At 50.5% G+C, this 70,410-nt stretch overlaps 1 protein-coding gene across 2 annotated transcripts; it reads left to right on the plus strand.

The window, feature by feature from the left end:
* The first annotated feature begins 3,713 nt into the window (after window positions 1-3,713).
* On the plus strand, window positions 3,714-38,555 carry OLFM1 (olfactomedin 1). Of its 2 annotated transcripts, none has more exons than XM_076355814.1 (6): window positions 3,714-4,197; window positions 17,846-17,995; window positions 23,433-23,588; window positions 26,072-26,291; window positions 33,517-33,623; window positions 36,803-38,555. In XM_076355814.1, the coding sequence occupies exons 1-6, from the start codon at window positions 4,132-4,134 to the stop codon at window positions 37,475-37,477; spliced, it is 1,374 nt and encodes a 457-aa protein (XP_076211929.1). In that variant the 5' UTR covers window positions 3,714-4,131; the 3' UTR covers window positions 37,478-38,555. The 2 variants fall into 2 exon arrangements, with proteins under 2 accessions (XP_076211929.1, XP_076211928.1); XM_076355813.1 differs by lacking the exon at window positions 3,714-4,197 and adding an exon at window positions 15,580-15,841.
* The last annotated feature ends 31,855 nt before the right edge of the window (window positions 38,556-70,410 follow it).

A 70,410-nucleotide genomic window follows, 5' to 3' on the forward strand; every position in this document is an offset into this window, starting at 1 on the left:
CTTAAGGAGCATTTCAACACCCGTGTCTTCAGTAAAGGTTCACCCTGGTACACCCGACACCAAAATTTCAGGGGAAAGGGCACAAAAAAGATGGGAAGGCATCTTCACTAAACGTATACAAAACACAGGAAAATCGAGTGTGAAAATAGGTCTTTGGAAAAAAATTGCACCTGAAATGTGCCTTTCTGTAGGTAACAAAGCACTGTGAAGCTATTTTCACCATGCCTGGAATAGCTTCCATCTCGGCGGGGAGGAAGAGACCAGGACCCCAGTGAGCAAGAGGCACTTGGCTCCGCAAGAGGTTTTCAGAGCGGCGGCAGGTGAGAGGAGATTGCAGAGCCAGGAAAGCTCCCAGCGAGGGAGATCATCACCCTGCTCTTTGAGGAGAAAATAGACAGTTTTGTTCTTTATATTTAGATCCTAGTAAAGGGCAGAGAGAACTAGGCTGTGTGAATTAAGGGCCACCATCTGGCCCTGTGCAGGGAAAGCAGTGGATGGGGCTCTGCGAGGTCTGCTGTGAAAGTACCAAACCAGCCAAAACCCAGCCCAGAGGGAGGCAGGGTCAGGCAGGAGCTCGCTGCCTGCCAGGGGAGCTTCAGCATCCTCAGTCAAGACCCAAAGAGGGAACCGCGTGCCTGTCCCCCCAGTGCACGGCAGCACCCAGCTGCCCGTGTCGTGGCTCTGCAGATGCCTCTGGTTCCCAGCGCTGAGGAAGGGGCTGCCTGCCGTCCCCTGCCGTCCCCTGCCATCCCCTGCCGTCCCCTGCCTGCGTGGTGCTTTTGCACTGAAGGCAAGTCTGCATCCCGGCAGTGGGCTGCTCTGGAGGGCAGCACGGTCTAGAGAGCAGAGCGCTGGTCTAAATCGCATCTTATAAATCAAGATGAGAAACCAGAAGTGTTTTGATCTCCTCTCCTGCATCACACAGCAGAGTTTCATTGAAGGCATCTTGCCTGTAATTGCATCTTGCCTGCATCCTCCTCTGGAGGAGCCGGGATGCATCTTTCAGAAAGGCTCTTGGCTCTGATTTAACTATGTCAAGCAATGGAGAGGGCACTATGCCTTCAGCTGAATTATTTCACAGTCTGATTATCCTCCCCTGAGGAAAATAACAGGTCCTATTTCTACTCCAAACTGTGGGCTCTTGCTTTGACTTTTTTTATCAGATAAAAGAGCCTTCATGTACAGAAACCTTCCCCCAGGCAGCCTCCTCTCAGCCCTCCCTTTTGCTGGTGAAAGAGCTGGAGCCTCTTTAGTCGCGCTCCATGGGCTGGTTCTCCAGACCTTGAACACTTTCCAAATTTCTGGAGGTATTTTTCAAAGTCTGGGTAAGACACTGTGGGAATCAAAAGATCTGGGTTGTGTTCCCAGGCTCCTCTGCTGCGTCACACCGGGCAATTTTTTCCTTTGATTTCTCTTGGTTTCTGTGATTTACGTCCTGGGAGTGGAGCTCTGTGGGACTCTTTCCCGGAGGAAGGACCATACAGGGCCGCACACTCTGGAGCCTGGAGCTCAAGTTCAATAACAAGGTTCTTGATGTTAATTAAGAAAGACTTCAAAAGAGGAATAAATTAAAACAAATTGCAGAGCTGATGCTTGTGTCATTTACCCAGGTGCAAGCCGTGACTATTACCATGAAGGTCAATGAAGCTAGATCTGTATAAAAGCAAAGGAGGGGGACAAAAGAGATTCCCCTTTGGGGACGTGCTGTTGCTGACTTGGAAAAGGTGCCATTTCAGAGCCTTATCTGGCACCGCTGTGGAAAACAAGGGGGGGGTTCTTCTGTTCTGAGGTCTAAGACACCCAAACTGAAGTCACCCTCCATGGTCCCAGCAACTTAAGGTGAAGCCGATCTCATCACTGAAAATTTTTGTGTGAAAGAAACTCTCATTGCTAGTCTTCTGCACCTCTCGAGTCTATTTTAAGCCCTGTGAGCTCCAGCTGCACCTGAGCCCTCAGATGGTGCATCCTGAGCTGCATCACCGACCTGCTGCCTTGTGTCACAGGGTTAATAGGAAGCTGCTCAGGTGGTTTTTGAAGGCACTTTAAACAGTGCACCCAGCAGAGAAATACAGCCACGTGTAACTCACTAGTCCCCCTTCCCTCCGCTGATTTTTGGTGAGAACCAATTCACAGGCAGGGTCATCCCACTGCGATCCCTGCCAGGGAGAAGGTGATGCCCGTGGTAAAAAAACACCAAACTTCTAAGGCACCAGGGGAGGATGTGTTCAAACCCTGCCGTACCACTGATGCTTTTGGCCTTACTGCGCTGCTCTTGATAAAGTCAAGGGGAGCTCAATGCTTTTTAAAGGTCCTCAGCTTTTATGGGCTATAAAGTATTGACCTTAATGGGAGGTGCTGAGGGAAGTATATTAAAGATAGATCTGTCTGGGATAGTCAGACATGCCAGCTTTCCCACAGCTGCTCTCTGGACTGCCTTTTTCTAAGCTCTCTTTAAACTACTGTGTTGATTACCTTCCTAGAGAAGAGCTGCCTGAAGCTGCGGGGTGCTGCTGAAACCCACTCTTAGGAGGTCTGGGGCAACCTTCCCTTGGACATTTGCTGATGGCAACACGCAGAAGTCTTCTTCCAGTTTGTTCTCAGCTGTTTGTCCCCACCGAGCCTCAGCCTGGGGTCACCGTGCTGCAAATTTCCTGGTTTCTGCTGAACGCTGTGCTCTGTGATCCCGGGACTTGGAAAAGGCCCTGCGTCAGCTCATCGCTACAGAGCGCCCACCTCCTGCTCCAGTAACAACCAGTACCAGAGGACTCCAGAAGAAGAAACCCTTTGCAATGAGCAATCAAGGGGGAAAATCCTCTTGTGGGGTCTCTGCCACAGGCCTGTGGCAAGTGATTTCTATTAAAACATTCAACAATCATTAAGAGAAGAAGATCTGCATTACATTTCTCACCTCTGGAAAAGGGGGATGATGCCATTCACCTGCATTGCCAGATACTAAGAGACTTAATAGTATTTATGAGGTCCTGGGAAAACTGTGGTTTGGAAAGCATTCAAGGAGTGTGTGTGTGTGTGAGTGTGAGAGAAATGAGGGGTAAACAGTCCCCAGGGACCTTGGGGAGGGGAAGGACACAGCCAGAGCAGCGTGGGGTGGGCACTGCCTGCAGCCCCCCTGGCCAAGCCCCTGGTGCACCCTGGCAGGGTGCTGGGAGCGGATGCAAGGGAGGATGCCCTGCAGAGCAGGAGGGTTGTCACCTTGCTCCTACTGCCTTAAATTAATTTGGATCTGAGCCTTACAGTGGATGTTACCCAGAGCCCTCCTGGATGGCTCGGTTTGGGAAGGCATCTTTGCTTGGGGGTTGGTACTTAGTGGGGATGAGATCCCTCTGCACACACACACCCGCCCCAGGCACCCCCGGAGTCCGGGGGCAGCTGAGCAGGTCCTTGGGCTCCCGGGTGACAGGGAGGGAGGGGGTTAACACCCCCCCACCCCCCCTGCTCAAGCCCCAGCCCCAGCTCTGGCTCCCCGCGGTGCCGCCGCAGCATCGGCCCGGCTCGCCCCGCACCGCCGCTCCCGAGGCTGCCTTTCCCCCTCTCCCTTCGCCGTGTTTAGTTAAATTTCCCCCGCCTTAGTTGATGTCACATCCTGTTCCACAGCCATCCCCTGCTAGCAGCCAGCCCTACCAATTCCTTTCTTTTTTTTTTTTTTTAATCCCTGTCCTCTCCCTATCACACCCCCCCCCCTCCCCCCCTTTTCAAGGCAAACTTTTGGCAATAGCAGAGATAATCATTTCGTGCTCCGCTGAATTTCTCCTCGCAAATGTCTGTCGATCAGGGGAGCCATTAAAAAAAAAAAAAAAAAAAAAAAAAAATTGCCAGAGAGCCGGCACCGAGAGCAGAGGAGAGAAACTGGGATCCCAATAAATATGCAAAGTGAAGGCTCTGCTAAGCAGATTTCTTGCATTGCTTCCCGGGGGTGCTGAAAGCAGCCCGGAGAATCGTTCTGATTCTTTTTTTTTTTTTTAAATTGCATTTTGTTGTCTTTTTTTTTTTTTTTAATTAAAATAATAATAACAATAAGGGACTGAGGAGGCAGCGAGGCGCTCGGTGATCGGCACGGGGAGACTCGCCCGGGAGGTGATCTGTATGCAAGGTGCCTAGAACTGGGTGCGAGACATGCAACCGGCAAGCAAGCTCCTGACCCTCTGCTTTCTCATCCTGATGGGCACAGAACTCACTCAAGTAGGTTTCTCTCTTGCTTTTCTCACCACCACCACCCCCCCCTTCTCTCCCTTTCTCCCCAACGCCATTTTCTATTAAACCTCGAGAGCACAAAAGAAAACTGGACTAGGAAGCTGCACTTTCGTGCCCCCCCTCCCCGGGTCCCCCCCTTTGCTCAGCCCGCAGTGCAGGTGGACCCTCCGGGCTGGGGGGGGGGGGGGGGGGGAGGAGCGCGGCGGAGGGGGGGGGCGAGCAGGTCGGGGGGCTCAGGAGACCGGACCCCAGAGCCGGGGGAGAGAAGGGAGCTGCCTTGGCGTGCCCCCACCCCCGGGGGGTGTGGGGGGACCCCGACCTGCCCGCCCCAATTGCGGGGAAAGTTGCCGTGCGGGGCTGGGGCGGGGGGCAGCGGGACCCCCGCCGCCGGGCTCGGCTGGCCCCGGCCGGCACCGCAGGGCTCGGGCTCTGCGAAGTTCGGGGCTGCCTGTCCCGGGTCCCCGCAAGGGACGCGACGTGAGTGCGCGGTGGCGGTCCCTCCTCGTCACCCCCCCCCCCCCCCCCCCGCCCCCTCCACACCAGCTCCTCATGTGGGGGTAGCTTTGCTGATTTTAGGTGACATTTAAATGTCCCTTGATGTTTCCATCTGTGACGGGCTTGTGGGAGAGAGGAGCATCTTATTTATCTCCCTCTCCCCCCGCCGCCTTTTTTTTTTTTTACTGTATTTTAATGCTTGCCTTCACTGTCCCGGCCCCGGGACTGAGTAGTGGGGCTGGGGGGCGGAAAGGAGGCACACAAAAAGCCATGTCTTGCAAGTGGAAATAAAACTCCATTTGACTTCTTTAAGAGAATTGGGGAGAGGCAGGCAGGGAGGTTGTCTTTTGTTTTTTCCCCCGGTCACTGAGGAAAGGAAGAAAAGTAATTGCAAGAGGATGCTCTAGATTGTGGGGTTAATTGTGATGCTGCCTGGAAGCAAAAAAGAAAGAAAAAGAAGCTATAAATAGGAGGCGAATGGAGGCTTCTTAGTGTAGGAGCAATTAGCAGCTGGGCTCTCATCCTGGGTGCTTTATGTAGATTATTTTTTTTCCTTTCTCCTGCTGACAATGTTCCCTCCTGTCACTGCCCTATTGCTGAAGTTTCAGTAGCTGAAGCCTTTTGGCTTTGCGCCCTCAGAGTATTTCTGCTGCCCCCAGGAAGAAATGGCTGAAGAGCTGCCTTAATTGCATGGAGCCCTCCAGAGAAGGGATGAGAAGGTAGTAATTTGGGGGGGGAAGCAAAGAAATCCAACAGCTGTGTTGGATGAGGAGGGGTGGGAAGGAACCAGAGCTGCAAGTGAGTGCCCAGTGGAAGCCCATTGTGTGCGAGAGGATGCATGGGGAGAGCGCATGCGCCGCGCTGGACAAAGCAGCCAGCGACCGCCAGCATTGCTCAGGAATCAGCAAAAAGGGGCTCCTCACTACGCACCCGGCCCGGCCGAGGACACGGCCAGCCCGGGGCTATGGCAGCATCATGGGAAAGCAGTGTGGTGGGGCTGCCCCTTGCCCCGCTGTCCCTCCAGCCTCCCCTCCTGCCCAGCCCCAGGGAATGGACTATGGCCTGAGGACCTGCGTTGTAACCCCCTCCCCAGGGGCTGCCACCGTCCCTTATCGGCCTTGTCAGCCCCCATCGCTCTGCATTGCTGGGTTTTCTCAAGGACGCCGAGTTATCACCTCTTGTGCCAAGGATGCTGCTGTGCTTGGCTACTTTTTCCTTTCCTTGTTTTCTTTTTTTGCAAATGCGGCACTCCAACTTTTCGCCCAACTTTAAATCGGGGTGGGGATGGGGAATCAAATCTGCTCTGAACTGTGGGGCTGAGCGGTGCTGGCTGACTTTGGCAGAGTTACCTCTCAGCCCATCCCTGCCCGCTGGCGGGAGGTTGGAAGCCCCTGCTAAAGCCCTGGCTTTGCTGAGCTGCCTTCGGCTGGGGCTGGTTTCTGGTTTGCAGTGTCTACCTGGGCTTTGCTGCCTGCAGGTAGCTGAGTCCTGCCAGGCTCTGCGCGCCGGCCATGCAGAGCTCTCCCGCCAGCGTGCCTGCTGACTCGCTTGGCACTGCAGAGCCCTTTCAGAGTTTTAGCATCTCATTTCTGTAGCACAGCTGCCAGATGCAATCCCCAAATATGCCTTTCAGCCCAGGCACCGCCCAGCTCAGTGTCTTCCACGTTTAATTCAGTGCTGGATTCATATCTCCATCGCATGTGTGGAGTCTCTCCCATCCCCTTCAGGTTCAGGGGAGAGAGGTTGCTGATTTAGGCAGCTTTCCTTGACAATGTAGAAGCTACGGCTGTCCCCTCCTCTCCCTCCCTGCATTGACACTGGCAGGCCAGCGCACAAGAAAGGAAGAAATGGGGAGATGGACGGCTGTTAAATGGGGCTGGAGGGGGTGAGCACATGGCTGTCCTTTGAGCTGGGTGCTGGGAAAGCTCTTCTCATGGAAGAGAGGGAGTTTTCTTCAAGGTATTGGTACTGCAGCATCCTCTGATGGTCCCCCTGGGTGGGAGGAAGGATGCCCGTGCCTGGCTGGGAGCACACGGGTGATGCACACGCTGCGGGCTGCACCCCCAGGGTTGGTAGGGGCTTTGAGACCTGCCTAAGGTGGATGGTAGTTTTACCTGTGTGAAACAAGGGGAGGGCTGCCCCTACATGCCCCCCCAACATCCCAGTTCTTTGCAGAAGCCCCTGCCTGCCCCTCGATCCCCTGCGTGCCCCCAGGGGGGCGGCAGGAGCCCTGGCCCCAGAGCAAGACCTGCACAAGGCTCTGGGATTTCTTCTAGCTGCCAAAGGTCTCCTAATTTGTTTTGCGCCTTGCCTTGGCTGTCCACAGGTCAGTGATCAAAACCTGAAATGACAAATATCTCGGCTGAGTCGAACGGGCTGGCTTCAGGGTGCAGTGGCTGGGTACGGGTGCTGCGCTGGGGGGACAAAGCTGCTGCTCTGGGCACCCTGGGGTGCAGCACCCTCGCTCTGGCTGTGCACACAGCTCTGGGCAGAGGGCTTCACGGGCAAAGCATGGGGCTTTCTCTCCTTTTCTTCTCAGTGAGGGCAGCTTGTCCTGGTGGCCATGGAGGAGCAGAGCCAGCTTATGCTCTCTAAGGATCTGCTTGTCACGTGCAGAAAGATAGTGCTACCAAAAGGACAGAGGATTTGGGCTGCTGTAGTAAAGCCAGGAGTATCGGCAGAGGGGGTTCAGGATGCCATCTGCTTGTCTGTCTGTCTGTCCAACCTGTCCCTTTGTCATTCCTCGTGCTTGCTGGCGAGCTGCTGGAATATTACCAGTGAAAACCTCTTTGCATTCCTCAAAGTTTCGCAGGCGCAGAGCGAGGCAGCCGGTGCTCTGACATCCACTTACCCGGTAATCAGTGAAACCACACAGGAAGAAATACCTTCCTGAAGCAGGCAGCTATTAAACATTTAGGGCTTCTGCAAGGAAAAAAATCCCAAACAATTTTGCCATTGATTTTCCTAAAAACATATCAGGTCCCTCTTGGGGCTATTTTCAGGGGAAGGGGGAGAGCTGCCAGGGATGCATGCTGCCCTCCCCAAAGCTGCCAGTGCCCCTCTGCCCCGGCAGCACCCAGCCCGGCCATGCTGGCTCCCCTCCATCCGTGGGGGACTTCCCAGTGCCCAGTTTGGTGGCCGGGCTCTTCCCTCCCCTGTCAGGGAGACACATGGAAACTAGTAGGATTAAGCTGCAAATCTGCAGCTTTTAACAGGAGGCAGCTGCCTCATCTCATAAACCAATTTGTGTCTCATTTCACTAACTTCAGCTTCAACCAATAAAAAAGAAAGGTAATTTTCAGCCCTCGGTCGTATTTATTACTCAGGTTATCAGTCCTTGTAATCAGTATTAGCATCACTGCATAAAGTAATACAAAACTAATTACTATCCGAGTGAATTAGACGAAGGCTGTAGACTGCGTTGACAGTGGAAGAAGCTAATTCTCGAGTTATGAGTGATAAGTGTTGGCTTTGCTCTGCTGCGATGAAGCTATGAACAAAAAGGAGCAAGGCAGGGACACACCCAAGGAGTGTCCCGCTGGGGTTTGTTGCCTGTGGGTGCCTCAGCCGGGCTCTTCGGGAGACCCGGGCGGGCAGGGGATACCTGAGAGGTTGAGTCAGTCAAGCAGTCCCCAAAAAAGGGGAAGATGCACTTGGGGAAACTGAGGCACAGAGCCTGAGATGTCTTAGCACCAGCAAATCCCACTTGTGGGGGAAGAGCATCTCAAAATCCTGATTTTCCTTCTTTTGTAGACTGTAGCCATTGCTTGCCACTGCCCTCCCGGAGCTGAGCCCAGGAGTCCCGGTCCCAGCCTCTGGGCCAGCTTTGGCCTGGGTTTTGGCCCTGGGAAGCTTTCTCCCTGTTCAGGACCCAGGTCCTGGCTCCCAGCCCCCCTCCCCATCCCAGCTGGGAGGCAGCATTCAAAACCAGCCAAAATGCAAAAGATCTCCTGGAAAGACAACAGCGGGGCAATAGCATGTGTCAGCCCTCGGTCCAAGAGCGCGCAGCAGCGAGCAACCCTGGAGCAATGCCGTGTTTTCTAGCAAGCCACATGCACGACAAGTTTTCAGTGTAAAGGCACTTTCTGACTGGAGGCGTGCAACTGACCCAGGGAAATGTGCCAAAAAAAATCATCATCCCTAACCAAAACATCCGAGTAACAGGAACCCACTGATGCGCCCGCGAAACCTGCGCTGACTTTAATGGGCCCTGATCTAGCCCCGAGGCTCTGACATGTATTGGCATTCGCTGTTAGAGCATGAGTTTAATGTCAAGAGCAGCTTTAGCTAAACACAGATTTAGCGAAGTGAAGACCTGCAAAGGGGATTATTCTGTTCCAGTGTAACGCAAGGAGCATGTCCTTCCTGCTGCAGTGTTTCTGCTCACTGTGCAGATAACAAAAGGAAAGGTTGCAGAGCGTTTTGTGTGCGGAAGGAATTGTCCCAGTGTCCATAGCTGGGGGTTAACTTTCCAGAGCACGTTGGGCTGCCTGATCCCAAAACGTGGCTGCTCCTGGAGCCAAGCTCAGCACCAGGCACAGGCAGTTTCACCCAAAGTCCCACCAGGAGCTGGCAGTGATCTGCAGCATCGTGGTCACTGTTTCCAAAGCACTTTGGGGTCTTTAATTGCCATTTTCTTTCCTTCCACCGCTTTCCTTGTCTGTCCATCCATACCCTCCCTGTGACGGGAGGGGAAGAGCTTGCTCTGCGTTGGTACGGTGCCGAGGTGACAGGGTCCAGCTCCAGGACTGAGGCTTGTGTGAGTGATGGTAGCACAGATAGTGACAAAAAACAGGCAAAAAAGCAAGGACATTTGGAAGTCAGACCCAAAATCAGGGAAACCTGGTACCATTTATTGCTGTGGCAGTCGTGACCTGCTGAGGGAGAGATGCCCCACGGCAAATGCAACAGAAGATTGTCCCACACTCCAGAGGCGATGGGGGTACAAAGTGTATGTTCCCTAATGAGGATGAACTTGCCCATGCTGCGTCCCAGGGTAGCTGGGGTGCCTCTTCTGCCTGGCGCTGTTCACAGCTCTCCCACTGCCCACAGGCTGGCGCGGAGGGATTTCGGATACCTCCTGCCACAAGCTCAGGCAACGGGGAGTGCAAGGGAAGAAGGTGAACGTTTCCTGAGTCGAGAGAGGGATAAGAAACATCGTCATTCACTCAGGAGCAGAGTCCAGGGCTCTGCCCCCTGTAACCCCGTGGTGCCAGGCAGAAAGCAGAGGGGCACAGTGACCACCCAGCACAGTGCTGGGGTGGGCTTGGAGCCCTGGCCAGAGCCTGCTGAGCAGGTAAGGCTGGGCTGTACCGGCAGCTCCTTACCCTCAGCCTTGAGCCCCACTGCAGGGACCCCCACGCAGAGCTGCTCGGCATCCCCACAGCCTTCAGCTGCCGGACGTGCTGTGCAGTGCCAGGGGGTGCAGCACCTCGCAGTGGTTCTCGGGGTGCTCTCCCATCCGTGTGTGACGGAGATGGTCCTTTCCACCCTGCAGCTCGCCTGTCTCCACGCAGTCCACACTCCTTTGCAAGTGCAGCAGCACCCGGTAGTGGGGCAGCAGCAGGGACTCTGGCAGCCCGGCATCAGTCAGGACTCCGGGAGGGATGCAAAGAGTCAGTGGAGGCAGAGAGTCCTCCAGAGGCCGGTTCAGAGCCCATCCATCAGCTACGGGAGGCAGCTTTGGAGAAAAGTCACTTAGTCCAAGTATCTAAGGAGGATCCCTGAAGTTACGGAGCAAGGTCCTTCCGGAAAGGACAAAACCTTTCCTGCAGCCCCTGGCCAGAGAGCATGGCATATCTCACAGGTCTCCAGTGCAGAGAGGAGGGGTCAGAAAGAGCTGGAGTATGGGCTGTCCCATGCACCACAGAGCAATCCCAGCACAGGCCTGAGAGCCCTGCGCTCCCAGGACAGGAGCTGCCAGCCCTGGGAAGGTGCCTGGGGCACTGCCCTCCATTGAGCAACCAGCTCCTCACTGGAGATGTTGGGTGTTAGCTGAGGTGCCTCCTGCATTTACTGAGCCAGCTTGGAGCACCAGCAAGATTTGAGGCTGTTAAAATATGGGTGCTTGTATTTTAAAGCAGATCCCATCCTCTCACCAGGCATTAAATAGGAGTTCTCTGACTGTGGTCTGTGGACACCATCTCCACATAAGCTTGGGAGCAACAGAAACTTCAGCACCTCTTCTCTGAACCAGCCAGGAGAGGGAGACAATGACCGCCGTGTCCTGCACACACACACACTCGCATGCACACGCACAGAGGTGTTGGCCTGTTTGCAAACCTTGACCCTTGTAGGGCTCCTTTAGGCAGACAGTCACATTTTGCATTATCACTTCCCAGCAGCGGAATTTTCCACTAAGCAGCTATTTTGGAAGACCCTGTTCTTTGCTTTTATCTATCATTCCTCCTCTTTCTCTGCTCACAATATATGCATGCAAATAGGATCTTTTGTTCCCTAACAGTTCATCTTTTCCTGCTGTTGACTCTCTGCTTACAGCAGGAGAGGCGCCGAGAGGGCAGCTCTGCATCCCCCTGCTCTTGTGGGGAGGGCGGCTGTAGCGAGCGCGTCAGGATGAGAAAAAACTCGGTAACATCATGAGGTTTTTATTCAAGGCAATGCCCTGGGCAAAAAAACCCAAAGTGATCAGGAGAAAGGTGAACTCAACCAGCTCAGCAAAACTGGTACTGAACAGGTTTCTGCAGATGTTACAATGGCAAGTTGCTTTTTTGAGGACAGATCCTGCTTTGCTCTGGAAGGGCCCATCAGTGAATGCTCTCAGGCCGAAGAGTCATCTGAGTCTCCTCCTTCTTGATTTCCCTAGCGTGTCTTCTGATTTGCTCTAGCATGAGTAAAGGGCAATGTCAGGTCTCCCACATCAAGTTCCTGTCCCTACTGGTTTTTTGCTGTCTATGTTTCATTTTGTTGCCATGCTGGGCTTCTAAAAGCAGGGAAATCATTAGGGTAGCGAAGAGATTTCCATGTTTGCACGTCACCTACTTCAGGCACTGAGATGACAGAGGTCATTTTCCTGCTTGATACCCACGACCTAGCACAGCACGAGGTGACCGGCAGCATCTCATTGCACAGCAGTGACCACCGCCTCTAACCTCTGAATAACCCTTCGCCCCTAAAAAAGGGAAACAGTGGCATTTCTGGGAGGCTCTTTTCTGTCAGGTCTCCGCTTCGGACCAGCTGACGTGGGGCTCAGCTTGCACGGCCGTGCCACAGGCAGCCCGACGGTGTTGGGGAAAGGCCGTGGCTCTCTGCCAGCACGGGTTATACCCTATGGGCTCAGGGCCATCCTGCTCCTGGCGCAGGTCGTTAATGCATTAAGCCACTGAACTTTCTGAAAAGGTATGGAAGAACAGCCGATCTCTTGATGTCCCTACCTTAACTCCCTTTATCTTACCAGCAAAGAAAAGACTCCCCAAAAAAACGCTGCTTTTGGCTATTTCATAAACACCGGAAGCAAGAGAAAGAAAGTCCGTCACCTGGATTTCTCTCTCCCCTGTTATTACATGCACAGGCCCTCTTTCAGCTGACATGAAGGGTTTTGCTCCAGGGAAGCGGAGCAGCTCTGCTGCTGCTGCTGCTGGAGCACGCCCCCCCCCCCCCCTGCATGGACCCTCTGCGCCGGCCACTGGGAAAAGACTGCCGGTAATGGGCCCCCTCCTTAGCAGGGACTTGTGGCTGCTGCTCCTCTCTCTGTGCCTCGCTGTCCCCGTCTGCAGAAGCTTTAATCGTTGCAAAGCACCTGAAGGGCATACGGATGAAATCACCTGCATGCACTGGTAGGAAATGAGTCTTTCTTTAGTCCAGGTGGAATCCAGAGCAAGGCAGAGGAGTGCTTGTTACCCCACTGAATACCATTTTAAATAATAAAGTATCCGTAGGTCTAATTGCCTCTGTATGTGTTTGGAGTAGACAAATATGAGGGATAAACTTTACTTACAAACTCATTTTCAGAATGAACATTAAGATGATTTAAGTCTAGCACTCAAGTGTTTTATATGGTATGAAATCAGATAAGCAATCAGGGTCTCGGCTGCTACAGTGCTGAGCACAGCGTAAGCACCTGTTAGAGCAGAACAGTCTGAACTAGAACAGAACGGGGAGCTGCGATTGATTCTAAAAGATGAAAGCCATCCGAGGCTTTTGCCTAATGAACCTGTTCCACAGCCTGAAACGAACCTGTTCCTACAACCACAGCCTGAAACACCTCCGTGGTGCTGACCTCCTCAGGCACAACGCTGCACCATCTGAGGGCAGTTTTGCCACGGAAAGGATGCCTGGGCTGGGTGAAGCCGATTTCACGGGGTGGAAGTAGTTTAGCTGCTTTGGGAGCCCTAAGCAGGACAGTGATTCAGAGGGCAGGAGTGTTTTCTTACTGATTTCAGCAGCAGGTTGACCCGTCAGCTGGCTGACTTACCCGGATCAGAGCTCGTCTGGCCTGAGCAGGAGGAAAGGGCAGGGGTGACACGGTCTGAGGGTGCTGGGAAGCGAGGGAAGGGAATGGCATTTCAGCTGCTGCAGCCTGTGACATGCACCAGCTGCTGCCTCCCAGCTGCCGGCATCTGATTCTGCTGCCGCGTTGTCGGAGGGACAGGATCCGACCTGGCATCAGTGCTTGTACTCTAACTCATCTCTTTTTCTCCACCTGGTGGACTTGCTAAATGTGCTTTCATTTCAGTGCTTTACAGAAACTCCACAGCACTCTCCGCAGAAACAGCTCCACTTGGCTGTCGCTGCTCCCTGCTCCCTTCGCCCAAACCAGCAGTGCTGGTGTGTGCTGGGATGATCCCACGCCAAGGGCCAGGTCCCCAGCTAGGGGCAAGGTCCCGTTAAGGTGGGACAGGCCAGCTTGGCAGCGATTGCATTTCAGGGCACAGCTCCCTGCTTCCCCACTTGGGACTTGCTCCGCGCACCGGCCTGGATGCTGTAGGGCAAGGCAGTACTGGTGGGTCAAGGCCTTGGGGCACCCCTCAGTGCCTTTGCAGCTGTATCCCAGCCAGCTCCTGGGGAGGGGGCCGTGAGACCCACGACCCCAAGGAACCATGCCATCGGAAGAGCGGCTCTGGAGGTGGCAGGTTTGGGGCTGGGCTGATCAGACTCCAGCGGGGATGTGGTGGGTCCTGGGGGCCAGCCAGGCTGGGGGTGGTGGGGCCATGGGACAGTCTCCTGGAGCAGGGCCGTGGTGGCTGCTCCAACATGCTGAGGCCAGTGCTATACCAGTGGAACGAGGGGTGTCATGTCTATCCTCTGGCGAGGGACAGGGGATTAATTTCATAATTTGCTTTGCACAATTTAGGGTGTTTAAAGGTTTGCTTAGGGAAGGACGTGCAAGGAACTGCAGATCTCTGTTGGTTGGAGATTTTGGTTCTGAAGTCACCAGGACAGTTCTGCAAACGCCTTCAGGAAACCTGAGTCGTGAACAAGCTCCGTCTCGCTGCAGACTATACGCCGGGCCCGTACAGATAGGCTGTGTGCTCTTTGCAGTGTAACAGCCCATGGGGTTCCTCGGCAGGGTTTGCCTCAGAGCCACACCAGCCGCAGAAAGCCAAGAGTTTTCTTCGAACTCTGGGTGGAATGCTCTGGCAGTGTCTGACGCTGTCCCACCTCTCCTGTCCATGCAGCCCTGCCTGCTGGGAATGGGGCAAGAGCAGGGCTGCCAAGTCGAGGGCAGGCAGAATTGCCAGGGCATTTTGATTTAGCTCAAGTGTATTGGGTCCTTCGTGCTGATGGAGGTCGCAGAGTGTGGTGAGGGAGCAAGCAGGGATGTGGGGGATCCTCTGGTGGCCCACAGCCCGGGAAGACCACAGGCTTGGGGGCCGCCAGGTGCCCCGCCTGGGTCCCACACCTCGTGGGTTTGCGCGGGAGTGGTGCAGCCCCTGCGTGCACCACAGCAGGGAACGCTGCTCCCGACTGCCCTCGCTGGCAGCAGCTCCCCTCTGTCCCCTGGAGAAGCCGCGTCTCCGGCACGGCGCTTCTTCGCCGCGTCCCCTGCGGCTGTGCGCCCGCCCGCCCGCCCACCCACCGGCCCCGGCCCCGGCCCCGGCCCCGGCCCCGGCCCCGGCCCCGGCCCCGCACCGCACCGCGCCGCGCCCGGGCCGGCGGCGCCGCCGGCAGCCGGCAGGGGGCGCCGCAGTGCCGCGCCGCAGCGGGGCCGCGCCGCAGCGGGGGAGCCGCCCCCCCGGCCCCACGCCGCCCCTCGCCGACGCTCTTCTCCTCCCTCCCCAAATCTTTTCCGCTCTCCCCGAATCTTTTCCCCACCCCACCAAATTTTTCCACCTCCCCGAATCTTTTTTCCCTTTCCCCAGTTTCCTCCCCCCTTCCCAAATCTTTTCCCCTCTCCCCAAACCTTTCGCTCCCTTCCCCAAGCCTTTCCGCCTCTCCCCAAGTCCTTTTCCCCTCTCCCCAAATCTTTCCCCCTCGCCCCAGTTCTTTCCCCCTTCCCCAAATCTTTTCTCCTCTCCTTCCCTCCGCTCCCCCTTCCCCAAATCCGCCCCCCGCCAGAAAAATTTCTTTCCCTCCCCCAAATCTCTCCTCCCCTCCTCTCCCCCCTCCCCTCCCCTCCCCAATTCCCTTCTCCCCTCCTTCTCCCTCTCTCCCCCCTGCCTCCCACCCGCCCTCCGCAGTCGCTCCGGCTGGCTGGGCGCTCACGCCTCCCCGCCCCTCCCTCCCGCCCTCCCGCCCCGGTCCCGTCCCACCTCCTGCAGCCGCTCGTTCCGTTCCGCTCCGCTCCGGCTGGGGCGCGCCCGGCGGCGGCGGGCGCAGGTAGGCAGCCCCGCTCCGGCTCCGGCGACACCGGCACAGGCACCGGCAGCACCATCGCCAGCGCCGGGCAGGGCCGCGGCGGGGCGGCGGCGGACGATGGGCCGGCGGCGAGCGGCGGCGGCGGCCGGGCGGCTGGCGCAGCCCGTCCCCAGCGGCATGGAGCCCGGCGCCGGTGCAGAATGAAGGGTGCCTGGCGCCCCCCCCCGCAGACATGTCTGTGCCTTTACTCAAGATTGGAGTCGTCCTCAGCACCATGGCCATGATCACCAACTGGATGTCGCAGACGCTGCCCTCCCTCGTGGGGCTCAACACCACCAAACTCACGGCGGCCACGGGCGGCACCTTGGACCGCAGCACGGGAGTAAGTGCGGGGGGCGGCGGGCTGCCCGGAGCATCCCCGCCTCCCGGGGCGGCTGCGCCCCGCCACACGCCCCGCTCCCCCCCCCCCCGGCCGCCCGGTCCCTCCTCGCCGGGCTGCCTAAATCCCTCCTTGCCCGGGTGCTCCCCCCCCGGTACTCCCGGGACCTCCCCAGCCGTCTGGCTCCCCCCTCGCCGTGTCCATCCCGTCCCGTCTCCCTCCCCCCCCCCCCGCCGGCAGGCCCTGCAGGAGCCCCCCCATCCCCGGCTGCAGAGAGCAGCGCTCCGGGGAGAGGCAGGGCCGCCGCCCCCCGGGGTGATGGGGGGGCATCGCTTGCAAAGTGCCCCCCGGGGCCATGCAGGCGCGGGGAGCGGGGCCGGGGCGGTGCGGGGCCGAGGAGGGGCTGGCAGGAGACGGGGGAGTGGGGTGGCGGTGCGGGGGGCGCCTCTCCTCTCTTCCTCTCGGGTTTAGCCACCCCTAGCCCTGGGCTGGGGGCGACCCGGGTGGCCCCCCGTGCCTTCAGCCAAAGGGTTGCAAAGTTTCCCTCGTCGCCGCTTTGCTGTCGCTGGGCGAAGCAGCTTGGGACAGCAGGTGCGGGTCCCGCAAGATCTCATTCGCTTCCCTGCCTTTAATCAGTAGTCGTTAATGGGATGGAAAATGCAGCGGAGAAGTTGCGGTGTATTTTGGTCGCGCCATATGTTTCCTGTCCCTGTTTTGCTGGAGGGCTGGTGCGGTGCCTGGTCGTGCCACTTCGGAAATGGCTGAGAAAAACAATCCTTCTGTCTGTCTTCCCTTAACAGGGAAAAATGGGCACCTTTCGCCTCCAGGCTGCATGCTTGTGCCTTATAAAAGAGCTAACGTATTACAGCTCAGCTGTTTCGAGACGAGTATTTCGTGTGGTGGTTCTGCTGATTGTGAATGAAGCTGGGATTTTGTTTTCCGTGTTACCAGGGATTATGAGACCCATTTATTATTTTTTTTCCAGTTGTTTTAGGTAGAGAATCGAATTGTTTGTCTGTCTGTCTAGCCATCTCTCTCAGTGAGTGTCTGTCAACACAGGTATTTGCAAGGTTATTTGTAATATATCGACATAGTAGAAAGAACATTTCCCTTCTGGTTGGCAAAGCAGTGGTACCTTCAAAGTGATCGGAGGCTGAATTGTGATTAAATAATGTATTTTGCAAAGTCCTGTGAGATCAAAGGAAAATTAAGATCAGAGAGGTTTGGAGAGCACAGGGGGCACGAGGCGGGCTGGGGAACACGCTGTGTTTGTGGCTGGGCTCCCTTTCTGCGGTGCGTCCTGGAAGCTCAGACGGAGGCACTGGTCCTACCCTCCGGACCGCATCCCTTCTTTGCTGGTATGCTTCGCAGGGCATGGCACCGGGCTTTCCCTGCCCGGGACCCGCAGAACGTTTGCAGGGAAATGGTTGTCTGGTGAACCTCCCCGTCCCCAGGAGAGTCTGGCAGAGGAGGAGGGAGGCATAACTCCTGGTGTCCGTTTACCCAGGAGGGCGGATTTTCCTGCCGCCAGATTCAGGAGAGCTCTGCAAAGGCACATTGATCACTGCTCAGCCCTCAGCCAGGACACCGTATCCTCACTGGCAGCTCGGGCACATCCTTCTCACGGTGTCAAGGAGAAGTCAAGTGCTTTGTAACGACAGCCGGGCAGTGGGTTCCCCACCCCGATGCACTTGGTGCCTTACAGCACGCTACAACCCTCGCTGCTTCGTGGCTTTCCTCATGTCCGTGCTTTCCCACTTGCATTGCCTTCTTGCTTCAGTTCTTGCTCTCCTTTTCAGACCCTTCTTTTATTTATCCCCAATCCATATTTTTGCATTACAAGTGAATTTTGCCAGCCGGGTCCTCGGAGGAGCCTCCCTCTGTTTCCAGCACAGCGCCAGTATCTGCCACATCCATCCTGCTTCCTCCACTCAGCCCCCTTCACCTCCCACACCCCTCCCAGGCCTCCCCCCATTTACTTAACCCCTCTTTCCCTGTGTTAATTAGGTGTTGCCTACCAACCCAGAGGAAAGCTGGCAGGTCTACAGCTCTGCCCAAGATAGCGAGGGACGTTGTATATGCACAGTGGTGGCACCTCAACAGACGATGTGCTCTCGTGATGCCAGGACAAAGCAGCTGAGACAACTATTAGAAAAGGTAACGGTTGACCCCTTCTGGGAAAGGTGGTTTGGTTTGGCGTGACACTGGGGGTAAAAACCCGAGCGAGCTGGGCTGAGCCTTGGTTTCCAGGGAAGACAGACCCCTTGGGCCAGCCCTCCGGTGCCGAAGCTGTCCCCATGCGTGTAGTGGGGAATAATCAGCCGCAGTCGGGAGTTTAAATCTCTAGGTCTTTCTGAGGCACAGAGGAAAAGGGCCCGTGGCCTAAGGTCAGGTTAAAACTGCTGAGATCAAAGCAACAATATTGAACCACATTGCTAAAAAAAAAAAAAAAAAGATGTAATTTACTCATTTTTTCCATTACGTTAACACAAGCAGTTTTGAAGGATAAGCCTCAACAAGATGAGGGAAGACAGAATTAAAAACCCAAAGCCCGTGCATTCCTAGCCAAGCTGATATTAAAAAGGTCAAATAAAACAGTACAAGCTGTTGACATCAAATAGCACAGAAATGACAGTTAGTGGTTTTCTTTCTAATGTTGACATCCACCTGATTAGTTTTTAATAGTCTGCTGTCCAAAGAGATCAAAGAATCTCATTAGGGAAACATTCCCGATAACAAGTAATTTTCCAGATAATAGATTTCATTGAAGAAATGCTGTTTCATGTGAAATGGTGCTCTTCTCTTTAAAATATAAGTGGACTCCTGTGCCTAATGCTATGTTGGCATGTGCTGTGCATGACAAAATAATTTTATTCCCAGTGCTTTTGGGAAGTTGATGTATTAGTCACTCATAACAATATTAAACCTACACTTAACTGATTTTCCTGTGTGATAAGGACAGTACAGTGAGGCAGCCCTAAAACACTTGTCGGTCTGTCAGAGGCTTCTAAAAATAATCCCACTCAAGCTTTTATTTCTCTAAGCAATAACAGCAATTGGTCCAATAAGCACATTTGTCTAAGAGGCAGCAGGCGTTATATTAGCAGCTGACACGGGCGTCCGAGAGCCGTCGTGTTCCCAGAACTGCTCATACGCATTAAACAAGCAGGATTTGACCCAATACCCTCTGCTAATGGACAGGCGAGTTGGGCAATACGAGACCTGGGATAACATCAGTTCCCGTGCGGAGGGTGTAAGTGCTCAGTGATTTTTCCCTTATGCGGCTCTCCGGCTGCCAATGAATAAAGTGAGGGAGGAGCGGTATTTCAAGACGTGTTCTGGGGATATGTTACCTGCTTGCTAATCTGTCTGCATCTCACTCCTACGCTAACCTATATGAAAACCCCAAAATAAAGAATAGGCTCGTAGTGCCAGACATCTGATCTTGACGAAGGCTGAAATGATAATCCCTATAGGAAAATGCAACTGCAGAGAAGAGCTTCCAGCTTCCCAGGAAGGATTTCAAACCTGAAAACTCCTTCCCTCATCTGACATTTTAACTCTAGCTTTGTGATGGGAAAACTCGCGTCCCCTGGTTTCTCTCTGCCAGCAGATGAAGAAGCATAACGTGTCAAAGAGGTAATTGTGTTTGGATTTTCAAAGGAGGAGACCGGGCAGTCACCTATGGAAATAATAAGACATTGCTTTTATGGGCAAGAAATGAGCTGTGTTTGTGTGTGTGTGTGTGTGTGTACACGAGCCAATTATAGCCTCTTCAGTGAAAATCTCTGCACAGAGGCTTCAGCAGCTGAATGTACTTCGGGGTTCAAAGCTGCCAGGACCCCATCTACCCTCAACACATGGGCACAGGCATATGCATAGAAACTGCAGTTCACGCTGCTTGCAAGTGAATCCTGGGCACCCCGTCAGTTTAAAGAGCAGGCGTTAAGTGAGGTAAGGTGAGCCAGGTCTGCTCGCCACCGCACAAACTGTTCAGCCCGTGTTTTGACACCGAGGTGTCTGAGCTCATCTTTGGCTGGAGTACACGGAGTCCTTCCAGCCTTATATGTGTCAGGTGCTGAGTCCAGATCTTGGACTGCATCCAAACCAAGACATCACCTAAATCCTGTTCATAAACAGATTATGTTTTATCTTCAAATGGATTTTTTTTTTTTTTTTTTGGCCCCGTTATCTGAGAGGACTTCCTCCTCTGATGGTTAAACCATCTTTGGTTTCCTGCCAATTCTTACTCTTTGCCAGCACTGATTGCCAGATTAAACAGTTCTTTTTGTTCCTTTGATACTCACTCGGAGGTGTATATAGGGAGGACAATGACATCTCTTCTCAGCCTTTACTTTGCCTTCTACAGACCTTATAAGATGAACTTTTCATGTCCCGGTCCATCGGCTGAGTCCATCTCTCTGCTAATTCTTCCTATAGACCACAAAAATCTCCCTCGAGAATGCCTCATGCTATTGCTCCACCAGTTTGTCCGGCTACCCAAAGCTAAAGATTCATCGCAATTCAACGCCCAAAGATGGGCTTAGAACAGCTCTTTTGAGCTGGCATGAAAGGCTGATCCACAGGGAAGCTCGAGCAGGGTTTAAACCATTGCTTTGGCCATATAAATCTCACTAGGGTCATCAAGCCAATATTGACCCTCAGTTACTCTGGTTTAATTCTGAAACAACTCGGTGTCAAGCAATGACAAGAACAGCACTGGAAGTTTTGTTTGTATCAATTTTCTATTTCAAATGCTAAAATTAACTCTTTTCCCCAAGACAGTCGCAGGTATCTCTCTCCCATTAGCTTGATGAAAAATGAGGTTTCATGTTGAGAGTGCGTGCTCCACCAATGGAGGCAAAAAGCATTTTAGCTGATGTTTGAGAATAGCAGTTAATGGATGAACCTGAGAGAATTTGAGAAACAGTATCCTTCAGTCTCAGTTCATTAGAGCACTTATGTACATGCTTAAGTTTAAGCTATGAACAGTCTCATTGAAATCTCATCATGTGCCAAAGTACTTTGCTGGATCAAGGGCTTAATATGCTAATGAAGGAAAACAAGTAGATCTTTAGCTGATGAGGCTTCCGTCACTGTCAGAGATCAGAAATGATGGAGACCGACTCTTTACACATCTGGCCAGAATCTTGCCTGGTTGAAAACAATATGGGCAACAAATAGCGAGAGTCTGGACTTGTAAAACACATCCCTGAAATAGCACAGCAGCTAATTTTAGGTGTCTCAGTTTAGAGACACGCGAGGAGGCTATTTTCCTCTGCAGTCAGGGGAGAGGCAGACTCCTCCAGAGGTGATTCAGAGCACAAGCCTGGGCGAGATGCTCTGATTCATTTCCTAGCAGAGTCTGTTTCTCCTTCTCTGCTGTCCAAGAGGCTGCATAAGGAGGCCCCCGTAGCCTCGCTCAGCCCCTGCAGGGTTAGATACCAGCGTATCATTGCAGAAATGCTCTTTTCTGATTACTTGCAGCTTGGCCTTTAATTGGGGGTAGGCATTAGTGGAATAAATGAGATCAATTTTGTACGACCCCTACAAGTCATTCTTATTCCAACCCATTGGAACAATTCTGCTATGTAGATACAGCTCGACTCAGAGGAGGATAGACTGGATTACCAGGATAAAAATATCTGCAGACCAGTCATGCTTGTCTAAGACTTCCCTTCTCCTGCCTCGGGGTGGAGAGAGGTCTTCAAACTCCTCCACATCCAGCCCAGGTAAATTAGCACTCAGCCGTGTCCGCTGAGAGCTCACATACCCCGGGGGAGGCACGGCTAAACGGGAGCCACACGGGCTCGGGCTGAGCTCAGGTTTGGTCTTTTCAAACCAAGAGGGTCTTGTTCTGCTCTTCCCTGCTCCTCACATCTCCCTGAGCAGGTCCTTGGTGGTTGTCAGGATGGGTGCTTGTTCATCTCTGGGTGATGTGTTGGGACTCAGAGACTGAAAATAGCTTCACCTTTGCTGAGGAAGACTATTAGACCCCCGGAGCAGTTGTACTGGTTGTACAAAATGTTTCCTCACTGTTGGCCTTTGAAATACAGGTTGTCCATACATTTTTAATAGTTCCCTGTAACAGTTTTCCTGTCATCATGCATGAGCAATGGGCATTTTGATCCCTTCAGAGATGCAGACGCCAAAGTTGGCATTTGACCTAATGCTGGTTTCAGCAAGTAGTCTCCGAGACCTGGCTGCGTGCGGGTGTCCCGCCGTCCCCTCGCTCCGTCACTCGAGGTAAGTCACAGCAGCCCAGTGTGATTTGCTGGAGGCAACATTGCACCCGCACCGTTCTTTCCCCGTCTCTGCCTGTCTGCGCTTGGCTTTGGCGAGGACAGAGACGGGAGTGGATGTGGCAGCATGGGCTCTGGGAAGTGTCTCGGAGCGGGTCTGCAGAGACGGTGCTGGCTCACATCTGGGTTTTGCTCAGACGCCCACAGACGAAGAGACTGGAACCAGGATGCCTTTAGTTAGGGCCATGACGCAGCAGCATGCTTGGATGCCTGATTCATTTTAAACACAGGCGTCATCCCTACCAATGCCGACAGTCGTATTTTTGTGGGTAACGCAGCAGTGGCAGGAGCACCAGTCGTGGGCTGAGCCCCGTAACGTACAAACTGTGGTACAAACACAACCGTCCCTGATGCAAAGACCTTAAATTACACCCATTGCTTAATGCTAAATAGGTGCTTAGGTGCCTGCCTAAGTCAGAGCTTCATTTACCCTCTCCTAGCCTGAAAAATGAGAGAAGGGAATATCTTAATAAATCAGATGGCAGCCAACCTTGAAAATCAGGTCAGCCTAGCTATCGTTTCCCTCCCCTCCTTACACCTTCGGCTCTTTTTCCTACGATGAGCCCAGCCAACCTTCTTGCATCATTCCTTCAGCAGGGCCAGATGGGTGCTGCGCGGGGAGCCGCGGGGATGCGGCATCGCTCGGCTAGAAAAGATGCCGACGCGGCACAACCGCCCGAGTGGGCAGGCACCAGTGGGGCCAGCCGGAGCGGGAGCTCCTGCGGTACTTCCCAGCTTCAAGATGCCCTCACCTGCAGCTGGATTTGTTGTGGCAGATGCTGTATAAACAGTAGGGCTGTTCGGATAATGAAGTTTTTACTAGCTGGGAGTAAAGTTTGCACTTAGGCAATCAGTAAGTGTCACTTGCGTACACGAAGAAATGATAATGTGCACCTCAGCAGAAGCGTTTCTCATAGTCAGATGTGCTTCTGCTCAACTAAGAGCCTCTCCTCGCGTGACGGCGGGTGCCGTCCCAGCCTCTCAAAGAGGCCATCGTGAGTGACACATTTTAGCCTTGACTACAACCCTTAATTGCATGTGTGATTGTTAAATTATTCTCTGCAGCACGGCAGAATAAATGTTTATGAAACCAATTTACTCTATTTTAGAGCATGGGGGTCATAATACTATGAGATGCTGTTGATTAACTAGTAAATAATGCATAGGCTGATTACCCTTTAGCTTTGTTGACTGTGTAGGAAAAGGTCAGCGTTCGGCGTTGGGATGCAAGCGGGGCTGCCTTGCTGCTGGGGAAGCGACACCTTCTTAATGAACCCCTTCTCATTTGACAGGTGCAAAACATGTCCCAGTCGATAGAGGTGTTGGACAGGCGGACTCAAAGAGACCTACAGTACGTTGAGAAGATGGAAAACCAGATGAGGGGACTGGAATCAAAATTTAAACAAGTGGAAGAAAGCCACAAGCAGCACCTGGCAAGGCAGTTCAAGGTATGTCTGCTTTCCAAACTGCTAACGAAGCCGTGGCCAGGGATTTAGCGGGGTGCGCGCAGGACTGTAGCCCCGGTCCCCCATCAGCTCACGTAGCCGTTGGTCCGGTCATACACGGCGCTGGCGGCCGCCCACCCATGCAGCTCCCTCCTGTCCAAAGCACAGCCAGATCCAGGTTGCGGCATCGCATCCTCAGCCACAATACATTTTTCTGTAGGGTAAAAGCATAAATCTCCGCGTTCCCATACCCACGAACCGCCTGGGTGCCTCAAACAGGGCAGCGTAGGATTGCTCCGTGAGAGAGGGTCTGCAGGGAGACCCCGGGGCAGCTGAGGTCAGGGTGAGGTGGGTTCCCCTCAATGGCCAGGCAGCCCTTCCCCACGCCGTGCCCGGGACCCAATTTTCTTGGGAAGAGCCGGGAGCTAGGGTTCCGTTACCATTTCTGCAGCACGTGGTGACCGCAGTCACCAAATGGCTTCCCTCCTTGGGGTGGTTGTAGCCACAGGGCAATCAGGGCAGTCAATCAAACAAATCAACCCCCCCCCCCCCAAAAAAAAACCAAACCAACCCAAAGTACGACTATTGCGGCTGTCCTCGGGCTGGCAAACTGCACATCTCAAGGATGTGCCAATGTCCAATTTTGAAGCAATGGTGTTGGCAGCAGAGCCAGCACCTTCTGATGGATTATATGTGTTTTGTCCTGATGTTGTACAAATGAGAAGATATCAGCCTTTTAAATGAAGCTGTCATTGCGAGCAATGGTCAAACTTTCAAGAACTTGATTGCGAACAAATGAAATTGCCAAAAAGAGGCTGTCAGCAATATTTGGAATGTTACATTTTACTAATGTCGTGGATTAATAGGTAGAAAAAACAAATTGAGAAGATTTCTGGTGAAATTTGGGGTCATTTCTGATCAGCCACCCAGCTGATTCCCGTCCTCATTTCCAGGCAGCTGCCCAGCTGGCTGGTGTTTTAAAGCAGAATTTTTTTAATTGATATGTTAAATACTGAAATACCAAGATTACGTCATAAAAAGCTGGGAAGAAGGTTCTTAAAACTTTTCACCAACTCCACCTCCTCCACTCCCTATCTCCAGTTACTGCAGGACCCTAAACTTAGCTCCGCAGTCTGGATATAAGGACCATCTTTCTGATTTAAGCATGAGTTTCTTTTTGTTTCTTTTTTTTTTTTCCCCCTCCCCCCCTCCATTGTGATGAGTTTAATCCTCCCCATTGCCTGCCGGGGAGCTTGCACCGGGAAGTGCAAGTAGATAAGAAAATGAATACATTCCCCACATGCAAACCGCAGGAGGGAAAGCCTCTTGACTTAAAGAGGAGGGGATGGGAAGGAAAGAAATGAGGCTGAGCGCCAATTTCTGATCCCGTTCACCCCCGAGCTGCTTCAGCAGCCGGCCAGATGTCACAGCCCTGAGCGCTGTGAACTCGGCCTCTGTGCAATAGTTTAAGCAGCACCAAGTATACTGTGTATACTAACATGCTTCATTAACGGGTAGGTGCATGCATATTTATGTCTACTCATTAGCTGCTGGAGCAAAGCATCCTTAACAAAATGCTGCATACCGTGCCTTTAAACGAGGCCTTCATTTAATTTAAAAAAAAAAAAAAAAGTCTTCGTTTCTTGCAAAATAAATTTGAGACTGACTTTGATTTTTATGTTCTTTATAGCATGCCTAAAAACAGTAAGGAATTTTTGTCTAATTTGCTGCCAAAGCACCATTTTAAATAACAGCCACAGCATTTTGTTTCTGCTAATGCCAGCATTAAAATGTGAGTGGTTTGGAGCTCTTGTGGTTTTTTTTTCTCTTTATTTCCGTGAGAGTATTTGTCTATGAATGGCTATCTATATAAGGCAGGTTAGTGAGCTAGATCCTCAACAGTATTTCATTTTCTTGCTTACAGGGCTAACTTAAAAGCAAGTTTTTTCAATGCTGCAGTGACTGAAGAAGCAGTTCACTCCCATGTAACCATGAAAAGAGGGCCACAGAGCATTTTGCACCATGCATTTATTTTTTTGATTATTTTCCAAATTAGCACCATATCTCACTAAGGAACCTTGAACCACACAACCGAGATCTTCCTTTGCATGCAATTGTAGATGCATTTCATGAATAGTTTGAAACCCTTGTCAATGCATATATATATTATTTTATTTTATTTTTTGGAAAGAAAAAAAAAAAAAAAAGAACTTTGTGTATGTGATCTGAAGCATGTAACCCTAAGATGTTGCATTCTAAAAATGACAAATAAAGGCCTTTCCCAAATATTTTGGTGTTCTGCAGCCTGTTTAATATGTTCTTTCCAATACATCATTTGGACCAAAATAATAATAATTAAAATAATTTTAATGATAATAATTGTGGGATATGAACATTGCACTCACGTAGGAAGCAACCAGGTCAAGGCAGAGTGTTGCAGATTTTTGCACGCATAGCACTGAACCAAGCTTATTTTAACCTTGCAGGCAATAAAAGCGAAAATGGAGGAACTTAGGCCTTTGATACCAGTGTTGGAAGAGTACAAAGCCGATGCAAAATTGGTATTGCAGTTTAAAGAGGAGGTCCAGAATCTGACGTCAGTTCTAAACGAACTCCAGGAGGAGATTGGCGCCTATGACTACGAAGAGCTTCAGAACAGAGTGTCAAATCTTGAAGAAAGGCTTCGTGCATGCATGCAAAAATTAGGTAGGCTCAGAACAACATGGTGGCACTGGCTAAACACCATCGATGTTAAACCACGCATCCCGTCTGGAGGCAGAGATGCTAGACTGGACATCTCCTTGTGCCTGGCTGGCTGTAAGGGATGAGCTCGCGCAGCCAGGTTTGATCCTGTAAATATTTATGCTATAAGTAACATTAATCTTGGGAGTAGTCCTGCTGAGGATTACTTGCACGAGCAATGTTGCTCATGGCATAAATGCTTCAGGATCAGGCCCTTAACCTAGGCATGTGACTTCTCGCAGCGTTTGCATAAGTGGGCGGTGAAATGCGGTAAATGCGTGGCCTATTGCAAATAACGCTTATGCAAAGCAAACACATGCGCCCATTTTGCTTACGCATCAGTGTCCGATCTTTTTGCTAACTGGACCTGGCACATCAGCAAAGGTCTCCGCACACCGCTTTAAGTAGCGCGCGCGCGCGTGTGTGTGTGTGTGTGTGTGTGTGCAGGCTGTGACTCGGTTTCCCTTTTTCCTTTCCTTTTGCATCTTGCAAGCCCCTGTTGAGAAGAGCATGATGTAGCTGGTGCGGGTTCGTGTCTTGGTCCGGACTGTGCCGTGTGCAGGATATAAATCCTACCCATCTCTCCCGTTCCCCGAGGGAGCAGGGAGCCCCTTCCATCAGGCCAAGTAACCAGCAGCGCTAAAATGCGAGAGATTCATCTGTAATCCCATTCAGAGAGTATTAATTGACTGAAGCCTGGGGGTCTATTGTGGGGAGACACGGCTGTAACTAAACCCAGCGTCTGACCCCAAACAGAGGGTGGAGAAGGGGGGAAGGAGGGTGCTGCCTTCTGCAGCTGCAAGAAATCTCCCCACCGTTCGTTGGCCTAGCTCTGACTTGATTTGATTTCTACTTACATTATTGACTTTCCTGTTAAGCAATTTAGATAATCTAAACACATTAACTGCTCTGCAGTCTATTTCGGTAGCACATATGAAATTACACTCTCAGGTAACTTCTTGGAAGATCAGATCTCTTCTGAGCACTTTCTATCCTTGGCAAGGTAATGCTTTGTTTCTCTCTTGTCTCTGCTGGCGGGATTGCTTTTGCTTGTTTCTAGATGCCCCCGCACTTCCATAAGCAGCCGCCTCCCCTGTATTTCCCCCTGCGTTTCCATCCTCTCCTCTGTTACCTTGTAAGTCCCTTGTAAGCTACCTCTCACTCAAAACCTCGGAGAGGAAAGCGAACTTCCACGTAAGCCTGGATGCTCAGAAGTATTTGAACTACAAGCGTACAGTGAGTCGTGCACCGAGATACCCCCGGGGAGCTGCCCGGGCAGCAGGTATAACCCCCCCGCCCCGGCTAAGTGAGAGCCCGGAGCCTGATTCCTCATTTATTAACGAGTGCTGATGGGCCCAGGTTTGGTTTAGGGGCAGAACAGGCTGAGGCGAGTTGCGCCGCCGCTTTCTGCACGGTGTCTGCGGTCCCTCTCCTCGCCCCGTGATAGCCACGGGGAAGGCAGCAGGGTTGGGGGATGGCAGGGAAGTCGTGGCCTTGTCCTCACCCACTTGAATTTCACCCTGAAAGCTTAACGGGGACAGAAATGATCGAGGCTGTAATGACTTGGTGCTTTCTGTGTTAGCAGTACCTAATACCTGGAGCTTTATCACGTGGGGACCATACAAGCATCTCGGCAATGACAGTCCTGCAGTGGGTGAGATGAGAAAGGACGGGGAACAGGCCCAGGAGTGTCTGGTTGACCAAGGTCCCATAGCAGCCCCCCCAGCAGCCCCACACCGCCAGCACAGGGCAGCTCTGCCCTGCAAACAGCTTTTCTCATTCCTCCCCTGCCAAAGGCAGAGGTGGGTGTGATGAGAGGAGGGATCCACTTGCTGCATCCGTAGCCTTCAGCCCATCTCTTGAAGATGAGGAGGAGCTGCAGGTGATATGGTGAGGGAACAGCAGCAGGACCAGGGATTTGAGCCTGGGCTGTAGAAGTACTTTCCCAGGGATAGTTCTTTAAACAAAGCCATCCTGGACCCCACAGCCCCTCTCCAGCCAGCCTCGATGGAGCTGCCCAGCCCAGGCTGACTCCACCAGAGCCAGGGAAGCTGTGATGATCCTCCTGCAGACCCTGGGCAGACTTTAAGAAGTAGCTCCCAAACCATTCAGAGCTCCAAAAAAAAAAAAAAAAATAGAGTTTTCTCTTGGACCATTAGCCCCTTCTTGCTTTGGGCCATGTCCTGGCTCATTACATTCCCCTCATGCTCAGCTCCTCCAGCTGGGACATCCACCCAAGGCAGTACCCCAGGTAAGACTGACTGAGGCAGCTAGGATGGCGAGCTCTTGCAGGCAACTTGCTCTAGAAACTTTTGGGCGTTTTTGGGAATCTTTTCGAGGCTTTATTTATCTTTTTGGCCGTGCCCCTTCTTTCTCCTCTTGCTCTCTCTGTGACCGTGGGGTCAGGGCAGCTTTTCTGCCTTGGGGCGTTGCAGCACCCCTGGATGCTCGCAGAGATGGACGCTGAGTCTTGCAAGGGTTTGCCCGGGAGGGTTTGCTGCTCGCCCGGGAGGGTGATTTATTTGGTCACTTAACAGCAAACAGCACGGATTGAATTTCCAATGTTGTTTATCGCTCCGGAGTGTAAACCAGTGAAAATGGTAGTTAATTGAGTTAAATTCAGATAACAACTTTACAGACACTTTGCTGCCGCACGATGAGGCCCTGTTTGCTGAGGATTGCTGTTTGCTGCAAATTATCTGCTCAGAGGGATTCACTGACGTTTCAAGTAGCATGTTTTAGCTTAGGTTTGCTCCTGCATGGGCCAGCAATGCTGCTCACCTGGTGTGTGTTCGCCTGCTAGAGCTCGGGATGCAGCTTAGAGTGCCCAGAGCAGGATCAGGGAGCTGCTGCAACAAGCACGGGACAAGGGAAGGGGAGGGGATGTGCCGTGTTCCCGTCCGGTTCGCCTCTCCCCGTCCTCCGGGAAGCACTGATGCTCGACAGAGCAGCAGCATTTTCCTTAGACAAGGTCCTGTTTTGCATTTTGGGTTTCCTAACCATTATTGATGGATCAATAGTGAAAATGCTTCCTGACCCTGGCATGTGTGTGAAGGAAAAAAAAAATCAATAATGGCACATTCAATCTGTTACTCTGTTTACACTCTTAAAGATCACTATTTATACAGGGATTTTAACGTTTCCATTAATGTTCCTAAGAGGAGCCTTGGAGGAGTGGAGAGGTTGTCACTCCTTGATTCGAGGGGGAATTTAACTCGTCTGTGCTCCGCAGGCTCACATTTGCTTGATAGCACAAGCTTTCCCTGACTCTTGCAAAAAATCCCAGCCCACAATCCTAGTGCAGAGATGGGGACAGAGCCCTGCCAGCCTGTCCCAGATATTTTTGGGATGGGGTGCTCCCAGCTGGGCAACGGAGGTGAGGGCAGGACACAACCCAGGCGCCGCAGCCCCGTCCCTGCTGCGGAGGGCTGGGACCGGGATGTGGGGGAGATCAGACCTTGGCTTCGTGGGAAGCCCAAGCTGGGAGGGCGCTGGGCTGTAGCAGCAGCAGCCCAAGCAGAACCGCCGAGTCCAGAAGGAGACGGTGCTGGTGGCGGTGCGGTGGCTGCGTTGGCAGATAAATTGCTGCTGAGCTGCTAAACATCGCTTGTGGGCTGGATCTTAGGAGAAATATGGAGCGGGGGTGTTAGTATCCTGGGAGGATGGTAGCGCTCGTTGTAACTGGCTGGAGGAAAGCGTGTCTTCTCCTGCTGGAAAATTCCTCGCGCGGCTAGAGGAAGGGACTGCGTGCGTGGAGGTGGTGTTTCGTTGCTGCTCTGCTGAGCTGCAGGGGGGCAGGTCGGAGGCGCTTGGCTGGGTCAGACTGGAGGGTCACTCAGGAGGAGGCTGATTTGTGCTGTTGCCCAGGAACAGGGACATGCAGGCCCCCACGGGCCACAGGTCCAGGGACCTGAATAGTGCTGGGGACACTGGAGTGAAAACAGATCCTCTATGCATGACCCAAAAGCTGCTGTTCACAGGCTTCCCCTGTGTCCTGGACTCATGGATGAGCACCAGGTCATGCTTTCCTGTTGTACATTCATCCCTGAGTGACTTGAAATGCCTGTAGCATCCCGTGCTCCTGCCATCCCAATGGGAGAGCAGGTTTGCTCGAAAGGCTCAGCACCCATGGGTGCTGGGCTGCCTGGGGCAGGAGGGCTTTGCTGGGCAGTCAAGCAGGAGCTTTAGGGCAATTGCAGCCAGGGCTTAAAAACTGCCCCGTGCAAGTCAGTAGAGTCTGATAGGGGAAGGACTTGGAGGTTGGGCGTCAGTTCCTCACCCGCAGAGGAGAACACTGCTGGGACTGGCAGGTGCTGCTGGCGGGTGCTTCGAGGCTGTGCAGGCTGCAGCTTCGTGCCAGAGCGTAGGGAGACACAAGAATCCTGTCTTGTGAGCTACTGCTCTGATTCAAGCTGCGACATGTCCAAGGGAAGCAGTGGAAGACAGAGTCCCCTCTGCCCCCAGTAAAGTAATCTTCCTGCTTTTGATGATTGCTGGCCCCATAGAAGGGGGAAAAAAGGCTGATGGCGTTAGGAGTAGTGTGGTGTGCATCTCGGCAGGAACGGACAGGTGAGTGAGGATCACAGAAGCTGTAGTTGTCCATCCCTGGGCAGATGAGAGCTGCAGGAATGTAGCCAACTGAAGCATTTGGTTCCAGGATCCATTTGAAACCTTCCCCCTAGCACCTGGGTGCCTATGATAGATTTACACCAAGAAAGAAAACACCTTGCCCTGTGTAAGAGCAACCCTCTTGCATTGCTGAGGAGCTGTTGTCAATGTGCCTCCAGCTAAATGAGTATGAGATGTAGCCTCACTACTTGCAAACAACACTAGTTTACCCTTATCAGCTTCTGCTGCTTTTTTTTTTTTACTTTTTTTTTTAAAATCAATGAGCTTTTATACAACCTTTCTCTCCAGGGAAATGGAAGGAAAGAGATAAAGTAACAGCAATGTAGGACTGCGATAATGGAAGGCAGCGTTGAGCAGATCTGTGATTAGAGTAAGGCTGGTCCTCTGCAAGGGGAATTTGCAAGACATTAAGCATTTATTATTTTAACCCGTTGCATCCCTTTGTCAATACCTTGCTCTCCTCCTGAGCTGAGAGGTTTTGAATGCATCAGACAGGCAGGAGGACAAATTCCCATACGTCGTGTCTCAGTGAGGCCAAGAAAGCCCTCTGCTTTTTGGTGGGATCTCTCTTTATCTGCCTGGTGTCTGAAGGCTGTGGGAAGACTGATGGTCCCCTTGGCCATGTCATGCTGGTGCATATCGAGAATATCTTCATCTATTTTATGCCCCGGGCTAAGGTGACCCCTTTGCCCGCAGCTCAGAGCTGAGGTAGGTGGATGTGTCCTGTGGCCGTAATCAGGAATATAAAGGGGCAGATGAGAACAGGCTAAGGAGAGAGGCAGCTAAGAGAGATCACAGAGTGCACGTACTGGAAACATTCCAGGTCAGGTTGGACGGGGCTCTGAGCAACCTGATCTAGTTGAAGATGTCCCTGTTCATTGCAGGGGAGTTGGACTAGATGACCTGTAGCGGTCCCTTCTAACCCAAACCATTCTATGATTCTATGATTCTACTTGGTAATTTTGAGCAGAAGGACCTTGTCCTGAGCTGGCAGAGCTCCACACGTGTTTCAGCAGCACCTCCACAGGCTCCCACCTGCGGCCTCGGCCCCGGGTACCCCCCGCTGAGCAGCGGAGCCATTCGTACTGCAGTGCAGCTGCAACTCAGCCTGCAAACCCAGCACCCGGAGCAGCTGCTCCGTCCCCGCACCGCCACCTTCCCCTTCCCCGGCCTGCCAGACGCTTCCACATCAAAAAGGAGAAGTCAGGAAACACCTTCTGAACTTCAGGCTGCGGCTGTCCCTCTGGTGCCGCTGACCTTAGCTTGCCTTGCTCAGGAGGTGCTGCTGCAGGTCCACTGAATGTGTCCGGGTTTTAAATGAGTGCTCCCCTAGCGACAGACCATCCAACACCAGCCCCCAGTCCCTCCCACAGCATCTTCATCTCTTTGCCTGTCGTTCCTTAGTGCACATATGCTAAAATACTGCTGTTGCAGACCAGAATGGCAGCTTTGCTGAAATTTGGGGATATCGCTGGAAATAGGAACTCAGCGTGCGGCTGCACTTTCGATGCTGAGGCTGTAGCATTGCAGGCATCTACTCACGGGGGTCCCTGGAGGGATGCTGGGTTCAGTGCCAGGGGACAGAACCATGGAAGGGAAACAAGCTGCCACGGGCAGCCGGCATGGCAAGCTGGGGGAGAGGTGCTTCTGCTTCACCTCGTATTCAGGGCTTAAATACACAGCGAGGCACTTAGCTGGGCTTGCAAATGTGCTGACATCCCCACTTAATCCAATGGCATGAAATCAACAGTGTGGAGCACCTAAATATGCTTCAAAACCTGTCTCGTAGCGCTGTGCGGGTGCACGTCTCTGTTGTGGTGATGCTGAGTCTGGGCAGGATTCCCGGGGCAGCTCCCGAGGGGCCCTTGGGACACTCCACCTCCTGCCTTCCATCCTGCTGCGTTTGGGTTCCTCTCCCGGAGCTGGCAAAGCCCAGGCTGGCAGAGGAGACAGGAGGAGGCTGGTGAATTCATTACTGTCTCCTAAGTGTGCAGACATGACAGGGAACAGAGAAGGTGGCTGGTAGAAGCCGGTAAATGGTCTTTGCAGGGAAGAGATTTATATTGCATATAATTTCCCACCTTTTTGTTTTTTCTCCTTTGCATAACCTGTAACAAATGCATGTTTTCAGCAGGGCTGGAATAGACACGTCTGTTTTTTTATCTCGGCTGCACCCACTCTATTACAGCAGAAATGAGCAGAGCTATTCAGCTAATTTCTCCACCTGGCCGCTCGACCCTGGCTAACTCTTCTCATTTTCTAGTCTGCGACGTTAGCAGCACGGCTAGTTCAGGAAAGCTTGTTTTCTTGGGGGCAGCGTGATAAGGACAACTGTTATTAAGAGGCATGAAACAAACAAAAGCATCTGACAGTTGTTCTTGGCCTAATTACCTCTAATTAAATAAAAACAGAGCTGCCCATCAGCGGGGGAGAGCAGTGGGCAGAGCGGTGTGGGTGGTGGCCGGCGCTGATGCCCTTCATCAGGGCTTCGGGGCTGGCTGGCAAACGAGCCGCGGCGGTGGTCTGACGTGGTGCTCACCAGCTTTGCACTCTTTTTCAGCTTGTGGCAAGCTGACAGGAATAAGTGACCCAATCACAATTAAAACCTCGGGGTCCAGGTTCGGATCGTGGATGACGGACCCTCTCGCTCCCGAGGGAGAGAACAAGGTAAGACCGCGACAGCTTCATCCCTGTGTTCCCACTTCCACCGATGCAGCCGACATCATTGAAAACTCATTACATCCAAGCACCGAAGCCCAGGTTGTGCCCTGTGAAACCTGTGGAAGGTCCTAATTCATCTCACAGGGCTCTGCTGGCCGCCTCTGCAGCGGGAGGGGGCTGAGGATCCCGCAGGGAGGGAGGATGAGGAGGGGGCTGAGCAGCCCCGCACAGTGGTCCCTTCCCAGGGCAGGTGAAACTGCAGTGATGAGCGTGCATGGTCTCGGAAGTGTCACCACGAGGTCTGTGCCCCCCGCGGGAGGGAAAAATCAAATACTGAGTTTCTCGTCTGGGTTCGGCAGCCAGGAGGGAGATGGGGCCGAGCAGAGGGACCCGTGGTCCTGCTGCTCTTCTGCTGCCGGCGCCTCCGATAATGTCATCTGACTGCATTTGTCCTCCATCCTCCACCTTCATTGTTGTGAGGAATTAACTGACTGCAGCCAGAGAGAGATTTGTTTTGCTTTGTTTTGGTCTTTTTTTTTTCCATTCAGACCATTCAATTTTGATCCCAAGGAGGTAGGAGGCCAATAACTGGCTGAAAATCAATCCAGGCTTCCCATGACTGATGGAATGGAAAATATCTCGAGTGTTTGCTGAGGATTTGCAGGCAGCAAAACAAAATAAAAACCACAGAGCTTGGCTGCATGGTAATTCCCTCCTGCATGCAGCATCCTTCATCAAAGGATGAAGGCACCAGCAAGGGCTGTATCAGGGCAGCTATTTTGAGAGCTCTGCCCTGTGATCGGCTTTCTGTAGCTAAGAGAGGACGAGGGATGTTCTGGAGAAGCCACCCCTGGGGGTGGCTTCATTTGCCCGTGGATGTGCAGCAATGAAGCTGTGGTGACTTGAGATGTCGGGCTCTTTCCCTCCAGCAGCCAGCTGGTTGGCACTGGTTCCCCAATACGACACCTCCATATTTTACAGTTATTAAACAAAACTTCACCTATAGCCCCAATAAGATCCTGATTAGAAGTGGGTTGGGAAGGCTTTACCCACATCACATCTTGTTTTGCTCAAGAGAGGGGACAGACTTGTCCCCTTCAGGCTGTGTTTGCTGCATCCCTTGGCAGCAACGTGATTTATAAATCTGTGAAGGGAGATTCAGGCCTGTTGCAGCTGAAGCTGGTTGATCAAATGCTAAAGATCTTCCCATGCCTTCAGAGAGTTTTGTCTCAAACCAGTATTTTGTAATATTTTTTTTACCCATGCCTTTTTTCTGCAGTGTATTTTTGTCATGAGAGTAGACAAGCAGTTTTCTCTGAACTGTAGCTCAAGCTTCACAAGCATGTATGTGTATATAATATATAAATCTACCGGGAATTTTATTAGAAACACACAATTAAGTGAACTTCATTGGGTACCCAGCAGAGGGGGAAACTGGTGATGGGGAGAGATGGGCAGTTTATCATGTCCATCTTATGTCGCCAAGCCCCGGGAGGTGTTTGGGGGTTCCTCTGGTCATTTGTACGTGTCATGAAATCATTGAACAGAACTGGGCAAAATTGCGAGTCCCGCAGGAGCAGCCCGGCAGCGAGGCAGCAGATGGATGCTGAGCGCCGGGATTGATGTGTATTGGCAGGAGAAGGTTGCTTAAAGCCAGCCGGTGCGATGAGACGTTGCTATCCATAAATCTCTGCTTCTCCAAAGCATGAAATGCTGTTGGGTCTTGCCACCTTGCAGCCCCAGCGTGATGACATGGGGTTCTGCTCTTCTGGGCTTCCCTTTGTCTCTCTAAAAACTGAGCACAATGTATTGGCACGCGTAATTTTTTAATACCAAATAATGAAATGGGAGCAGCAGGGAGACAATCAGTTTTCTGGGGTTTTTTTTTGTAATTTCCCAAGCTGGTTTAGTTGAACGCAGGCATTTCATTAAGTGAGGAATGCTCTCCAGTGCCACGTCTAACAGCAGAAGCTCTCCCAGGCACTTCTCTGCCGGGGGCTCAGGGGCATGTGTGGTTTTTCTCTGGTGCTTTTGCAGCCATCCTCAAGCCCACAGTGGAGGTGTGAAGATCAGAGCCGTTTGCCACACATTCATTCCCCGCCTCTGCAGTGGTGGGGTAACGATGGAGGGCTGAAGTTCCCTACAAAGTTTTTGCAGACCCCACCTGGCCTTTCAAATACAGCAGCCAAAAGCAGTTTACATGCACGCACCGTGTGTAAATATTTGCTCTTCTAAGGGACCCTGGAGACAGCCATATTGCAGACATGATACCATCAGATTTTGCAAGGGGTTTCAAAAGAAGTTTGCCCAACAACAAATCTGCATCCTTAAAGGCTTCCCTCTTGCTATTTAATTTACTTCTCCTTCCTAAACAGTTTCTACAGAAAGCAGCTATCTTATTTTTAGGCAGCACTTGCACACAGAATGTCACTCACTGGCTGGATATTTCTTCTTGATATTAACTGCGCAGCTTTGTCATTTGCCTCGGAATTGGTTTCATATGCAAAAGCTTTTTTTTTTTTAAGGAATCTAGACAGTCTCCCTAGTGAACTGGCGCTTAAATGATGATCTAAAATCTCTCCCTCATCTACCAATAGCAAGATTTTGATGTCTTTGTCTCTCATATTTTAGCGGCCTTGGTTTCAGCGTTTGATGCAGAAGTGTATGATTTTTAAATCAATATGGACTTTGCCTGAATTTCCTTGACAATGAGCGATTGCATCCATCACTTCTGCATGCCAAATTAATGGAGGTCTGCACAGCAGCTGGTATCATTTACTGAGTAAAGTAAAGTAAAGCCCACGATGGGGCTTACGGGAAGCAAAAGCGGCGTCAACGTAATATGCCGGGTTTAGCCAGAGGAAAGATGTTAGTTGCCCTCTGGAAGGACGGTGTCCATCACGCAGCACTCCCAGGGAACCGCTTAAGCTCCCATGTTCCTGGGGAGATACCAGGTTACCTCCCAGGAAAGCTTTGCTATTCAGTTGATTTCTTGGCTGATTCTGGGTTCCAAAAATTGGGTTTATTTCTGGGCGCAGGCGGCAGGCGTTGGACACATCGTTTTCCAGCGGGTTGGATTCCTTGCTCTGGATTTCGCTCACAGCTCAGTTTCTAGGGGGATGTGCAAAGGGCTCAGCCAGGTCTCTGCTGTTTTCTAACCCCATGTGTTTCTGTTGCTCGCCCAGGTCTGGTACATGGACAGCTACCACAACAACCGTTTCGTCCGTGAATATAAGTCCATGGCAGATTTCATGAATACTGACAATTTTACCTCTCACCGTCTCCCTCACCCGTGGTCGGGCACCGGTCAAGTGGTCTACAATGGCTCTATCTATTTCAATAAATACCAAAGCCACATAATTATCAGGTTTGACTTGAAAACAGAGACCATTCTCAAGACTCGCAGCCTGGATTATGCCGGCTACAACAACATGTACCACTACGCCTGGGGTGGCCACTCGGACATTGACCTCATGGTGGACGAGAACGGGCTGTGGGCTGTCTACGCCACCAACCAGAACGCGGGCAACATCGTCATCAGCAAGTTGGACCCCAACACCCTGCAGAGCCTCCAGACCTGGAACACCAGCTACCCAAAACGCAGCGCCGGGGAGGCCTTCATCATCTGCGGCACGCTCTACGTCACCAATGGCTACTCGGGAGGTACCAAGGTGCACTACGCCTACCAGACCAATGCCTCCACCTACGAGTACATCGACATCCCCTTCCAAAACAAGTACTCGCACATTTCCATGTTGGACTACAACCCCAAGGATCGGGCCCTCTATGCCTGGAACAACGGGCACCAAATACTTTACAATGTCACCCTTTTCCACGTCATCAGGTCTGACGAGTTGTAGTCCATCCTTGTTTAGAAACTGATTTAGGAAAAAAAAAAGGAAAAAAGGGAGAAATGAATTTTAAAAAAAATACTAATATCAAGGAAACACACTTTAAATAAGTAAATATATAAACAGCTGCCAAAATTAAGACCAACATCATGGAGGATTATTCAGCATAAACCTGACAGATCAGCATTACCTCTACATTTCTAGAAGTCTGGCCCTGTGTAATAGACTCACGACTAACCATGTACTTGCAGCTGGAACTGCACTTAAAGAACCACTTAAGTTTTGGGTTTTGTTTTGTTTCTGTTCCGATAGCAAACCTATAGTACATCCTAAAGAAGTAAGGCAATGACTGTTGAAAGTTTATCCTTGGGAGACTCGCTCTCTTCTGTGTGTGGGTTGCATGGACATTTTCCCGACATCACGGTCAGCTGTGATGGATGTGTGATTTGTATTTCTAAGCAGAAAACGCTGACCCGTGAGGAGCTCTCGCTGTCTGATCAAGACCTATCACAGGTTAGTTTTCTTCGCCTTCCATTGCAGCTACTGTCTCTCAACTGTGTTCTTGTCACTTAGATTAACTGTGCTGAGACCCGAAGTAGCTCATGGATCTGTGTCTTAGTAACTATTAAACACGATGGTTTAAGTATGTATTTTGAACAAGTTGTTGTACCCATATTGTTTGAACTTATGTATTCAGCAAATATATTGTATAATGTATGTCTGTTATTTACCAGAGGTGGCAAAACTTTGTATGTCCAGTTTATGCAATGAATGTTGTAAATGCAATGATGTAGTTTGGATCAATAAATGATGGTTTTGTTTCTAAAAAGAAAAAAAAAGGATCAGTGTTCACCCTTATACACAGATAACCAATTTCATGTTGATAATGACAAGAATATTCTCTTACTGTTATACTATCTACATAGCATTATGGTGGTTGGAAATCGCTTCTGTGGAAATTCTGTGGCATCAGATTCCCATGGGAAGCCCTGTTTATGGAAGTGTGAAGGTAATTAATTTTTTTTAAGAGGAAAACTTTGTACTATCCACAGTTATCTAAGGAACAATAAAAATATTAGGAGACTTCCCTGCTGCTTTGTTTATTGTCTTCTCTGTACGAGTGACCAAGTGTAGGGGAGGGGTAACAGGAATTATTGTGGGGTTTTTTGGGTAATCGTTGAGCAACCATCCTGACTTTCCTTACATCTTGAATCAAGCATTACCTGATGGGTAGCTGCAGCTGGGAGCCGGAGGGGCCGGCAGCGAGGAGCTGGAGGGTTTGGCTCTCTGCTCTGTAGGGCTCATGCAGCGGCATTGCCTTCCCATTTGCATTTGGAACAGATACTGCTTCAAGGAGATAAAATCCTCCCTTTGCTCCTACGGCTGCTCTCCGCTGCGAGGGGAAGCGAAGGCAGCTGCAGTGAGGCTGCGTTGCTGCCCGCGGTGCCGTGCTCAGCATCCTCTCCATCCTGGGGCTGACGGCAGAGTCGGGGGTCAGGGGGTGACAGCATTTGATATCAGTGCTACAACAGGAGAAAATTGTGTCATCTGTCACGTTCAATTGAGTTGGAGACACCGTGCCTCAGACTGCCTGGTGCAATTGGATCGTTTTCCTTCTCAGATGCTTAGATTGCTTCTCCTCCTGAATTTGCTATAGTCTTATGCTAGTAAAAATCTTCTTCCATTTAATGCAGCTTGCGCTGCGATGCTTATTATAATGAGCAACTGTTACTGCTGAGGCCTGAGCACTCAACACAATCATTCCTCTTGTTTTTGCCAAAGCAGGGGTGTCACAGCATTGCAGGATGCTGCAGTACCACAGCACACATCTTGAAATGATCCGAGGCACTTTTCCAGCTGAACGCTCCTGAAGCTCTTGATATTTTGAAGCTTAAGACGCTGGATGCTAACATGCTCTTCTCAACTACCTTTAATAAATCCTGCACTTCCCCGCTCTCCCCTTACACACTTCCACCATATGCTTTCCCCATGGCGGTGCTCATTTTACCGGGCACCCAGCACCACCAGCAGCTTCATTCTGCCACCACTGTCTGGTGTGAGATGCGGGGTCCCATCTTTCCCCTCTGCCCCAAGGAGAGCGGTATTCAGCAATTCCCACGCCACAGCCGGCCCCAGGCAAAGGGACAGGACCCGTCCTGCCTTCGCTGCCCACCCAAGGAGCCCACTGAGCTGGATCTCGTGGGCATCAGGGATGCCTGGTACCTGTGCGAGCTGCAAAGGGCTTGCTCTGGTGTTGTTAGACCGTCGTTGCCTCCTTTCCAAACAGAGAAGCAGGTGACCGTGTTTAGCACCACCAGGCATGACTGTTTTTCAGCCAAGTGGTATGTGAACAGCTATATTTGCTGATGAGGTTCAGCCTTCGAACTGGGCAGACAGATGCATTAGGGCCCTTGGAAGGAGCGTGGATCACTGAGGTCAGGAAATTGAATATAAGCAATTGGTGACTGCTGCAAATTGCACATATGGATTTCAACCTCTCGGCCTTAGCAGAAGGTCCCTGCTGGGCTTTTCAGCGGGAGGAGAGGGGAAAGAAAAAAATGGTGTCATGTGGTTTCCCAGAGCTGAATTAAACCACAAGCAATGAATGATCCTCCACATGTAAATGTTTGAGCCAGTTACACGGGTTTAAGATACTGCCCTGTGTCAGCACTGCTCCTCTTCCTGAAATGCTGGCTGTATCCAGAATGGGGACAGCTCTCTGAGGACTCGTTTCTGCGCTACACACCATATTTCCAGGGCTCTGGACTGCCAGGTTTGTGGAGATCTTCGATATTTAGCAGTGGTTTTCCATCCAAGAAGCTAAAAAGGGGGACTAGAGACCCACGGTGTAATTGGCAGCAGTATTGATCTTCAATGCACAAGAGAAATCTGTTAAGCCAAAAAGCTGTAAGGCACCTGCAGTCATTTCTATTTAATTAATGTATTTCTTCAGTGCAAACTCATTTAAGGGGAGCGCGCTATTTTTATAAGATTTAGAGCTGGATCCAGCGACCGCTGCAACCAACGGGACGGACGCCGATGCCTACAACAGGGGCTGGGCTTTTGCAGCCAACTGAACCTGCTCGCTGCACAGCTCCTCAAGTGCATCGGGGTGATTCTCTTGCACAGCCTTGCCGTAGTTTTGAATCATGGCTGTTGTCAGCTGTACTACGCGCTGAATTGCTTTTCGGTGCAGATTATTGTCCCAGCAGCTGGGCTTTGCGTATTCTGTTTCCTCCCCGCCCGCACGCCACGGAGCTGTGCTAATCGCCCTGAGCACCAGACGGGTCTTCTCTAAGACCTCTGTAGGTGCTCACGGAGATTGTCCCAGCCAATCTGTCCAGTTTTGGGGAGATGTTTCAGGTAGACCAGAGCATTTGGCAGGGCACCACCCGAATCTGCCAGCGCCCCGGCCAGGCACGCTGCCACACCGAAGCACTGCCATGCCTCTCTGTGCGCCAAATTACCCAACGTCAGCTTTGTCATTAGGCAAGATTTGAGGACAAAAGAACACGTTTGCTTCAAAACATTGATCTGCAAAAATAAATTGAATTACAGAAAGGCAAAATAATGCTGTTTGCTTTAGGGCACAGCTACATTTAGATTCTAATTTTCCTAGCGCAATTCGTTTAATCCAAGACTCAACAGCACAAAATGTCCTTGAACACAACAAAGACAGAGAAGCTTTTCTGTAACATGTACCCAAAGTTAATGAGACGAGAAAAGTGCTTTAAGGGGTGTACCTTTGTCCTATTTGCCTGTAGTGCAATATTCTATAAATGGATGCCATATGGTCATATACTTAATGGTATGTATTACTTTTCAAGTGGATGAGCCATTCAAAGACAAGTACGTCCCAGAGGATTGCTTTCTATAGCCTATGATTTAATTATTTGGTGCACGAGGCTTGCTGGTCCAAATTTAGTCATGGGAGTCAGCGAGTTACTTCAGAGAAACATCTGACCATACATTTGTATGTGTGTTTATGTGTTGTTAATATTTTACAAGGCATTAATTCAAAAGCACTATACTAGATATTTGTGAGGGTTTCAGCTGGATGCAGAACCCAGGTTCTGCTCCCAGCCCCATCAGCTGTGCCGAGTCCCAGCTCCGTAGCTGAGCAAGTAACTGGACAGATGTAATTTTACGTGCCGCAACATTGCTGTCCTTCATCCTTTGAGTCAGCTGAACCAATGCTGGTTCACACCTGCCTTGGGATGAATGGGGTATCCGATGGGCTTTGCTTTCATTCCTGCAGTTCACCGAGCCACGGTCCTTTTCTGTCCTTCACTCCAAGACAATCCCCTTCCCTGGAGCCCTCGTGCCCACCCCGGGGGAGACCTACCCAGCTTTTGGCCACGGTAGGACACGAATGCAGCTACGTGCCTCCCAACAGCCCGGCTGTACGTCTGGCCAGCTCAGACCACGGACCAAGCAGCTCCCTGCACCTTGTCACCGTGATACTTCTGTCATTCTCCAGGCCATGCCTAGCAATGTGTGTAACTGGTTTTGTGTGCAGGGGAGAGCCTGGCTTTTGGGGCTGACATACAGAAATGAAGCTCATCCTTCCCCCACCGGTGGTGCTTACACAGACTGTCCCGTTGAATTAAATGAAGCTCGCTCAGCACCTGGCCTAAAACCCAGGCAGAAATACCGACTGTTGCTTAGCATCATCACAACACTGAGAGCTAAAAATTTTCCTTTCTTCCTCTGCTGTTACTTCTCTGACCTTCATTAGTTCTGCAAGCACCAAATGCAGAGCCCATATGGAGACAGTTATCATAAAAAAATGAATCCTGGCCCCTTAATTAGCTCCTCATTATCTGAGAGCTCCATATTGAAGCGTTAAGATGTTGCAAAGCAATTTGTTGAGTTTCCAATTAAAACTTTTTAGAATTGTTGAGCCTTTTAATACTTTGTGTTTACAAATTGCCTTGGACCTACACCAATACACACATTTTCTTCACTGGGGAAATATAGCTGAGGAGCTGATAGTTATTAATAGAAAATCCTTGGTTTTAATAAAGTCATAAACCATGTCAATGGAGCTGCTCTTTTTATACCTGATACAATAGAGATGACTCTCTCTGAATGAGTGCAGAAGAGTAAGAATCATTAAGAGGGCAATTATAGGCTGATTTCCTAATAACTCCACTTCTTTTACAACACTGTAAAAACAAAGGTACACATCCCTCTTTATATTAATTTACCCTGGATGTGTTCTTACCAGATGACGGTAGGTGCCGAGACCCTCCAGTTCTGCAGGGGTGAAAAAGGAGTTAGCAAGGCTCAGCTCCTCCCAACAGCACATTGCAGGATCAGGCCCGTCATGAATAAATAAAAGCCAGATGGGCATGGATTACATTCACTGTATTGCGCAAGCTGTTAGCTGGAGGAGTGCCGCTACCAGATACGAACACGGGAGAAAAATGGCTCTCTGCTACGAAGCACGGAGTCGCACAGGCTTCGCCTGGGTTCCTCAGATGAGTCTATGGCCTGATCTACTGTGGTGGCCAAAAAAATGGGGAGGTGGGTGTCTCCCCAAATGTCAATGGGGAGATTGACAAGCCCAGGGCTGAGCTCTTCCTACAATCTGCAGAGCCAACGGGAAGCAAGGGGAGCAGCAATGGCTCCCCCGACCTGGAGAGGGATTAAGTGATTTGCTTAAAACCTCTTAAAAATGGGTCCCAAGCCGTTTGGAAGGGATGACCATCTTCACATCGCAGCCGACGAGTGCAAAGGAGGGATGCAGCTTGTCTGCAGCAGAACAGGCACCAGCCCCCAGAGCTTTAACTAACCCCAAACAGCTTCTTCCTCCTGTAAAATAGTCCCCAGGTCCTCCAGGCTGAGTAAGTTCGTGGCCATTAGGAGACGACCGAGGGGAAGCGGCTTTGGTGTGCGGCAGAGCTGTAAGGAGGGATCTGTGCAAGCCATGACAAACAGCACCACGCCGAAGTGACGTGCGCTGGGCTTTTGTTCTCAGCCTGTGCCAAGGACTTGTGATAATATCATACTTATGTTCTTTGGGATGTTGTAAAGCCATGAGCTGATCTGTATTGAACATGTCATTTGTATTCCCACGCTGTTTTTTAAGCAAATCTGTCAAATAAAACCAAAAAAAGAACAAAAAGAGGAATGCAAATGAGTGATTACATAAGGAATTCGCTGTGCAGGCAGCCGTGGCCACTCCGGGCACCAGCGGCTTCATGGCTTTGCTGTCCTCCAAGAGGAGGTAGAAATGACCCTGGGAAACAGCTTTGGACTGGAACAGAGAGCAGCATCCCAGACCACCGGCTGACACCCAGACAGGGGCTCAAGGCCATCTCCAGCCGCTGTGCTACTGCGTTTGTCCATAGGCTGCTCCTTCCCTTCTGGCCCTCAGCATCCTCCGAGCTTTGGGGCTGCTTTGCAGTGAAACATCTCCCTCTCGACAGACAAGGGCTGAGCTCTTTCTCGCCCTCTCTCTGTTTTTTTGATCTGGCTTTTAAAGACCTCATCACTTTCAGGGTAATTTTTTCATGCCCTTCTGTGCACGCTTTCCCATTTTTGCACTTTCTGAGCACCCAGCTACCAAAAAAAAGGTGTCTCCAGGCAGATCAGCACCTGCAGCAGCAATGTGGGTCCTTCCTCAAACACACATAGCGGGCCCCCAGCAACGCAGGCAAGGGGCCTTGGGAAAAGGAAACATAAATCTGCCATCTGTGGCAATTTAGCATTTACCAGTCATATTGCACTAGGGCACTGTCACTTTGAGAGAATGTTAACACGTTTCCTCTCTGTGGCCTGAGCAGTCTCCTTTTCCCATCAAATTGGCCATGGCGTGCCATAATAAAATAGACATACTGTGGCTGCGAAGGGTCACTCAGAGGGGCTGACATTAACTCAGGGAGGTCCCCTTTTGAAGGAGGCATTCAATTAAAGTTTTATTGCGATTCTGCAATGTGAAGCCGCAAGGGTGAGTCTCAATAGCTGTGCTGGGATTTTAAATTAGCAGCTGAGTACGAATTTGCCAGCGACCCTGGCTGTGAGCACCGGGCAGTCAGCAGTGCTCAGCCACAGGAGCAAGGTCGAGGGAAAATACACTGGTGGCACCACGCACCTGGCTTTGCTTTCCATGACGATGAGCAAGCACAAGCGTGGGATCACCTGGGAGCAGACATGGTGGAAGGATGGAAAGGAGAGATCTGGCTTTCTGGAGTGCCGTGGTGAGAGGGACCGTCCGGGGGACACAGGGTGGCTGTGGGAGCTGAGGTTCAGACAGGACTTTGAGAAATGAGACTTGGGTGAGTCGTGCAATCCAGGAGGAGTTTGCATGAAGAAAAGGTTTTAGATTAGGCCCACTGTCTTTGAGCACAAATATTTGTGCTCTCTAGCAAGATTTCCTTTTGCAAACACTGCTCAAGAGCTGGCGGCTTTTAGCTGCTAACGCACAGGCTGCACGGTGCACTGAGGAGCTCAGACAGGAGCTGAGAAATGTTTCCAAACTTCCACATTTCTTCTTTCTTATCACTTCCCCTGAAACAGCAGGAAGAATCATCCCAAATCACTGATGCAGCAGTGGCCAGAGGCATTCGGGACTTGCGGTGAATGGAGCAAAATGGGCCTGCGATCCTCTGCTACAGCTGCGGTGACAGCAGTGATGATGATGACGATACCGGGCCAGGTCTGAGCGCCTGTCTCCTTGCTGGACACAGGCAGGGCGCTGGTTTTCCTCTGCGGATTTGAGGTTCAAAACCCCACTCGTCCCTGGGAGGGAAACCAGCCTCTGGGAACACAGGGCGTTCTGCAGGAGGAGATCCCAAATTTCTGCCGAGCACCCCGAAGTACCTCACGCACTACCGACACACGCACCGCTCGAGTGCAGGTGCCTGGAGCACAGCCATTGCTGCAGTAAAGACAGAGGAGGGTAAGCTGTTGTAAACGAACAGGGCTCTGTGCCCAGATTTTAGCCATAACGCTTTCTTTCAAAAACTCAATAAACTGGTGTTTTGCACAGGAAAAACTGTCAGACTTTTAATTACCAGCCATCGTTACTGTGTTACCGTAATGCGAGCGAATAGAAGCTGCTCTGCGACCGCCAGATGTTCACACTCCCGCTCGTTACAGCAGCCATGAGCGGGACGCTGCCCGTCCCCGGCTGGGAGCCAGGGCGAGGAACCCCGGCCCTGCCGCCCCGGGCACGCACAAAGCTGGGATAAAGAGCTGTAAAATGTTCCAGCCTTCGGCATAAAAATAGCCTCTGCAGCTAAACCAGATGGGATAAAACCTGCGGAAGGGCAATCAGCCCTCATGCACCAGGGCACGCGATGGTTGTCAGCTAAGGGTCAGGAAGAAATTTGTCCTAGGGGTGATGCAATCTAATGGACTGTGCTAGGAGTTGCAACGCTCTCTGCTGAAAGCGTGCAGCAGTAGCTGCTGCTGCTGCTGGAAACAGGCTCCCAGACCTGATAGTCCACAGTGTTGCTCTAATACATTTTGCATTTTAAATATTAAATGCAGTATTAATATTGTAATTCCCACCTGTTAAATCAATATCGTAAGCACTCTGTTTCATCAAATACCCTCCCCGACCCTTGCAGGAGTTCTCAGGCGCTGCAGAAACTGCCGGGGTTCTGCCTGCTCACTGCAGGAGCCCAGACAGGTGGTTTTGGCTGGTTTTGGTTTCAGCCCAGTTGCAGCTGAAACTCCATGAGGGCATAAAACTGGTGGGAGCTAATTAATTCCCTGGGAGCACTAATGAAGGGAATGGAGGGGCAGGGTAGGGACACTCCATGGGACCGTGCAGCCGGGCCACCGGTGTCTGGGGAGCACATCCAAGGGCGTCCTTCAGCGAGGAACGAGAGCTGCGTGTAAGCAGAGGGGAGAAAAAATACAAAACCGGGGAACATGGATCACTTTATCCCATAGCAACAAGCCCGTTCAACAGGAGGAGCATGTTCAGATCCCTAAAAAAGGAGCTGTTAAAATAAACATTGGCAAATCTCACACCTCCCTCTTCCCTGAAGGATGCTCTCTGGAAGCACATGTGGACAAACTAGAGAAGGGAAGAGAAGGAAAATAGTGATGAAGGGGAAGATTAGAGGTACTCTAATTAAGTGCTGAAATTAATCTTCTGTTGTCTTTCACTACCTAATATGTTTAATCATTACGGCTTCTCTGTTCTTCACTGATGAATCCAGCAGACTCTTTCAGAGCATCTGGTCATATTATTCCCTTGCTTAACGATGGCATAAAAAACCCCAAGCATTTTCTGCGGAGCATTTGCCCTACATATCGAATGCCATCGTGTAGGCAGGTAACCAGAGGCTCGCAGCCTGCAGCGATGCTCAGCCTTTGCCCTTGCGTGTCGAGGCTGTGCACAGGGAGGAGGGCTGTGCGTGGTCCTGTCTCGCACCCCTCTCTGCACCCCGGAGCACCCCCAGCCCAAGGAAGGAGATACTGCCGTCGAAAGGGAAAATCCTGCCAGGGCTGAGAGGCACCAGAGGCGTTACAGCAACGTGCCATTACCACGCTTATAAACGTGGGAATTCATCACTGGAGCAGATAAAAGGCTTCTCTGTGAGTGCGCTTCTAGCTTCGAGGTCGATGGCTGGTTTCAGGGGTTTTTCCCTGCTTTCTGTGTGTTGCCTTGCCATGTGGAGGGATAAAAAAATCCCATTTTTCTTCTGCAAACTGGAATAAGATTCCCGGAGCCTTTGCAAGCCTGTGCTGCCCTTGCTCGGGACCTCCTGGGGCAGACGCTATGAGCAGTGGAGGTCTCTTCTGTGGGTAAGAAATCTGCCTTCACTCTGGGCACGCAGCCCCCAGCAGGCAGAGCTGGGAGGGTGCACGGGCTGTACCAGCCCAGTCTCCCCGATACCCGCAGGCAGCAAAGCCCCCGATGCCTCCAGCAGCAGGATGCTCGGGGGCGGTGGCGGAGAGCCAGCTTGCAGCTCAGGCGATGGGCTGAACTGCAGCTTTCACCTCAGGCTCACAACTGCAGCAGAGCTCGCTGCCCGGCTGCTCCGGATGAGCACGCAGTCCGGCTCCATGCGGTACAGCACATGCCACTCAGAAACCCCCAAATTTCCTTCGTGCATGCATATAACTTCACACGCCGCCATCGTGTTGCCTCCAGTGACACCGCAGACCCCAGCAGAGTCACATATGTGTGTGTTGGTCTTCGAGGAAAGGCCGGGACAATGTTATTTTGGAGTTAGCTTCACACTTGCATTTGCTCCCCTTCCTCTTTCCCCTCTTTTTGTTTTTATCTTTGCATCAGAGCAGACCAAAACGCCAACATGTCACTGTCACCGCAGAGCAACTGAAAATGTGACATGATTTGAGATCAGGGCAATAATGAGACAGTTTATCTTCCCTACACATACAGCACTGGATGAGCCACTGGGAAATAAAAAAAGCTTCAGTAAATCATATTGTCTCTGCCGCGGAAGTAATAATGTCAGCAACCCCAGGTACAGGGAGAAGTTTGCTCTGACACCAGCTCCGGAGGCATCGGGGCTGCAAGCGAGGCGAGTCCCTGCCAAACCCTCCCGACTGCCTCCGGGCACGGTTGGAGTTGCTCCCGCAGGCAGCGGGGCTCAGTGACTGGGCTGGGGGCGCAGGGGACATCCAGAGCCGTGCAAAGGCCTGGGAAGCCCTGTTCCTATTGAATTCACTCCTGTGCTGGAGTGTGGACTGTTCTCTCATTATTTTGGGAGATTTTTGCCCTGGGGAGCCGTTAAACTCTTTGTAATGGGGTTGTTCGCTTGAGGAAGGCTGGTTTGTAAGGGAAATTCGGCAGGCAGCATGTGCAATGCAAGGTTAGCCAGGCTTTTGTTCTTTGTTTTTCCTTGCTAAATCACAATTTCTTACTAAAAATACAAATGCAAAGAGGCTTTGTCCAAGCCCTAAAAGCGACTGCATTTGGAGGAGCAAAGTCTGGCAGCAAGCTGGGCACGACGAGGAGATGGGAGCAGACTACAACTCGCATGAAGCGCTGAGCAACGCAGGCACCTGGCAGCTGGGCTGGGGGGAGCGGGGTGGTTTGTCACCTCCATCCTTGGGCAGGTCACCACGTCCCACCAGACACTGCTGGGGGGGGGGTGGCACAGCTCTCCCTGCCCCTCTAACAGACCCGTCTCTGCAGGACAGCCCTCCAGCCGAACGCTGCAGGTTGGACACTCCATCTTCTCTTGCTTAATCGCTGGGCTGAAGAAAAGCCACTCATGACGACTTCCCACTCACATGTCCAACCCCCTGCAAATGGCTTCTTGCCCTGGTGGAACAAGATATTGTGAGACTGCCATAAATAGGTAGCAATCAAATAATACTGCAACCCACTCCCATCTGCTGGCAGAAGATCCTGCCCAAGTGAAAGCAAGAGAGAGCTGGGAAGGATCGCTGTATTCTGCACCGTACCCTGGGCACCGGCACCTGCTTCATGCTTCGCACCCATTGCGCTGTTGGCGCAGGAATTGAGTGGGCAGCACCTCTCCTGAGCCGGGAGGAATTTGCTGGTTGCAAATGAACGTGCTGGAGCGCAGACATCTGGCTGACAGAGTCATGCGTTTTTTAATAATATGATATTTATAATATAATATGATATTGGCAATGTTACATGAAAACATTGATGAAAAATGAAGCCAGATACTGGGGGAAATGTGTAAAACTTTGTAATGCAGGCTTGCATCACTTTGAACATGACCGTGTGGGCTTAGCTTATAAAACAGCAAGAGACCAGTTCTTCTGCTAGAAAAAAATCAGTTCAGCAAAAATCAGCGTAGAAGTCGGGGCCCCTTTGCAGCAGCCGCACCAACACGTGCTGGGGGGCTCTGCCCACGCACTGGGATGCGGCTGCTCCCTCCGGGTGACAGGCCACCCTCGGGGTCCTGCCTGGGGGAGATGGGGCATCCACCCATGCCCTGAAGCAGGTCAGCACTTCTCAGGACCCAAATGGCTCCATCTCATCTGGGTCCTTAGGGTGGCTTTAGCAGGCTGTGACCTGCCCAGCTGGGCTGGTTTGGGGTGAGCAGGGTGTTGATACCCCCACCACACCCCTGCCTTTGCAGGTGCTTATCTGGGTTTGTTAATGGGGTATTGAATAAATGACTTCAGCTCTGCAAAAAGCAGATTCTCTGCAGTGGTCTCAGAGGATGCGTTGCTTGTGCTGAAAGGTGAGAGGGATCCCCCAGCACCCAGGGCTCGGGAGCTGGGGCAGCATGCAGGAAGGGGGGGACACCACTCTCTTCTGGGATAATCAGCAAAGGCAGGGGAAAAAAAAACAAAAAAGGGTTAATCACAAGAAGCCTTTTTATCTGCTTTCTCCGGCTCTTCTGCCTGGCAAGTTGTAGCAACGTAAGCTCCAGTTGATCTACGGTGAGTTCCTCAGATGAGAGGGGAGGGAGAGGCGGGACCAGTGCCCCTGAGTGAGCCCATCATCCCCGGGGATGCGTCAGGGCTTGGGTTTCTTCAGCCTGAGATGCGATCGATAGCGTGGGGATGCCCTTGCTTTTAACCGCCGGTGGTAGTGCTATCAAAGGCACATTGAGAAAATGCAGCGCTGGAGGCTTTGGGCCGGGGTCCTGGGTGAGGGGCAAAAGCAGCCCCCCGCTTCTCCTGCCGTGGCTTTTCGGAGGGATGGGGCTGCCGGGAGCTGGACCTGAGCAGAGACCTTGCACGTGTACGGAGAGTGCTGATTCATCTTGCTGCCACTTGAGACAAAAGAACATCTAATTAAGTCACCGGCATATAAATAAATGTACAAGGGATAACCTCAGGAGCACAGAACAGCACTGGAAAATCTCAGAATTGCACAATATGCTTTTCCTCCTCTCTGGCAGGGCCGGAGCTCACCTCTGGGACTACCCCTTTGGTTAGAAAATATCGAAGAATGGGATATTTAATTTTTTCCTGTTGCAGTATTAGTTTTTACATTAAAATTAGGTAACTTTCTCTTTCCCTGCAGTTCAGCTGTGTCTCAGGTACACCAAGTCTTTGATGACCCTCCAAATCTAACTCGGAGTGGGGGCCCAGTTTCCAGCTCGATCAAAAGGTGCATGGGGTCTGCATCCCTTTTGGGAAGAGAGTGAAAAACAACAGCAAGTCCAACAAAAACAGTAAACAAGTAATTGCTGGTGCTGTTTAATTGCCAGCACCCTCTGATACTAATGGCAAAGCTGAGGTGCCTGCAGCTGCAGGACACGGTGCCAGTCTCTACGTTTTAATTAAGCCTCATTAAGTGGACTTTGCATTTTGCTCAGAAAGGGGTCAGATCCTGGCTTAGTCCTGCAGCGGGAGTGAGGAGTGTGCTAACAAGAGCCCAGACTTGGGGTTGGGAATTATTTGGCTTTTTTTCTGAAGCGCCACAGCTTTGGGATGGGGCTGCAGGGGCTCCCCTGCCCTGTCCCCCGGCATCTTCCCAGGCTTTCCAAACCAGCCAGTGGTTGCTCGATGTTGTTTTCCCAGCCTGAGCAGGTGGCCATGGCTGGGTCAAGTCTCCATGGCCGCTGGATGTGCACAAGCATCACCTCTTCCCTTTGGAAGTCTCTCCTTACCATAAAACTATGCATCATTATTTTTATGGCCCTTTTCCTCTTTGAGCTCTTACCATTAAGGTCCCAAAAGAGGCCTTTGTTGCATTTGCATAAAAGCTGTGGCACTCCGAAGCTTCCAGTCGATTTGTTTTGATGGCATAATGAGGTTTATAAATTACTACCGTGGCCAGGAGCTCTGGGTGTTTGTGAGAAAAGAAATCCCTTGGCATCTCCCCTCCACACGCAGTGCTCATTAGGGCTTTTACGGTGCCGCTCTGTCCCGAGGCTAACACAAGCCAACACTAAAATAATGGGAAGGGTCCTCTCCCATCCCTGCCCTCCCCCGGGGGAACCAGGCTGGTCCCATCCTGCTGCCCCGGAGAAGCTGGTCTTCGTGGCATGTGTGTGGCCGTGCCTGGTGCCCAGGAGGAGGTGGCTGTCCCTCGCCGGAGGCAGCAAGCTGATGAACTTTCCTGCCAAGAACCGTATTTTTGAGACAGCAAAGCACTAATCATCTCCAGCGGTTTGACTGATTAAAAAAGAGAAAATGCAAAAGTTCTTGCATTGAACGTGAGTAATAATAACGCGTCCCTCTGACTGCTCCAAACAGGGGGCTGGGAGATTATAATTAAACCTGTAATCTGTGCACATACTCCACTGCTTTCCATTGCTTGACACTTTTTGGAGGTGATGCTGCTCCGGCCCATGCTGGCTGTGCAGGAGTTTTCACTGTCCCAGTCTCAGAGGTATCTGCCTAATTGCAACCAGCAATATTTTTTTAATGTGCTTTCCTACATCGCCTACATCTGATAAGGTCAAAACCACCTTGAGGACAGCTGCTCGGCTGTCTATTTTGGCTTTTCCTCTTCTGGATGCAGGGAGGACGCTGCTGCTCTGACCTTTTACGTAAACCCAGTTAAAGGTGATCAAGAAACACACGTGTATTTCCCAAAGAAGTGTCGGGGATGTATTTTATTTGTCATACCAACTCTCTCAAAGAATCACTCACAGGGTGGCAGGGCTCTTGACTGTTTTTCACAGAAAATTAAGATAAGTAGAGAAAGGCTACTTCCAGGAAGAGCATCCCTGCCTAAAATTGGAATTGGAATTTTATGGCCAGAAAATGAAGGAGAGAAACAGCAGCCAGCCTGCTCTGTGGTCTTCAGCAAGGCTGTTTTTTTCTTCTACTTGTTTTTTTGCAAGTTGAGACCAACACTGCTGCAGATATGAAAAATTAAGCCAGATTTTCTAATGGGTCCTTGCAAGGCCTGAGTTCAGAGTGACCACATTGGTGTGACATGGTGAAGACTCCCGTAGGCTTGGCTGTGTTATGGATGTGAGACTGGGAGCTACAAAATGCTGCCGAGACCCCTGTGAGGTCCCTGCTCAGCACCGAGCCTGGCTGCTGGTGCAAACAGTGGCCACCTCCGCCAACACGACAGGCTCGAACGCTGGTCTATGAGGGAGGAACCAGATTTGGGAACCGGTGACTGCGGAAAGCTACACTGACCCATTTTCCTCTGGATGATGGATACAGGGACTGGTAAAAGCTCCATAGCAACTGGATGTGCACATTTTAATTATGAAATCCCCATGGTGCTCCTTTGCAAAGATAAATGGATCCGGGATATTTTCACCTCTTGCAGCCATTAAAAACCCTCTATATTTAGAAGGTCCTGTTCCACTTTGCTGTGTGCCAGGCAGTGGTGCAGCGTGAGGAAGGACAACGCTTTGGATGAGTGTAGGACAAAGCATGGCATGTCCCTCCAGGAAGGTTTGTAAGCCTGAGGAGTCTGGTTGTCACCACATGGCACTTAGGGTCGTCACCTCCTCCCAAGCAAAGCCGGTGGTAGGCGCTCCCGATCATGGTGGCGGCGTTTCACACCCATTTGGCTCTGGTGCAAATAATAATACCAGGTATAATGGAGAACCCAATAACCCCATCCCAGGCGTTAATCCCAAATGGGGAGACAGATCCGGCAGTGGTGTTGGATCAGTGTGTATCACCCATGAAAGATTTGAGAAAGGCAAGGCAATAGCAGAACAACTGTGTTATTGAGACTATTTTTTAATGTTCGGGTTCTTTCCTAGTTGTCTTTTGTTTAAGCTTTCCACAACAGCTCAGGTCAGCTCTTATTACATTCCAGCTGTCCCTCCCATCCCCTGGCACAGAGTATTGAGGCACAGACAGCCAGAACTTTTAGACGGCATGATAAATAAAATAGATGCTATTATTAAAGCACTGTCCTGTTTTCTGCTGCCATGGTATCTCTTGTCTTGTCTGGCTTACTGCTGATGTGTTCTGTCAGCCCTGCTTGCCTTTCTTGGGTATATGATTTATGGTCCAGGGAGACAGAGCAAAAACATGTGAAAATTGCAAATAAGGGTGCTGGGAGGAGCACAGGCAAGAAGCCAAGAAGTGACTGTGATGGGGATGTGCAGATGGGTCCTTCTCCCACTACCCTCTGAGAGAGGACAGTGTTCAGGACAGTGTGCTCAGACAACCGAGCAGCTTGGCTCCAGGGCTCCGGCTTATGACACTCGAGCTGAGAGAAGTAAAACCTGGAGCAGAGACAGCGGTCCCTGTCGCTTTCCAAGGTGAGCTTTCCAAGCTATGTGTGAATGCCTCCAGCGTGGGGTGGCACCTGGTCCTAAAGGTCCAGGCAACAGCCACCAATGTCCAGGTCCAGCAAGAGCAAGAAACCCAGCAGCCAGATCCTCAACCGCTGCAAATTAGTCTTGTTCTTTCTGCTTCAAGGAGTTTGTCCTCTTTCGTATCTGTTTCTGTGCAGCCCAACGCGGCTTGCATGTGGGCAGGATACTCAGCCACGCAGGAGAGAAACCACAGGCTGCTGCATGCTTTAGGAAGCTGTCCTTGCTGGTAGCGATTGCAGCTCGGCAGGATCCTATTTTCATTACCGTGTCTGAGGCTCGTGATAATTGAAAGCTGTTCCACTCGGTCCTGCAGCCTCCCTAAACTCCAGGCGCCTCTCACGCATCCCTCCTCCTGCCAACCCCAAACCTGGGAGGAATGTTGAAGTGCCAAACAAACAACCCCTGATTTTTGGTGCCTTTCATTGCACCCTCCCTGAGAGCAGGGCTGGGGAAGGGGGCTCGTGTCTCTGGGGTGCGTGGGACCCTGCCTGCCCGCCCCCACTGCAGAGCAAGCCCAGGCATGTGAGTACCTGTGTGCCGGGGAGGGAGAGCATGTCCAAAAGGTTCCCTGTAATCCTCCCCAAAATTCAGGGAGAAGATGAGAAATGGGGATTGGGGTTAGTTTGAAATGAAAATTAAACCAGTGAGTCGTTTCATTTCATTGCACTGAACGGCGCAGGAATTCCAAAGGTTGTTTTGAGGCAGATGCTGCTCCTTTAATCTGGTATTTTGGCCAGTTACACACACATGTACTAGTCCTGCTTGGATTACACTTTTGCATCAAGGATTACAGTTTAAATCCAGCAGTGCTTTTAATGCCTGGAACCAGGCAAAGCAACTGAAGTTAATATATTTCAGGAGTGAAAACACAGCCGGAGGGTTAGTCATTATAAAGTATGATGTAGGATTATAATGCAAGTTGGAGAAATCAGACATACGGGTACATTTCCAGCTGTGTGTTTTTCTTGAGCCATGTCACCTACTCGTTGATCAGGTCTGGATTCTATATAATTATTCCAGGGAAAATTTGGTGAGGGGAGCAGCTCTGGAATGCTAATGCGGGCTGCTGTGCTTGCCCGGGGGCTCAGCACACCCTGCCAGATTGTTCTGCCACACAGGGAATCCCAATTAGTGGCCTTGTGCTCTACCTGTTTGTGAACCAGTGGAAACTTCAGTACAGGAATCACTGCAGATCTGTGTATAATAAACTGCGATAAACACTGATGTCCAAAAGTTGTCAAGAGGAACCAGGGAATTCAGTCGCTTTGGGTTCTGGGTGCTCTGCTTATGTCAGTTTAACATCAAGCTGAAGAGACAAAGGTGCTGTCTATAAAGGTACGTGTGTAAATGTGTATACAAATCACATATAAAGATTAGATGATTCATGGTCCCTAAAGCATCCCTATGAATATGAATTGCCATAGTTGCATAGACAACCTTTCTTCCTGTTGGCAGTGCTCAAGATGTGGGTAGATGGTTGCAGGAGGTTGAGTTATGGAGGCTTAATGAATTGCCATTTATCAGCAGCCACTATGCAGAATCTTAAACTGTTAGGGTCAAAATAAATGAAAGAAAACAATCCCTTTCTTTGTCCAGTCATCTCAGGGAGGTCCGGCTGATCAAGCAATTCCCCAGTCCCTTCTGCTTGCTGCATTGCAAATCTGACAAAGCAGGTAATTGCTCCTGTCAGCTAAACAGAGGGGTGAATCTGTAGGAGAATAAGTGTTGCCTTGAGCAGTGAATGCCAGTTGGGAAGTGCATCTACTCAAACTGCTCTGCAGCCGAGGAAGCCATCACCACGAGCCAGGAGGTACACCCAGTGCCAAAACCACCGTGCTACAGGACCTGGGGAGAGAAGGGCATTTCCCTGGCTGTGGTCTCACACCATCTTTTCTGGCTCACTGTCTTTTCTAGCTAGGGAAGGGTTAAATCTGTGCTGGCAAGGCATGGGCCTCTGCCCTCACCCCCTGCAGAGAGGGTGCTAATTGAAGGGGCAGAATGGCCCAGGGATTAGCAAGAAAAACAGGTGAAGATGAAATTGGTGAGAAAGAAGGCTAATTAGCTTCCACCTGCCCAAAGCCATGAAGTGCCCCCAGCCGAGGAGCCCAGCTCCCCTGGGTGGGAGTTTGCCTTTGGCCAGAGAGCTGAAGCTGTGCCTGGGACCACGTTGAGGACAGTAATTGCTGCTTGTCAGCCAGACGGAGGAACCCTGCAGCCGAGTGAGTAGCGGGCATCCTCGCTGCCTGTGTGACCTTGATCCTATTGCTTTGCTTTCCTTCCTCAGTTTCCTTGAAGCAGCCCTGACCACCTGCGTGTGCCACGCAGGAGGCTGAGCAGCCACCGCCGCAGAAACACAGGAGGCCCTTGTCTGAAGGGCACAGCCTCATCGGCATTCGCTCTCCGGAGCCTGGGTTTGGGGTTTGCTTGTGGAGGCTGTTGCAGGGAAGAAACCGGACCTCTTTGAAGTTGCCTCTGTCATCTATCCTTCTGTCTGCTTTCGGTCACTGGTGATGATGTGACAAGGGAGAGGTAAATGTCACCTCCCTCGGTGGAAAAGTGGGCTGGTTTCTCTCTGGTTTGGGTGTGCATTAGTCACTGGTGTGGTTAGAGGAGGAACCCGCCAGGCGCTGAGCAGTGCCGGCGACGTGAGCAGCGAGGAAGGGTCGTACCTCTGCATGGTGCCAGGCTTCAAGCCCACAAGTGACAGCCTGTGTTAAACACAACCCAGCTTCCCTTGGCAGCATTAAACTAGGCATGGCTATTAAACCCACTCTTACTTTTAATGTGGCTAAATATAAATATTTTGACTCTTGTTCAGGACATAGTATTAGGCATTAGCTGTAGTGGATTGCTTTCTCTGTGTTTTGGGGAAAAGCTTGCTATTTTTTCAGTTATTTCCTAAGACACTCAAAAGCAGCTTGGAGTTCACCTGCAGGTGAGGTTGCACATCCTCCCTGGACCGCTAGTTTCTTCTGATGGGCTGTGGGATGTCACAAGAATCAGTTGTCTGTTTGCACATAGTAATATTTGGCAAAGCCTCCGCAGTCTCCATTGCTGGGGCCAGGCACCCCGCTGGCAGAGATCGACTGTGCTCAACTGAACTGTCTGAGAGCGCAGTCCTTTTATTTCATCTCTACTTGCAAGTAAAAAGAGCTCAGAATGGCTTTACCGTTAGAGAGTGAAAGGAGTTCAGTTGAGGACTCTGTCTTGAGTCGTCTTGGTTGAAAATCACTCTGGGTAAACTTTCCATTTCAGTAGATTTACGAAAGCAGAAATTAAACTGCTTGGGGATTTTAGATGGTGGCAGAGGTTAATAAAATATTGAAGGGGCATGCCATCTGTAACTCCTGGATGGATGGGGGAACAGAAAAACCAACTAGGCAGCTTACCTACATGCCAAGAGCAGGAGAGACTGCTGTCCTGCTTAGATGGACACCCATCCTACAGCACAGGAGATGTTCCCAGGAAAAGTACACATTTGATGGCCGGGATGACAGAGGATAACAGGGCAGATGGCAGAGTTTGCTAGGGATTTGCGTTCCTTTTTTTCTGGCATTTGTGACTGCCACAGTCAATAATGTGCAGGTGGGCGGCAGCCCTAGGAACAGCCCACAGTGGCTGCGTACTTGCGCAGCCTGCCGTGGAGCGGGAGTGTGTTCTCTTGCTATAACTTTATTTAAATAGATTGTTGTTACACACACTCAATTAAAGCAAAGAACCGAAGGGAACAGTTTCCCTATAGATTTGATGTTGGTGTGGGACAAAAGAAGAAATTGTAATGAGGCTTTACATTTTGGGATGCTGTAATCCTGCATGCCAGGACTGTGCTGTGTAACTGATGTCTTCCTGCTCAGACAGACCTTTCCCAGGGGAGGCTCCATCAGCCCTTCATAGCATAGGGCACATGACACTGAGAATGGTATTGGGTCCATCTAGTGGAATAATTAGGCCCAAGCAATCTGAGAAGCCGTATAGAAATTAAGTCATTAATTGCAATCTGAGCCTTGGCAGTCTGGCGATGAGATGCTTCTTCCCATTCTTGCCAAAGAAAGAACTGAAAGTTGAGTCTAGAGCTAGCAAAATGCGAGGCGCACTCTGTTTTCACATATGAGGTGGAGAATCCCTGGGAGAATTGGGTTCCTTGTTCCTGCTCAGCTTTAGCTACAGAGAGAGTTAAAAGAGCAGCCCTATTTGCAACACAAAGACAGATCTCTCTCAGTTTGTGTGTTTGTTCGATGTGGCCTGTGGCTAAGAGATCCCACTACAGCCAAAGGAGCTGTTCAGATCCTCCTGGAGAAGGCAATTATAAATAGGCTGCTTTGATGTATAAAGATGTTAAATGGATAACAAAGGAAGGAAAACAACAAACATGCTGTTGAAAGCGTTTACACCTTAGAGTTCCTAAATGCAGAGCTGAGCAGCAGAAGTGAAACTCCAGTGAAGCTGCATGCCGTGCAGCTGGGCACTCAGCGGGGACCCTGCCAGCGGCGGGGAGCAGATCCCCTCCGGTCCTCACCCAGCTCTGCTGGGATGGGGCTGCATGTGGGACAGAGGGAAGATCAGCACTGACATGGGAATTAGGTAAGGAAACTTGCTTCTGGGTTGAAGTCGTCTTCACATGAGCAATAAGGCAAGGCTTTAGCAAAATAATTAGGTTTGCAAGTGTGATTTTTTTTTTTTTTTATTTTTTTTTTAAGATGGCTTCTTTCTATGTAGAAAGCAAAGTGCTTCTCCTGAAGTTCTGCTTTCTGTTATGCAGATTTTGCTGTGGCAGTGGAATCAAATCCAGGAGCCACAATGGCTTGGGAGAGCCCAGCTGTCCCAGGAGAGATGAGAGTTGCTCTTCCAGCCTGTGCTGGTCCTCCTGTTGATTCTGGTGACAGTCTTGGCAGCATCTCAGGTGCAATGAAATAATCTCATATGGCAGGTTGCTGCGGGAAGGAGCTCAGTAGAAGTCTTTTTGCCAAGTTATAATGCAAAATTGCAAGTCATATTTTATTCTTTTTTTGGTTTTGTCCCCATATTTCCAGCTTGGCAATTAAGAGAATTGCCTTCTGCTTTGCTGGGACTCATACACAGTCCCAGTCTTTCTCAGTCTAAAGTTAATCTGGGTCTAGAAGCAAGGCCAGCCCAAACTGATCAGTTTGGTGTATCCTCTCTTGCATTCTTCCTGAGAAAATCAGTTCAAATGCCACGATGTGTGCAGGCAACCTCCTAGGATTCGGGGAGCTCAAATGTGAGACAGTATCCCTTAGTGACTTGCTGAGTTGGTATTGGCAGCTGCCACATCTGGGACCTTCCATCCCGCAAACATCTGGGAGCAGTGAGGGACCACAAAGCTATAAACCAAGGCCAAATCCTGCGTACAGTCCTCCTCTTCCCCTGAAAAGCCCCGGGTAGAGCCCCGGCTCCTCTCCACGGAGCTGGAGCAGGGCTGTGTGTTGCACCGGCTTTGCTGAACGCTCCCATGTCAAGCATGCCTTTTCTCTGCCTCCCTTGCAAGCAGGGGTCTATAACGCATCACATCTTTGATACAAAATGAGCTTTTCCGTTCTTCTCCCCAAATGTTTTGTTTTCCTGCCGAGCCTGCTGCAGGTGAAGGGATGCATCTCCTCTGCTTGCCTCCAAAAACAAGTCTGGCAGGCTGCGGCGTCCAGGTGTTCTCGTTTCGCCTCTGAAATGATGCATTTTCTTTCCCATAGAAGCGGCCACGTGTTTTCCAAACAGCTTTTAGACTTTCTTTAACCTTTTCAAACTCCTCACTAGCGGGGCCTGCTCTGTTGTTTCCAGATTGGGTTGGCATTTTAACAGGAAAATAGCCTTTCCATAAAAATCATAATTTTCAGCAACAAAAATGGACTTATTCAATAAAAGAATGGATTTTTCCATTGGGGGAATGGGAACGACAGCTCCCCAGTGCCTACTGGGGTGGCTGCTGTCTGCTTTGCTTTCTGCCTGCAGAACCACCAGCCAGGTGGGCAACTCGCAGCTGAAAACTCGCTCTCTCAAAAAAGATTTAATTTTTCTGGAATGATTTTCTGTAAAATATTCAACCTTTTTATTTTCTGTTCCAATTCAGAGCAAACAAATACAAATAAATCAAGTCCAATTATTTCCCCCTCTGTATTTCCCCTAGGGCTGTGCTGCGATTGTGTGCAGATAAATAAATTGGGTTAAACAATGGTAAATTGTCCTGAGCTGCCTTTTATTATCAGAAAGTTGCGCTGGCAACTAGATAATTTGCTGATGTTATTTTACATGATCTTAGTTCCTGCATCTATTCATGAGATTATTCCAAATGTTATACTGGTGCATTTAAATTAAGCATGAAAGTGTTTTGGGGCTTTTTGCAATGATTGTTTATTTATTTTATTATCAATAATAAATTTAAACTAAAGCTAGGAGTCCCCGCTTTCAAGGACAGTAAAACGCAGAGGAGAAGCAGCTGGTGGCACATAAAAACAGCAGCGCTTTAGAAGCAGAGCTGAGCCTGTGGAAAGGTTAAAGAGAAACTGAGCTGAGACTTCTGGGTTCTTCTCCTGATTCTTTCTCTTTGGAAGCAAATTGTTATCTTCTCCGGGCTTCACATCCATTTGTAATGAAAGGAGAAGGATGATCTTTCTCAGTGTTGTAATGTTGTTGCTGTGCTACATGGGAAAGTACTTAAAGGCTTTTGGTAGGACTGGCAGAAAATTTGACCCTGTGGTTATTTTTAATGACAAAATTTTGTTTTTCTGTAGAGAGCAACTTTTACAGCCACTACTCTCTTTTCTCTGGTATTTTTATAGTTTTAAAATAATTACATTTATGCTGGGGTATCGTTTTTACGTAATTAATTGGTTTCATTTTCCATCCAGGCTTCTCAGGGGGAGGGAAGGAGGAGAGGCAAACCACGCCTTCCACTTCAGCTCTACCCATTTTAGAATTGTAAAATATTTCCTTCCCCAAATAAGCCAGCATCCTCGCAGGGCGTTTGCCCTGAGAATCAAACAGTGGAGGTGGGGCAGCGGTGGGGTGAGGGAAGTTGGTACAAGGGTTCAGGCGGCCGTGGGGAAGGGTTACCAGCCCTTCTTTCCCTCCTGCTTCAACCTAGAAATGCTTTGTTTGCCTGCTCCTTCTCTTTGCATCACAACTGAGCAGCTGGAAAACGTCCATAAAGATGCTCATTGGGGAAGTCGTGGCTGCCTGAGGCAGCTCGGGGAAAGCGGGTCTGCTGGGTGGCTGGGGTCTGGCTCGCGCGGTGGACGGGCGATCGACTCGCTTAATGAACAGGTCTTGGGCTCATACTCCATCTCCCTGACGGTCCAACTCCCCAGCTCTCTGCCCACCCATTGCTGTGCTATCTAATTGAGAAATTGATTAATTGACCAGAGAGATTACAGCCTTTCTTCTTATGTCTTAATTAGACTTGCACTGCTACTCTGGTCCTGGCGTAGAGTTTCCAGCACCATGAATCTTGGAGCTCCATTACAGTGGTGATGGCTTCAAAGGAAAAGGAGGTTCTAGTTTCCTCCATAAAATGGAATTAATGTAATGAGAGAAAAATCAATGCACGAAATTAACTCAGGTGTGGATGGTGCTGATGTGCATCAAGGATTTCACGCCTTGTGAGCTGCATGCAGCTGGGTGGGTGGTTTCCCAGACACCCAAAAAGATGACCCTCAAGTTTCCAAGCGGGAGGTGAGGCCAGTCCTTCTGACAGCCATTTCATTTGAGCGGGACAATATTGACACAAACCTTATTTCCCTAGAAGATGTTGGCCCTTTAGGTCTTCCCTTCCCGCGTGCTAGCTGGGTTACCACGCGTTTGCAGCTCCGGCAGGATGTGTAATGAAACACCTAATACATTATGACAAGCAAAGGGCTTTGCAGCGTGGTAGTTAATGTTCTTTTTCTTTCACGTGTGTGGTTGATAGATCCTCTGCCGGTTTGTTTTTCAATTACTAGGTACAGTTTTAGTGACAAGGATGCTGTTTCTAGCATTTTGTAGTAGAATCCTTATTATAATAATTATTTAAAATTAGAGGGTGAATGGAGATGCTCCTGACAGTGAGGGATTATTAGTGCTGATTAAAGCCAATGGCAGTACAGGCAGGTATTAATAGACTGTTCCCTGCACATTTTTCTCCCAGCCTCTCTCTCCTGGCTTGCATACTTTGTTCTCTTAGTTGCGCTACTTTCTAGGACGTTTAATAGTAATGTCAGGACCCTTGCACTCCCAGCTGTGGGATTATTCCAGAGCAGAAGTCATCGATTTTGCGAAACAGGTCAATATGTTTCCTGCAAGCTACTGGGCTATACTGGTCCTCTGGTACAGTACTGCCAGCTGAAGAAGCTGGTGCTCTGAAGAACCATGGAGCAGTTTCACTGCGCTGGCCATGGCAGCGATCGCTGTCCTGTGCTCGTTGCATTTGTGGGTCAACACCGATTTGGACTGGAGCGCTGCAGTGCTTCAGTTTGAGGTTGTTTGGGGTTTTTTGCAAGACTTTCCTGAGATGCCATAGACCCATTACACACGCTTGTTCCATGTAACCACTACCTCCTGCTGTTGCCAGATTTGAAAATGCAATTGCTGAATTAGTAGGTCTGACCACACATTTGCAAGTGTAACTTGCTGTTTTGGACACCTTTTTTAACCTAACTCCTGGGTTTGCTTTCTCTAACTTGAACTAGAGGCACATCTTAAGTAGTGCTATGTGTTGTGGATTGATCTGATCTAGTGGCACCTTTTCCTTGTGCAATCAGTGTCACTTTCTCAGGGCAGGAAAGCAGACTCCTTTATTTCATGAAAGTAAAGGCTTTAGCCCTGTGAGAGAAGACAGCAGAGCTATAGTCCTCTGGAAGCAGGGGGAAATATGTAATACAGTCATTGCCATAACTGGCTCCTAAATAAAGACCAGGGGACCAAATCATCTTGGTGCAATGTAGAAGAAAGAGGCATGTCTGAAAACATGCCTCCTCGGAAACCCTTTTCTGCTTCTCTGCCATCCCACTGGGATGTCCCAGTCACTGCTCCAGTCTGCCCCATGCTGCCAAAGGATCAAATGGTATGTGCGGGCAGGGAGGGCTTAGGTGAAAGCTCCAAGGGGTCAATCGTGAGTGCAGGTGCCCGTCAGACCTGGGGAGCCGGGAGGAGGAGGACGGCAAAGAGCCATTTCGCTGATCATGGTGGATTTAATTTACTCTGTGCTGGAAGGACTATGAGAGGTGAGGGATGTCAGGGGCTGGGGCAGCGATGTGACGGGTACGCGAGAGCCTTTTGGGGAGAACAAAGTGGGCAGGATGGGAGGGGCAATGCTCTTGGGAAATGAAGCAGCTCTTCTGCTGCAAGAAACAGCAATCGTCGTGCACTGCTGGGCACAGGAACTTTTTGCCACTATGATGGGCCGTCGCAGGCAGGGCAAATTTTTGCTTTTAGTATTCGCTTCTGCCAAGCAGGCTTGCATTTCCCTGCAATCAGGGGAAGAGCTATAGCCTTGTGCCTGCTCTGGGAATCCAGCCTGCATCAGAACTGCAGGTTAGGAAGGACTCCCATCTATCTGGCTATTTCTTGGTCTCGGAGCTGAACGAAAATTTGACACAGAACCAAACCGATAACAAGACGTTCTAACGGCAGTGATGCTTAAGATAAACCCTGGGATCTCTCGAGCACCAGAAGCTGCTTCTCAAGAACTCCAGGGCTTTGCCTTAGATAAATTGTGTGCGTGCACGCGTGTGTGTATATATATGGCACCATGTAAAAGTCAGGGGATGGGTTAGGAATCATAGCTATTAAAGCCTGTAATAGTGACTGAACAAGAGTCCTTGAGTAGTACAATCACACAAGGCTGTATCATTTGAACTGTCTGGCTCTGTATCACTTTAACAAGTCTATAAGCCAAACATCTTACTTGTATTTGGACAGGGATTTGTTCTAAGCACAGATGCTGCCTGGTGAGAATAACAGAAGATCCTTTTCTTAATTTTCTTTTTTCCTTCTTCCCCCCTGCCCACCAGCCTGTGATCTTGAGGGTCAGCATGAGGGATGGCAACATGCCCTTCCCAACCCGATGAGCACTGCTTTCAAACCAGCTTTCATTACGCTTTCAGTCTCGTGGAGCTGAGATGTGGTCCAGGATGTGTCTCTTTCCTGCCACAGATAGTATGGGCATGCGGGTGCAGAAAATGTGCTCCTGTTTCTGCAGACTTCTGAAAAAGGGCCATTCTGTGTGTTCCTTACAAACACAACTGTTATCTCTCACACCGCTGTCCGGGTAATTCAGGGCTTTGGCTGGCTGGGGTCCAGTTGTTTGCTGCTCAGTAAGATCCTGAGTTTCTGGTGTTTGGTGGCTTTCATGCACATTGGCAGGGGAACACTATGTACTGCCACTGCTGGAGATCACAAAATAAAGGTGAGGCATTAGTCATTGGGAAGAATTTATTAAGCCTAGATTAAATGCTCTTTGTATGGGAAAGCCTCAATGCAGCAAAAACCTATTGTGTATCAGTGGAATGAGTTATAGCATTATGAAAACTCAAACTGGTTAATCATATGAAGTTACTGAAAGTAAGAGAAAGAGTTGATCCCCCAGAAAGGCAAATTAGATCTTACAGCCCACAGCAGCCCTATAAAGAGGAGCGTGCTCTGCTGCCTCCATCACGCAGGAGGTGCAAAGGGAAGGGCAATGGGGAGGAGCAGGAGGGTAGGGGCAGTTCCCCTCCTTTGGGAGGAGATGGGGCAGATGCCTCCTGGTGCCTTCTCTTCGGTGGCTTACAGAGTAGGAAAGCAGCCTCTCTGCTTCCGAAATACTGGTGTTGCTGCCATGGGAAACGCAAATCTCCGTGACTGAGGAAAGCTGATATGATGCTCCTGGAATGAGGGTGACATTTCTCAAAGGTAGGATGCCTCCTCTTCCTACTGTCAGACTGATTTATCCTCCTTGGAGACAAACCAGGTCTGAGTGCTCTTTCCATGAAATGCACGTGAGCTTGCCAGTCCCAAGCTGCCTGCCAACTCCTTCACCTTGCAGTGGGTCTGTCCTCCTGCCATGCCCTCAGGGCTTTCCTAAATCTCCTTGGCTTGTCTAGTAGCTAAAAAAAAAAAAAAAGCAGAGCTGACACCAAAGATCTTCCCTGAAGGCTTCCTTAAATCCAAATTAATGATGTCATCTGTGACAGTCTAGAGCCTGACCTCCAACATCTGTGGAAAAGAAAATGTTAAAAAGAAGGCCTAAAAATATCGCCCACAGAAGTTGGACTGTATGTCTCCACCCTCCACCTCTCTGCTGCTGTTAATGTTTCTGATAATCCCCAAATCCTTGCCTTTTGACTAGCAGTTTTGCACTTAGAATTTCTTGTGGAGGTTCTGGGGTGCCTTGGCTGCCCTAAAACAAATAATTGGCAGAGTGGTGATATTTGCTGTGGTTGAAGCTCAGATGCCCAAATCGGGCACTGTGATCCCTGTTGGGGAACTGTGGGCTGAGCAGCTTTTGGGGATGAAACCTCCCTTCTTGACTACATGCTGTGACCCTGTGGACAGAGCAGAGATTATACCAGTGCTTTTCATCCTAAAACCCCCCAAACTGGCCTGAATTCTGCAGTTCCTCTGCTTTGGCTGGAGCATTTGCTGTCCTAAGAATCAGGTTTCTCCACAAGCTAGGATTAAAAATAAATTAAGCAAACAACAAAATTCCCCTTCCTCTCAGTTCCACCTACCAGTGTATATAATGAAAAAGGAATTTTACACATATGTCCTACCACAGTCAATCCACACCACCCTGCGCCTTCCTGCTGACCTGCAAAAATACCCACAAGAAACCCTCCAGGGCAGCAAGAACCTCGAGGCTGCAGAAGGCTTAAACAGAAATGCATCTCTCTCTTCCTCCTCTCAGCACTTTCTGTATGAAAAGAAGAACAGCTTTCCCTTCCCCCAGCCCGGGATATTAATAAAAACCTGGATCCTGGCCAGAAGTCTGCCTCCATATCTTGCTGGAGTAGATTACTTCTAGCTCATCCTTCTGTGCAGAAATGGCCCAGCACCACCTTCAGATGACTGCAGCCCCGGGGGAAAGGCTTTGCTGGGCAGGGGAGCCTCCCTGCTGGGGCCAGAGGTGAGAAGGCAAGGGATGGCTTCGATGAAAAGGCGCAACGGTGGGTCAGGTCACTGCTTGAGCACCAGCAAGGACATTGCGCTCTCCCTGCTCAGTGCTGAGCCTGAGTCAGTGGTTTACACTGCTTTGCAGTTTTATTTGTATTGTTCCTGCAGCACCATCCTCTCTCCTCCCGGAGTAAAACATATTGTGCATCTCAAGTTGTCAGTGCTAATGTTTCCCATCTGCAAGAACAAAAGTAGCAGAAGTCAGCTCCTTTGCCCTTTGAGACTCACCAGTTATTTGCCACTAGGAATGGCAGAGAGATTACAAGCCATTAACAGGAGGATTTTTGCCTTGTAAGGGGAAAACCATGTAGGAGAAATTCAGCTCTTGCATATTTTTAGCAGCTGAAATGAAGCTTTAGATGGATGCTCTCTATAGCTCTGCTACAAGTCTGTAGCCCTTCTTTGGGGGTCCGGTCAATTAATGGACTGTGGAGCTGCAGCCATGGATGCATCACTGCAGAGCGATGCCATGGAGCTGTTGCTCGTGTCCTGCTCCTGACTTCCCTGTCCCCATCAATCCATGTGGAGCATCTACTGCACAGGGGCTTTTCTATATTCAGGAGCAAGAGAGGCCAAACTTTCAATGGCTGCGTGAATGTATTTTACCAATCGAACATAGGCAGGCTGTGGGAGTTGTCTGAGATGAGATCAAGCCCAGTTTGATTCAGATCAAAGGTTTCCTCCCTAAGAGCAGGCTGGGCAGGCAGCTGGCACATGTGGGGTCAGGGATTTGTGATCAAGACTGGCCTTCCCACAGAGCAGGGTGAGTTGGTGGAAGAGGAAATATTTGTCTTCAGTCCTCACCCCAAAAAAAGACAGACCCTGGAATGAGTTGAGAGGTGCTTTTAGAAAGGCCCCTCCATCCCACCTGACGATAGAAGATGGTTTCCCTACACACATACACCCAGCACCAGGGCTCTTAAATCAGCTTCGCAGAAGTTTAGCAACTGCCTATTGTTCATTTCATTGCAAGATGGATTGCATCCTTCCCCAGAGCTGGAAGCTTTGCGGTTCAAAACTGGCTGTCCTGGCTCTGCGTAGCCTGACTTATGAAATGTACCGTGGCCTTATCCTCAGATATCATTCCTCCTCACCCACTTTATCATTACCAGCTGGAGATGTTGTAGCCAAAAATGTTGAGAAGTCCATCTGTTATGATCGCTACAAAGAAACTTTGAGTTTGAACATCCCAAGCCACACGTTGGGTCAGGAAGAGCCATGGGTTTGAAAGAGAATTTCCTGCACCTTTGGAGAAAGTGATGAAGTGGTGGTTATTGCCTGGAGATGGAGGGCATAAATCAGAGACTGTAGGGTTGGTCACTCCTTATAGTAATGAGCAACTTCGCAGCAGAATGAGACTTAGATGATGGCAGAGGAGCTTAATGAGAAACATGCTCCAAGAGGAGAGGCTGGGAGAGTGCCATGCACCTTCAGGTTTCCGTTTCCTGTGGTGCACATTTTCTTTCAGTAAGTGATGGGTGGATCTGTTATGAGAGACTGGAGTTAGCAGCCCTTACCTGAGGCCAGGCATCTTGAAAAGCTTTCCTTTAAAGGTGCTGGCCCTGGAGCGTCTCAGTTTCCCCTTGGATGATAAGGTCAGAGTGAAATCCCACATGAATTCTTCTGCAGCCCTCGCACATCTTGCCAAGAACCAAATGAAGCAAAACCAGCACTTTTCTGACCTCCCTCCTGGTTGGATGAGACACTGAGAAATTTCAGATAACTCTTGAAGGAGTCTTGTTGCTATGTCTTGTTTTAGGACTCTCACTTAAACATGGATGGTTGGAAGGAAAAGCAAGAAAAATGAGCACCCCCCCAACGATAAGTCAAGAGCACCTAAGGCAGACAGCAGGCAGTAGGGATGGGTGGAAGCAAGCGGCAAGTAGGGCGAGGGGTCCAGAGATCGCCTCGGCAGAAGAAAACAACAGGACTTGTTTGCTCTGTAGAAGAAAAGGCTGAAGGAAAAGATAATTCACCAAGTATGTTCAAGTTTTCCACAGAGAGGGATGCTTTTTTCTTTTTTTTTAACAAGTTCACTGCTCTCACGAAAAGAAGTGATGGGCTTAAAAATAGCAGCAGAAGAAATTCTGGAGGAGAGATCAGACAAACATCTGTCAGGAGTGGTTTTGGTCGAGCTGATCTTGCCTGGAGGCAGGGAAATGGACTCAACGATTTTTCAAGGTCCTTCCACGCTGTCTCCTGTGACTCAGAATAGCCCTCTGGAGTTATTCACTTCTCTCTCACCTCACCATTCTCTGTCTTTAAATGGCTAAGGTATCCACTGAGGCTTTTTAGTTAGATGCCTACAGTTAGGCAGTATGAAAGGTCCCCAAAAGGTTTTACAACTTCATTTTCCACATCGTGAAAGACCATATGCCTTGGAGTAAGGTGAAGTCCTGCCTTTCACTCAAAGCATAGGAGATAGTTTGATTTTATAAACATATATAGGGAGAGAGACATACATATATTGTGTATGTTGCATCTCTGTCTTTCTCCAGGGTTAGCTTTGTGATGAGTGGACATAGATGAACATGGAGGATGGAGACTGGACCACTTCAAAACTCAGGGCACAGGTCAATTAAAGTGCAGATGAACTGAAACTTCAGGCAAAGCGGCACATTGTTCATTTGTTTCACTGTTTCATAAGCAAAATGCCCTGAAAAGTTAATGAAAGTGCTAGGCAAACTCAGCCGGAGCGAGCGTTGTGAGGCCAGATGACAAAAACAGGAGCTGACACTTCCCAACAAGCTCAACAGTGAGAATTTGTTTAAATGTAATTAGTTGGTATAAAAAAGAACAAAAAATCCCTCTGGAGCCAAGGCCCTGTGACTATTTGCTGTGCCTTTAGATTGAACCAATACATCTTTCTGCATTCAGCTACGAGGGAGGGGAAAAAAATCACGCTCATTTCCTCTGAGAGATGGATGATGAAGAAGTGTGAGCTGGTAGCTAATGCGAAGGGTCACACCATGATCAACCACTGTCTCACTCTCTGACCTCAAGCAAGTCCTCAAACTCTCAGCATCTGAGGTTGCTCAAGTGTCAAGTGTGCAGCATTAATATTTACAAGGCAAGTTGTGACATTTCAGTATCGTTTACTGAAGAGCGCGTGGGCCCCAGGTACAAAGTGCTCCAGATACACACAAATTGCCGTGGTCACCAAGCCCAGCTCTGTGGGGACCTGCAGCTCTGCTGGCGAGCCTTGCTCCAGCCTCGCTCCATGGGGGCTTTGACACGCTTACAACCACTCTTTCCAAGTGAATCTCAGCCTGAGTTTTCCAGCCAGATCTTTCTTTCTTCCCTTTTTTAATCTCCTCTATTGATTTCCCAGCCAACCCACTGCGAGAACGAAATCCTCGTGACCGTCCTTAAGCCGTTCTCTCCCTTCCCTTTATTGCTTGTTCACCCTTTCTTTTGGGCAGTAAAATGTCCACATCCTTCTCTGGACACTCCTGCGATATCATTAGTGGTGCCACGCTGAATGACTGGCGTGGCTTTTGGCGTACGCAGCACCCCTAATTGGTCTCAGCTTGGCTCCAAGCCATGAAGCGGTTTTGAACCGGAGTTCGCCTCATTTCCAGCGCAGAAGCAAATTCTCCGCCCCTTGCTCTGTGCCTCCACGCGAAGGGATGCACCTTAGTGTTTCTTTTTCAAGTTGCAAACCTCTCGCAGAGCTCCCTGCGCTGGGGAAAGCCCATATGGGATGGAAAAGGCCCCCAGATTGCTGGGCTTGCCTGCTGCTGCCCAGGGGATGGTGTCTGACAGAGTCAAGGAAACAAATTGCCTTGCCAGTGCAGGTGAAAAGCTTGGGGAGCAGATGGCACAATCATTCTTCTCATTACTTTTATTGCCTCCAGAATGGGAGAAAAGTGAGTGCTTTAGGGGCTGAAGCAATCACAGGCTGACGAACAGGCGATGGACTCTCTCCGGCACCTCGGCTGATGCTGTAGCTTGGGGAGAAGGGACCAGGGGTAGCACAGCACGGAGGGATGGGGTGAGACGTATCATCAGCTTGTGTCCCCTTGGACATGAAGGGTGAGGGGGGCTTTTGCTTGGAGACCAAGACGACAGCTTGGAGGATGCTGTAAGCCAGGGAGGACAGTGGGGTGTGTTAGGAGTGACACCCACCAAAGGCTTTGAGGGAAGGCTCACTGGCTGCATGTCATGAATTTAGAGGGGGCTGAGGAAAGCGCTGTACATCCCCTACAGCATCACTGAACCAGAAGCACAGTGCCTTTCAGCGATGCTGTTGAACCCTGTTTTGTTAAATATTGAAATATAACCTCCTGTCTCTGTTCCTTGTACCCTCCTCCCCCCCCCAAGCAATGGCCCGAAAATTGCGTGTTATGGCCAGAAATTAGAACAATCTCTTCCTGGAGCCTTTCATCATTAACTGTTCATCACTTTGGAGTGCCTCCTAAGGTCAAGAGCATTTCGTCAGAGCTATTCATCAGCCAAGTGTTTGGTGCATTATCTAGGGCTGTCTCTCAGGGAAGCCAAGGTCGAACAATAATACAGCAGTGAGGTGACCTGCTCATTTCTTTTGGAAACATTTTTGGTCAATGAATGGCCCTTAGTGAGCATTTAATTTAGATTTAATAAGGCATTTAATGTTTGTTTAAAAGGACACTATACCTT

Source organism: Aptenodytes patagonicus, chromosome 18, assembly GCF_965638725.1.
Source record: "Aptenodytes patagonicus chromosome 18, bAptPat1.pri.cur, whole genome shotgun sequence".
Taxonomy (NCBI): Eukaryota; Metazoa; Chordata; class Aves; order Sphenisciformes; family Spheniscidae; genus Aptenodytes; species Aptenodytes patagonicus.

Bases quoted from the DNA above. Each gene is read 5' to 3' on its own strand.
- OLFM1 (XM_076355813.1), top strand. From the start codon at position 15,692: ATGTCTGTGCCTTTACTCAAGATTGGAGTCGTCCTCAGCACCATGGCC. The intron at 15,842-17,845 runs GTAAGTGCGGGG...TGTGTTAATTAG, and splicing joins CCTTGGACCGCAGCACGGGA to GTGTTGCCTACCAACCCAGA. The intron at 23,589-26,071 runs GTATGTCTGCTT...TTAACCTTGCAG, and splicing joins ACCTGGCAAGGCAGTTCAAG to GCAATAAAAGCGAAAATGGA.